Source organism: Ipomoea nil, unplaced genomic scaffold (genome assembly GCF_001879475.1).
Source record: "Ipomoea nil cultivar Tokyo-kokei standard unplaced genomic scaffold, Asagao_1.1 scaffold2036, whole genome shotgun sequence".
NCBI classification, from domain to species: domain Eukaryota; kingdom Viridiplantae; phylum Streptophyta; class Magnoliopsida; order Solanales; family Convolvulaceae; genus Ipomoea; species Ipomoea nil.
This window is the reverse complement of record NW_017618464.1, coordinates 6,864,540-6,936,319: the sequence shown is the minus strand read 5'-3', so window position 1 is coordinate 6,936,319 and position 71,780 is coordinate 6,864,540. Positions and strand designations below refer to the sequence as shown.

Genomic DNA, 71,780 nt, shown 5'->3' with positions numbered 1-71,780 from the left:
ACTGCCTCTCTAATCTCTTATAATACTCGGTTTTGTATATGCTCTTTTGATGTTATGCACTCACTAAAAAAGTTTTGATAGTTTTCCTCTAGCTGACTAAATATGCTCAAATGGTGAATCAAAGTGAAGATTGTGGCATGAATGATGTGTTCATTGTATTTTGCAAAAGATTCTGGTTTCATGGAAAACTGGGATAGGCTCTTCTTTTTGAATGAGAAATTGGTTTAGTGATGTTGTTCTTATGTTAAAAAAGTACTATTCCACAACAATCATTTATATTTATATATATAAATGAGACTTTTATGGTTTCTGTATCTTCAATGACACCAAGTATGAAACTAAAATAGTAAAATTTGTTAAATGCTGCAGATATATGATTATTTTTCATATTTAATACTTTTTAGGTGGAAAACAATCCATATGACCCCAGCCTGATGGTTTTCATGGATTACAGAGACTATGTCAGACACAAAGTTCACTCTTTAGAAGCAGAATTTCCAACCTTTCTTTACGCAATGCCCATGTCTGATACAAGAGTCTTTTTTGAGGTTAGTGCTGGATCTTTTGGTGTGTACTACATCTTACATGGTTACGCAAGAGAATATAATGCAATGCTTTTCAGGAAACTTGTTTGGCTTCAAAAGAAGCTATGCCTTTTGATCTCTTGAAGAACAAACTAATGTTAAGACTGGAGACAATGGGTATCCGAATAAAGAAAATTTATGAAGAGGTAATCCAGTTGCTCTAATGTGATTATATTCTTACTGGAAAATGTAAGTCCTTTTCGGGACTATATTCAATAAATACCATTAATCAAAAATCAAGCACCAAAACTTATGCTGTTATGCAGGAATGGTCTTATATACCAGTTGGTGGATCCTTGCCAAATACTGATCAAAGAAACCTTGCATTTGGTGCTGCTGCTAGTATGGTTCATCCCGCTACAGGTAATATAGGCTGATTTATATTTTGAAGAAGTTGAACTATAATATTTTTTGAAACATTGTCACCTTTGCTCACCAGGGTATTCGGTGGTAAGATCATTGTCAGAGGCTCCAAGATATGCATCTGTCATAGCAAATATTTTGAAACGAAGTCCTGCTATGGATGATATGCTTGTCAGTTTAAGAAGTACGGAAAATATTTCAACACAAGGTATGGGATATGTGTAATTATCTTGGTACATTTTACAATATTTGAGTTTGCATTTTAACTGCCTATGAATACAGGATAGATTTTGAAGTATGCAGAAACTTTTGTAATTCTATAAGATATTTAAAGAAATGCATTAAAAAAAGAAGAATGGACATGGTAGTTTGATCAGGACAATCTGACAAAAACTAGCAGAAAAAAGCCCACAACCAAGGGAAAGAAATATGAAGCTGGAATCAATTCTCAAGTTCTTGTTGTTATTCAAACAAAAATGGTTTCTGAAACATTATAACACACATTCGAAGAGGCGTTCCCTTAATCTACATGACAGAAATACCAGAGGAGAAAGCTGGATCATTTAGAAATTTCAAAAACTTAGTCCCCAAAAATGCTAGTCTTGCACCATCTCTCTCTCTCTCTCTCTCTCTCTTGATTTTTGCAGTCATGAATTGTGACTGACTTTAATGTTGAAATTCTGGTTTCAGCTTGGGAAACGCTTTGGCCGCAAGAAAGGAAACGACAAAGATCATTTTTCCTATTTGGTTTGGCACTTATATTGCAGCTTGATATTGAAGGAATACGAACATTTTTCCACACATTCTTCCGCTTACCAAACTGGTAAGAATCAAAACTTTTATCCCCTAGTCTGGTATATACAACTCATATTTGGGGAAATAGTACTTCAAAATTAGGCAATTGTACCCAAGTGCTCCAGTTTGGCACTAGGATTGAAAATGATTTTGTTAAAAGTTCAGTTTGGTCGAGGACTAGTAGCCAAGTAAGCCAAGTGCTCACCTGTTGAATGATACACCCAAGTTCATGTCTATACAGCCTCTGGTTAGGTTACCTGCATCTTCCTTTCTAGAACCTAAAAAGCCTACATAATATTGAAATCATGTGTGTTAGGATGAACCTACAACCACATAAACATGGTAGGCCAATTATTGAAACATTAAAAACCTAGAGATTGAGCATATATTATTTTCCAAACATAGGAATATGTATGTCCTATTTCTCAGAAGTCAGATCCTCTGAAGCACATGAAGAAAACCAATCTTATGTAGACCATAATGAGACCATATTGCCATATTGGTAATCCAGAACAAAGAAACTCTTTCTAAATACATCTAAGTGTTTTCTTAATCATTTTTGTTTGCATACATTTACCTACTTACTCAAAGGCATGTAACCTTAAAATTCTCAAAAATAGATAACAGAATTCTATTTTCCTTATAGGATGTGGCAAGGATTTCTGGGATCAACTCTATCCTCAGCGGACCTCATGTTATTTGCATTTTATATGTTTGTTATTGCCCCCAACGACATGAGAAAATGCCTCATCAGACATCTGATATCTGACCCAACTGGTGCAATCATGATAAGAACTTATCTCACTCTGTAAATCCATATTTCTAGTCGATGTTATATTATAGAATAGATATATAGAAACCATGTGTAGAGGCCATGTATCCACTTCAGAGGTTTCCAATTCTATAGAATTTTTTATTTATCAAATAAAGCTACTGCTCCTTTGATTCTGTGGTTGGTCAGTAGTGCTGTGAAAAGTAACACAAAAATTTTGTGGTCTGGTAAACAAATCATCGCCACAAGCTTGTATGATCCACATGGTTTGGTTATTTTCTTGACAATTTCAGTCAAGTTGGTTGATTGTTGGCTTAATAATCATAATATTTCAAATTTGACTTTTAGTAGGAGCCACCTATTACTTTTTGATTTAAGCAAATTATCTATAAGCATGATTTATCTCCCTGTAATCATTTATCCCTAATTTGCAATATGCAAAATGCAAAGTTAGTCCTTTATAATTTAATCAATGTCTCGTGTACATCAATTCTATTTCAGAGTAATAGACTAAAAATGTCAAGTTGGGTCAACCCGAAGAAAAGTCAAACAATCTATAATTCTCCGTATTAAGTGCTGGGAATTACTATTCTACCCCCAACTGAGCCGCCCTCTAAATCCGGTAATCACCGAATCCCAAAACGCCGATTGCTCTGACCTCGGACGTACATTCCGGTTCACAGCCAAGGAATGGAAGCGACAGCCGACGGCCACCGTCCTCCGCCAGTGTCGGCCCTGACTGTAGCAGTGGCCGTGAAAAGCGCCGATGGAAGAGGTAGTCAACGAGCCGTCCGGTGGGCTGTGGAGAAGCTGCTGCCCAAAGCCGACCGCTTTATCCTTGTACACGTCATGCCTAGCGTCACCTCAGTTCCTACTCCATGTATCTCTCTCTATCTCTCTCTCACTGTGTGTCCATATGCATATATATACACATGGAGTATATATCATTCGGAATTTCGGATGATGTGTTATATATAAACTTGTGTGATTATAGATTTATCTGTTTATGGAAGAAAAAACCTGCTTTCAGCTAATTTTTGAAGTTAGGATTTACAACAAATTGAGAGCTTTTATAATTCTGTTGAGCATTCTTTATCTGCTATGGAAATTTGCTTCTATGGTTATTATTAAAGACGGACGCGCTATTAAGAATTTTATAAGAAAAATATAAATAACAAGGAAAAAAAAATGATAATTAACACGACTAGCATACCATTTACATGGAAAACTCCTAGACCATTCTCCATTCACTATATTCCATATGAAAAAGCATCAAAAGTTACAAAAATTTTAAAAATTCTCGGTAATGATTTTTGTTCAAGAAGACAATCCAGTTCCCTTTCAAATGAGTTCGCCATTGCCAAAGTTTACTTAGCATGGAGTATTTACCTTAATTTCATCTTTTTTTTTTTATAGCTGTGCTACAAAAAAGAGAAACTGCAAATATTGGTTGACTTGTATGATTTGTGACACTGAGCTGACTTAATCTTTCATGTCCATTAAGTTCTCAAACTGGTTCACTTTAGAGTGAAGCACTTGCTAAGTTTAATATTGACTCCGTAGAAAACAAGAGATATTGCAAAATGTTAGTTGACTTGTATGATCCATGAATCCTAGCTGACTTAATCTATCATGTCCATTAAGTTCTCAAAAAGGTTCATTTTAGAATGAATGCTTGCTCAATCAAATATTTAGCCTTGTGAGTCATGACTTTTGATTTGTATTCCTATGAGACATATTGCAGCAGGAGAGAGAGTTTCTGTTGAGGAGCTGGAGACCAGTGTGGTGGAATGGTATGTGCAGGATAGGAAGGCTAAATGTGAAGAGATATTTATTCCATTTAAGATACTATCCAAAAGGAAAAAAGTGAGTTTTATGTTTTCTGGGTGGTTTCCATTTAAGATTCTATCCAAAAGGGAAAAAAAGTGAGTTTTATGTTTTCTGGGTGGTTTACTTTTACAAGATAATATTCAGGTTCAGTAATGTTGAAATTCCTGCAGATGGAAACTTTGGTACTTGAAGGAGACAGTCCTACAACAGTACTTCTGAGATATGTAACTGACTCTGCGGTTAGTAGTTTAGTGATGGGCTCATCCTCTCCTTGCTACTTTTCTAGGTATGGTCAAATGACTCCTTTGGCTTTAGTTCATTGCACTTATTCTGCAGTTTGTGGTTGGCATTTCAATTTCAGTGCTATTTTCTACTTTAGGCCTTGTTCATCTAAAAGTTTTTTCTAATCATTACTTAAAACTAAGTTATCTATTCATATTTGAGTTAGCAATCAAGTCTTCTACTGAAAATATACTGGTTTTTCATTCATGATCCTTGAGGCAAAACCCTTTTTTATTTTCCAATTCAATGACTTGCAATGCCCTTATTTGTAATGTCTCTTCTGCTAATAATTATGTAACTGATTATTATCAGGAAGGCAAAAGGCTTGGATGTGCCATCAGCTGTTCTCAAATATGCCCCTGATTCCTGTGATGTCTTTGTGGTATCTACTAATAGGCTTATGGCGAAGTCTTTGAATCCTTTGTTAACTTCTGGTATGATAATATCATTCTGCTAATTTACCACCATGATACACTACTTTGTCAATTTTGTTTTCTTGTGAACCTGTACTAAAAAATTCACCATGTCTTGTGCTTCTATGGAATCAAAAGCACACAGCAGGTCATCATCCATTGCTGAATTTAGTGACCCAGATGCTGCAGCACTTGACCAAGGGGATTCTTCTATATATTTTCATGCTTCTCAGGAAAGAAATTACCAAAATCTAGAAGATACCTCCTCAACTTTATATTCAGCCAATGGAAGCCCTTCTTACTCGGTGCGGATCAATTAATGTTAGATTTCCTCTGTTGTATTTATCTCGTATGTGGATCTGGATGCTTTTATACATAAAATATGCTACTTCCAAGTATTGCTCTACTTATCTTTTTTTTTGTATGCATGAAAAAAGATACTGTATATATTAATGTACAAGTGATTCTTATACACAAGGACATCTCTTTATTCAGCCAGAGGTTCATGATGAAGTTGGTCAATTGCGCCTAGAGTTACAGGATACGCTAGCCATGTATAATCAAGCATGTGAAGACCTGATTTATGCCCAAAACATGGTGAGTTGTTGGAACATTATATTACATTATTACGTCTAGAAACGTGGTACTATGATAAGGTATCTCATATAATTTAGCAAAGCAAATAGTCTAAAAGTGGAGCATAAATCAAGCTTCATGTCAAAGTGAAGTCTCCAAATATTTGTACATAAGATGTACGATAGACCACATATGGATTATCTTGGAGAGCACAAAGTGAAGTCTACAGTGTCTATAGACACAAAGAATGAAGAATGATGATATACCAAATATATTCTCTGCCTCTTCTGCTAGCTCCAAACAATATGTTATTCATTCTCTTTCTTGCCAGGTCAACTTGCTTACTTCTGAATGCCTTGAAGAATCACGAAGAGTAGATGCTGCCCAGAAAAGAGAAGAAAATCTAAGGAGACTTGCTGCTGAAGAGAAAGAAAAACATTTGAAAGCTGAAAAGGAGGTTGAGATGGCTCGAAAATTGCTTGATAAGGAGACTTATGAGAGGCGGGTAGCAGAACTGAAATCTCTTAAGGAGTCCTTAGAGAAATGTAGTGTTGTTGATGCACTATTATCATGTGATGGGAGGTATCGTAGATACACACGATATGAGATTGAGGTAGCAACTGATGGCTTTTCTGAGTCAAATTTGATAGGTGAAGGAGGATATGGGAAAGTTTATAAAGGCAACCTTGATCATACCCCTGTAGCCATCAAGGTTCTTCATTCAGATGCATCCGAGAAGACACAGGAATTTTTGAGAGAGGTTTTTTCTTTTTTCTTTTCTGTCCTTTTCATTTCTAGTTGACCTGCAACACTAGATGGGCAAAATATTTAACACTCGCAGGAGTTACTAAAACCAGATTTATATTTCCTATGGTGAATTGGCTTCTATTTTATTCATTGTATGTTTTACTTGACACAGGGTGTGTTATATGTTGATAAAAATAGGACTATCATTTCTATGTAAATGTGGCTGTTTATCTTTCTGCATCTCATGAAATACTAAACTCTCATTAACATATCAATTCACGCTTTGTGTCATACCATCAGTGTAAGGCACAGATGATATTATGCTCATTGTTGATTTTTCTCTTCTATACAGTTTGTTTCACTTTAGTTTGATTGGATCACACTATTTATATGCAACTTTAAACTCCCATTAACAATTAATTAATTATTTGCAGGTTGAGGTTCTTAGTCAATTGCGACACCCAAATATTGTTTTACTGATTGGAGCTTCACCAGATAGTTGTTGCCTTGTTTATGAATATATGGAAAATGGAAGCCTGGAAGATCACATTGTCCAAGGAAATGGCAGATCTATGCCTTGGTTCATTCGTTTCAGGATTATTTTTGAGGTGGCCTGTGGACTTGCATTCTTGCACAACTCAAAGCCAGAGCCTATTATTCATCGTGATCTCAAACCCGGTAATATCCTGTTGGACAAGAATTACACGAGCAAAATTGGAGATGTTGGGCTAGCAAAATTTGTTTCGGATGTTGCTCCTGAAAGCGTCACAGAATATAGAAACTCCATCATTGCTGGCACGCTCACTTACATGGATCCTGAATATCAAAGAACTGGCACCATCAGACCCAAGTCCGATCTGTATGCTTTTGGAATTATCGTACTTCAACTGTTGGCTGCCCAACGTCCCAATGGACTTGTACTGAAGTTTGAAAATGCTGTCGACCGTAATTCCATCTCGGATATACTTGATAAGTCGGTAACAGATTGGCCTTTGATTGAGACAGAGGAGCTCGCTAAATTGGCTCTAAAATGCTGTCAACTCAGATGCAGAGATAGACCAGATCTAGACACTGAAGTTCTGCCTATTCTGAAAAATCTTGCCGAGTTTGCTGACACCAGTATAAAGGCATCAAGAGACCATGTCCATGCACCTAGCCACTACTACTGCCCAATCCTTCAGGCAAGCGCTTTAAAAATGCCATAAATACGAACTTTTTTGGGGTGATTGAGAGAAACCCGCAGCCATTACCCGAGAGTGTGTACTGGGTAAACCCCTACAAGGAGGTAAAACAGCCTAGGTTGTCCATAGTTGACCGGCTCAAACCAAGAGGGTTGTGAATTGGGATTCGAATTCGTGACCTTGTGGTTACAAGTTTGTATCCTTAGCCATCTTGGATGGGGTTATCCTCGCCATAAATACGATCTTGTTATGTGAAGTGCTTTCGAGTTTCTATATAGTCTGTGTATCTCATCTGTCTCTTGTGTGACATTGCAGGAAGTAATGGAAGACCCACATATAGCTGCTGACGGCTTTACTTACGATCACACAGCAATAGAGGCATGGCTCGACAGACATAATATTTCCCCAGTGACAAAACTGACATTGCAGCACAAGACGCTTACACCAAACCACACCTTACGCCTCGCAATCCAAGAGTGGAAGTCGAGCACAACTTCTGCGGGAGGTTAGCATGTTGCATGTCGGTGTGGAATCAGGAATGCGCGTGATATCAACTAAACCACGCCCTCACACTCTCTTTCTGCACGTTAGAATTCGAGTTTCAGTGGTGCGAAAATTACAAATCATATTTAACTTTTGTTCATTTTGATCATTTCTGGCATTTGGTGTTGCCATTGCATATTTGCATAGAAGGCAAGTGTATAGTAGGGGTGCAAGTAGTTATTTTAGGGCAGTGCAAGATTGTAAGTAGCAAAACAGGTTAATAATTGTGTTCTGAATAGTGTGTTTACTCTGTAAATAAGTATCCTTTTGATTGTTTAAGTCAAATGGTAAAAAATAAAATTGATCAATCAAACAAGAGCAAATAACATTTTCTTTAAATTTTTAAAAAATTAATTTTCATGAAAAATGATTTCCATCTAACTGAACATTTTATGATAGGAACCCGCATAGACTACTTTTGTTAAGTTATCATAATTTACATTCTCTTAAACGCCTTGTCAGCGAAAGCATGGGCCCTTTTAGGTTAACAACAACAATTTTATTATAGGAACCTACCAAACTGTCCCTAAAGGTTTTTTTTTTTTGTTATTAAAAAAAAAAAAAAAAAAAAAAACTCCGTAATTCCACGGAAAATAAGCTGCCGCCATTTTCAGTCGTACATTTCATTTTCGAGCCTTCGTTGTTTCCGGCGAGCCATCTATTTCTCTCAAGCTTTTTAGAGTACTTTCGTTTCTTCCCCAGTCCTGACTTTTTGTAACGCAGGGTCTAGGTATTTTGAACTCATTTAAGCTAGTATAATTTAAACTATCTGCTTTTGATGATTTCCGTTACGTATATTTGAATGCCCATATTTTGTATTCATCACGAAAAGGGAGAATCATGTTTCCAATTCATGGTTTTAGAATTCGTACTCGAATCTGATGCTCCTTGTTACTGCGACCGATTGGAGTTCATAATGAAATCATTTTTGGCCTTTAGTAAGTCGCAACAATAGCTTTATAATTGTGAACTAAGTTGAGGTTTTCTTCAAGTAGTCTGGAATATAATCGTTCAGTTTTCTGGATTTGTTCGGTGTCAATCTTGCTGGTGTGAATTGCCAGATGTGTTAAGGAATTATCCAATTAGTTTAATATAGTTTTACAAGTCTGTTCCATAATTTATTGCTGAAAATTTTGTTTTCAATTTTGTCTCTGGTTTTTATGAGTACTTGGACAAAATTCATTACTCAAGCTTTCATATTTTGTTTTAATTCATGGTCTCATTGAAGAAATATGCTCCGTCTTTACTTACATGGTAGTATATTTTTTTGTGTTTTCTGCAGGGCTAAGCATTTCTTTGAATTTCAATAATGTCAAAAATAATGCGACATTATCATTGTGCCTCTGCAATCTGTATCTTGTACTTCATTTCCATCACCAAACAATGAACAGTTAACTTGTAGATCTTTGACATGAATGTGATTATGTCGATGCCAACATTTAAATGCAGTGTTTTCACCTTAGGACCTGCAGAGGTTGGGTTGTTGAGACCTCTCGTTTCTTCACTCATGGCAGTAGGTTTTCTCTTTCAACGCCCCAGCCCCTATTATTTTTCAACAGTAGCAGCAATGCCTCATTTGCATAATGTCAATATAACTGGAGGATCGAGCACATCCAATTCATTGATCGAGAAGTTTGCTGTGTACTGCTACCAGAGGGATCTCCCAAGAGCCATGAATGCCCTTTATGCCATGGAAAAACACAAGATATCGGCTGATGCTATTACCTACTCTGAGCTTATAAAGTGCTGTGTTACTCGGCGTGCTGTTGAACATGGCAAACGTGTCCACCAACACATTTTTTCCAATGGGTACCAGCCAAAGACCTTCTTACTCAACATACTTCTTAACATGTATGTGAAGTTCAACATGTTGGACGAAGCACACGCTTTGTTCAACCAAATGCCTGAGAGAAATGTTGTCTCCTGGACTACCATTGTAGCTGCTTACTCTAGTTCTAAGCTCAATTACAAGGCTTTCAAGCTATTGATTCTCATGCTAAGGGATGGAGTCCAACCCAATATGTATACTTACTCCTCTGTTCTCAGATCATGTGATGCCCTTTCCAATCTCACACCTCTTCATTGTAGCATCATTAAGGTGGGGTTGGAGTCTGATGCCTTTGTCCGCAGCGCGCTGATTGATGTCTACTCCAAAATGGGTCAACTGAAGAGTGCTCTTGATGTCTTCAATGAGATGAAAACACATGATCGGGTGGTTTGGAACTCTATAATTGGTGGCTTTGCTCAAAACAGTGATGGCTATGAAGCCTTGACTCTCTACATAAAAATGAAGCGAGCTGGTTTTCCGGCTGACCAGTCAACCCTAACTAGTGGTCTAAGAGCATGTACCAGTTTGTCACTTTTAGAAGTGGGCAGGCAACTCCATGTTCAGATTCTCAAATTTGATCAAGACCTCATACTTCACAATGCACTTCTTGACATGTACTGCAAGTGTGGCAGTGTGGACGATGCTAACCGTACATTTACTCGGATGGTGGAGAAGGATGTCATCTCATGGAGCACCATGATTATGGGCTTGGCTCAGAATGGTTTTAGCAAAAAAGCTCTAGAGCTGTTTGAGGAAATGAAGAGCTCGGGGATGAAGCCTAACTACATCACTGTCCTTGGAGTTCTATTTGCTTGCAGTCATGCAGGACTGGTAGAAGATGGGCAGTATTACTTCCGATCAATGAAGACACTTTTTGGAATTGATCCAGTAAGAGAGCATTATGGTTGCATGGTTGATCTTCTTGGGAGAGCAGGCAAGCTAGATGAAGCAGTGAAATTAATTCATGAAATGGAATGTGAACCGGATGCTGTGACGTGGAGGACATTGCTCGGTGCTTGCAGATTACATCGAAACATGGATCTGGCTGAGTATGCTGTGAAACAAATTCTTAAGCTAGACCCAAGTGATGCTGGAACCTACATACTGCTCTCCAATATTTATGCACGAACTCAGAAATGGGAAGAGGCTTCCAATGTGAGAAGGGCCATGAGCAACAAAGGAGTCAAGAAAGAACCAGGTTGTAGCTGGATTGAAGTAAATAAGCAGATTCATGCCTTCATTTTGGGAGACAAGTCCCACCCACAGATAAATGAGATTGGCAAAGAGCTCAATCAGGTTATTACAAGATTGAAAGAAGTAGGCTATGTTCCTGATACCAACTTTGTCTTGCAAGACCTTGAAGGTGAACAGATGGAAGACTCACTTCTGTACCACAGTGAAAAGCTTGCAATTGCTTTTGGCATAATGAGCTTGCCAAGAGAAAAGACCATTAGAATCAGAAAGAATCTCAGAATATGTGGAGACTGTCATTTATTTGCAAAACTCTTGACGAAGGTAGAGCATCGAACCATTGTCATCAGAGATCCAATCCGCTACCATCATTTCCAAGAAGGTATTTGTTCTTGCAGTGACTACTGGTAGCAGGGAGATTACTGGCAAACCTTTGCAAAAACTGAAATTAAAAAAATGGTAATACACGGGTATTTATGCAAGCCTGTGTCATATATTGTGGGCAAGAGGCATATGTAGACTGCGCCTTGAAATGGCAAGAACATCACAACATTCTTTCTACTGCTCTGAATTAAACCTGTCATGGGTTCATAAATTATGTTTATGGATTGGAGGATGCAAACTCCTATACTCTAAGACTAGGCCTTATAGACGGAGCTTCAGTAGCAGCTTGGTCAGAAGGAAGTTACTTGCATTATGTTCATGCGTAAGTCTTATTACCAAGGTTACGACGGGTAATTTTATCAGCCAAATTATAAGTTGTGTGGCCTTGACAGCCAACTACAGGTTGGTTGATATTGAAACCATTTAGGATAGAGGAAGCCTGTGATCTCCTTACAGTTCTGCTATGGAACATCATCACCTGTGTCTTCATTAAAGATATAATCAGTGACAACACTCTTACCAGCTCGCTCAGGACATTACTTCTATGTATTTGTGTTCTTTCATGTCCACTTGCTTTCTCTGAATGCCTCGAGGGAGCATGAAGATTTGATTTGATTATACTTTCCAGAACTGAAGAATGTCTTAGCAGAGTTGTTGCTGGAAGAAGGAAGAAACAGTTGGAAGCTGAGTAAGAAGTTGAAGACTTGAAATGACCATAAAATTGCATGCTGAGGGGACCTATGAGAATTGGATAGCAAAATTGAAGGCTCCGTTTCGAAGTCTTTATGGAAAGAGAAAATATTAATGTACTATTGCCATTTGATGGAAAATAGAGGAAATTAATTCTCTTCTGAGTCTAATATAGCTGGAGGATATGGGAGGTTTGAACCTTGATCATAAGTCATAACCCTGTTGTTGTTAGTTTTCATCATAACTCATCTAAAAGGAAAAGGAAAAAGAATGAAATTCTATTTGATGTTGTCTTATATTTCATTATAGCTCACCAGTAACATACATACAGTATTTGTGAAGTTTCAAAATACAGTATTCATCTACCAGTTAATGGTTCTATTCACTTTTTCTCATATATATACCCTGTGTATGTTTGTTAGCAAAGAATGAGGTTTTAATTAATCTATTGTACTTCCCATCTGGGATATGCAACTTATATGTTCTGATTAAACAAAGATGGGGTTGGGGTTATGATGTCTGTGTAGATAGATAGTCTTTTATCCTAATGCTTTTATCTTCCGATTCCCTCAAGCTGATTTTACTTAATTGATTACACACTCATCATAGATACCATGTGCAATATCCTTGCCACCATCTTCATTGCTTCCATTTATTACTGTGAAATAATTTGTTCCAATTTAATCATTTTAATGTAAATATACCCACCATTGAAACTATATTTATATTGTATTCCATTGTATGCAGGTTGAATACATTTAAAATGGAAGTCTCGACGCCCCCATATTATCTGAGAAAAGCTGCAGACCTCATGGCTTTTCTTCTTTTTTTTTTTTTGAAATACAGAAAGGTTTTTGCAGATGGCCTTCAGGTTTATATTCTTGCACAAATAAGCCTATTAACATTGTTTCACTCAACTTTGCAACTCATGCTGCATTTTGCTTGTGTCTCATGTGACATTATTGCAGGAAGTATGAAAGATCTGCAAATAGCAGCCTGCGTTTTTGTACATGAACACTGACCTAAAGAGGCATGGCTTTTGTACATGAACACTGACCTAAAGAGGCATGGCTTCAGACATACATTTCGACAGTGTGAAAGCTTAGTCTGCAGCCCCATGTGCCTTCCCGTTACCTCCAGCATTTCTGCATGGACCATATTTCTCGCCAACATAAATGGAATCTGAGTGGAAAAATGAAATGCAAGGTAAGGAGGTTTTTAGTGTTATCAAGAATGGTGTTTAGCTTAGACACATCCTGAATGGTTGCAGCTCCTTTACTGAGACATGTGTTAACCATTTTTAACATGTAGTTGAACCTTCTCAGTAGGATAGAAAGAACCATTTCCTTCCTGTCATTTTATGTATCAAAACCATTTCTATAGACCAAAACAAAAATTACTCTGCATCTATTGCTCTCTTATTTACCAATCATATGATACAGAAAACAGCATAGTGACCATGGTGTAAATGAAAGCTGCATGTTCATGAAACTATCACATTTCCCATGCCTTTAAGAATTCTTATTAGCTTGCATTTGGACTGTTGGAACTAAGAATTTTTATTTCAATTTTGCAGTCTACATTTTTCAATCATGGAATGCACATATCTTAACAGAAGTATGTTCTTATGTCTCCCATGGTAGGTGAGTCGGTGATTGAGGACTGAAATGCACGGTGATCTTGATCACTGTTAGATCCACACAAGGCTTCTGAAACAGCCTGTTTCAAACTACTAGTACGCAAGGCTCTAGTTGCAGTAGGAGAAGAGCATTGCTTAGGAGAACATGGAGATTCACGTTAAAGGTTGAATAGAACCTGCACAGATGAAACAAAACATTTTTTAGAACTTATACATGAAGCATAATCTCTTTTTCAAAACTTATACATTCACAAAGGTAAAACATACCGGGTATAAGTATAACTCAAAATGTTGCAGGTGGAGGCCTTACAGCGGTAAAGTAAGATGCAAGATCAATATCCAGGTGATCGTACATACTGATGAATGGGTGCCTCTGTATATAGCCATTATGCGTTAAGAAGATTTCAGATTAATAGAACTTTTTTGAGAACAAAGGTAAAGTAATACTAATACCATTAATTCATTTGCTGACAGTCTCTTTTTTGGGTCCTTCTGCACACTGAAACAAGAAAAATGCATGAGAATGTGTGCAACCAAGATAAACATGTTAAAGAAAGAGTTCGAGGTATAAGAAAACCGCGTGGCAAACTTTTATACCCGTGGATATTTAAAAGCTTATTACGTACCATTTAGAGATGAAAGAACAGAACTCCGGAGAGAATTGATCTGGAGGTGCGCAAGGCTCTGGTTGATCAACTATGGTTTCCATAAGCTCGTAAACATTATCCCATCCTTCCTCCGGTCGTGGTGGGGTATATGGGAAATCACCCGTTGCACACTCGAGCAGAACTAAACCCAAGCTCCAGATATCACTTCTATACCCGTGGCTGCCTCCTTCGATTCTCTCTGGCTGCAGCAAAACATCAGCAACTTAAAATAATACTCTGTAATGAATATAAGTGTTGAAACTTGAAAAAATTTATTGAGATGTCCTGAGTAGGCCCTAATTATAGGAAGCGCCCCATATTGGTTTTTCCATATGAGAGGGGGTTTTGAACACCCGACCTCTCTTAATGGATGAAAGTGCACGACCACTCACGTCAACCAAGCTGGTTATGTTTCATCCAAAAAATATACTAGCGAAAGGAAAATGTTTTACTACATTATATATGCTCCAACCAATACTCGACTATACTCACAGACATATAATTGTAGGTGCCAACAAAGGTATTGGCAGCTCCAGATGTGCTTGCTAGTACTACACTAACACCGAAATCAGTTATCTTGACATCACCTCTATGATTTATTAGCAAATTCGAAGGCTTCAAGTCTCTGTGAATGATATGTTTTTCATGATGGAGATACCACAAGCCCTTGAGTACCTGGTTGCGATGGGCAAAACGTTAGTACTCTCGACTATATCATCTATTGATGAAAGAAAGCTATGAACAGTTCACTTCCTACCTGCTTGCAGATAGCAGCAAGATATGGTTCCGGAATTCTTTTGACTATTTTCAAGAAATCCTGAAGAGACCCGCCATCCATGTACTCCAAGATTATGGAGATGGCACCGTTATCAAAAAACGCTTCGTAACATATTACAACATAAGGGCATTGCGATGATTGGTTAATTCTCAGTTCCTGTGCTATATGCCTGCGAATAGACTCTTCAATATTCATTTGAATAACCTGAATGTTCAACCGTGTCAAAATTTCTCCTCACATGAAACCAAAAAGAACACATAAATGAAGATTTAAGCTTCATCTAGATCTCCTCCCATTGGAAATACTATGCAGGAAATGTCATAACGATGCACAAATATCATATAAGGTACCTTGAGAGCGAAAAATTGGGCTGTCCACTTATGTTGAACAAGCCGCACAACACCGCCATTTCCCTTTCCAATAACTTTAACATATTCAAAGTCTGCTAGGCTTAACTGATTATCGGTTGGCTTTATAACTGTAGACTGAATAAAAGAATCGAAAATGCAAGAATTAATTTCTGATACTACAATGCAAGATGAGTAGCATCTGAAATACTAGATTACAAGTCAATTTGACAGGTTTAGCTTCAACCAGAGATCAAAATGGAAACTTTGCATCAGAAAACACCAAATTTCACATCACCCTAAGTTTTCACAAAACCAAATACAGAATTCATACTTTATTGAGGATAATTCACCCAAGCCAATTCAATCTGAAATGATAATGGAGAAAAATGCAATCTTGAAAGTGAAAAATAGGCATACAGTTTCAACATGTTTATCTGAAATAATCCGAATTCCATCTTTGTTCACCAGCAGATCTCCATCCTTGAATGTTCCTGATTGTGTCCTACACAACACGAAATCCAAAAAATCCCCATCAAAGATACACAAACAAGAACAAACATATACACATAAAAACACACAAGTGCACATAGAGAGAAGAGAGAGATAGGAAAAAAAAGTACAGGAATTTGGATAGAGCAACTTCATCAGGAGGAGGGAGAGAGAGTTTGAGCTTAGGGGCCAAAGCTCCTTTATTCATTGCAATTCTCTCTTGCAAAGCTTAGAAGTATTCTCCAATTCTACTTCTTTTTCTGGGGGTTTTTGATGAAAAATTGCAGCAGAAGTGTGTGTGAGACTGTGTGGGTCTTCCACGGAAAGAGTCGTCGCACGAGTCTTGGCAAAGAGAAGTATGGGGCCGAGCTTTCAGATAGCCATATACACACTCCGTAGAATACAAGTATAGTATAATACTGGTATTCAGCACACTATTATTACATCATACAGCTTGTCACACTCTGGTTGAGTCTCAAGTTTTCTAAAAAATTGAAAAATGTTTTCGGTTTTCAAAATGAAAAACTGTGATAGTAAATATGTTTTTTGTTTTTTATTCTTTAAATTCTTCAATTTTTCAGAAATTAAGAAAAAATTTCTGTTAGAAATGAATTGTGTCTAAACATTTAATAAAAGAAGCTCATTTTAGCCCATTTTGCTCCATCTTCTCTCTACATTTTCATACATGTTCATGCATGTTTTATACACAAATAGATTTCATATACACAATAGAATACACATAAAATACACGGATCAATTAACCGTTTTAAAATTGGATTAGTAAATGCATCTCGAATGAGATATTGAGAATTTTAAAACAAATAGTTAAAATTGGTTGAAAGGTATATCATCCATGCATTTGACTTGGCTTTTAAAATTATTAAAAAGGTTAACAAAAAATAATAACTCCAGAGTATTAAGATAGCTACATGTATGCATTAAGAAATCAAGAAATATAAATAAACAATTCAACTAATGTTTTATGGATTTTTATATAATTAAGCAGGTAAAATGATGCCAAAGAGCTTGTAAATGAATGATATTTTTGTGACACTCTCAAATGGAAAGTTACAAGTTCAGATTCTAATAATTAAAAAAAAAAACAGATATAATTGATAAACAAGACTTATTCCAATGTTAGAGGACACTACTGTTATCCTATGTCCAAACATAAATAATTTGCAGACAACTTTAAGGCTTTTACCAAGTCAGGAGTCTCAAGAATACTAAGGATTTCAAATTTGACTATTTGTGAGAGTCGTGTATTAATTTTTTATTTGATTATTTATGAGAGTTACATATTAATTTTTTTGATGGAATAATATTCTACTGTTTATCAATAGCAATATAATAATAATAGTCAAATATTAGATGAGAAATCTAGGGTTGTTATACATATGAGGATCTCTTATATAAAAGAGTCTGGAAATAAGATAAATGGAAACAAATTAAAGAGCAAGTTTTCTCACGTACAATATTTCATTCTCCTTTTTACTCCATGGTCATGGATACTTCTATACATAGTGAATTGATTTGTACTGTTTTGATTTTCATGTTATATCTTTGTGTTGTATTGTTCATTCCCGAATCACTCTCTACAAACACTTTATATTGTATCATTCAATATTATCTATGGAGAAATCAATTTTCTCCATTAATAATGCTCTTGTTAATTACATTAGGAGTTGATTAAACATTCAAGTTTAATTTAATTTGCTTCCATTCCATATCCCACCATAGCAAAATAAATTATTCTTACAAATTAAACATCATTTCATTTCTATCTATCACCAATACTTCCATCAACTTTCATCCATATATAATTTATACTAATTCATTCATGCTCTCTTAAAGCATGGGGGTATTTGCTTCTTCCATTGTTTAATTTACTCCAAATGCATGTGCGATGATACGAGTATATCCACAATAGAAGAAGGTAAAAATCAAGAATTGGGAGAAAGAAAAGAAACAATCCATGCTACTAGACCAAAGAGAAAACGAAGGAAACCGGCATGGATGGATGATTACAATTGTTAGACTAAATTTATTCGTAATAGGATACATTAGTTTAGTCCTAATACATTATTATATCATATTAATTAGGAATCATAGTCCTAAGCATAATAGGAGTAACTTAGTATATAATCACCCTGCATGCTAGGGGGAAAGACATGCGAATTATTATTATCTTTTTCTTCTCTGCTATCATCTTCCTTCTCTGAAATCTCTCTCCCTCTGATTTTCCCATCCCCTAATTCCAACTCTGGAGTTTGCACCCACTCAAAGCGGTGCCGCCGGCTTGATACGAGTTCGTATCAATTGGTGCTTTCATTGCATCGAACTCATCTTTCTTGTTCTTTTACACACTCAAAATTGTAATCCTACTTCATTATGTCAGAAAACCAATTTACATCAACAACTCATCCTTGGGAGCAGGCAATTGCCGAATTTCAAGAAAATTTTGATAGACAAACTGTTACAAATCACCAACTCATTCAACAACTCATTACCTCCGTGTCACGGTTGGAAACGATGGTAACAACAAATAAAAATGCAGCAGTGCAACCTCAAACACATGGAATTTTGGGACCTCCACCTGATAATCATCTACAACCATCTTTGCAACTGGAAAGTAGCCAAGGGACTCAACGATTTCATATGAAACTTGAGTTACCTCGCTTTGATGGCTCAGATACTCATGGTTGGATATTTAGAATTCAAGAATATTTTGATTTTTATGATACACCCGACACACAGCGATTGCGAATATCAGGATTCACAATGGAAGGGAATGCTTCTGGGTGGTATCAATGGATGAAAAGGAATGGAATGTTAACTACATGGAAGGAATTTTTACAAAATATCACAAAGCGGTTCAGCGAGTCTCGTTTTGAGGATTCCCAAGGAAAATTGTCAAAATTGACACAGCAAACCACATAAGATCCAATCTTAGAAGAAGAAACCATAATGCATGGGCAAGATGACATAATCGCAGGAGATATTTCCAGCCTAAACTCATTGGCAGGCCCGGGTAATCCCAGATCACTTAAACTTTTGGGAGAAGTTAATGGCCGAAAGTTACAGATTTTAATAGATAGTGGCAGCACCCATAACTTTGTGCAACCCAAAATTACTGAGCAATTACAGTTACATACTTTGAAGGTCACACTAAGTGGCACAACACTAAAGAGAAGCACATCATACCATCCACAGACTGACGGGCATACAGAAGTAATGAATCGAGGCTTAGAGCAATACTTAAGGGCTTTTACTCACATCAAACCAACCAATTGGACGTCATACTTGGGATGGGCAGAATTTTGCGCCAATACAAGCTACCACAACAGCATTAAAATGACTCCATTTCAAGCACTATATACAAGACCACCACCCACCTTAGCACCGCATACAAAAGACACACCAACAGTGCAAGCACTAGATAAATTATTGTTGGATCGTGACAGATTGATAAGGCCACTGAAAAACAATCTTCGGGAAGCTCAGCATCGCATGGCCCAAAAAGCCAATGCCAAAAGAAACAAAAAGAAATTTTTAGTAGGAGATAAGGACTGGCTTCGCCTACAACCATATAGACATATATCAGTAGCACGTAGAAGCTCTAACAAACTAGCACGACGCTATTATGGTCCATTCAACATCTTGGAAAAAAATATGCGAAGTTGCATACCGCCTCGAGCTACTACCACAAGCAAGAATTCATTCAGTATTCTATGTCTCACAACTCAAGAAACACATAGGAACTGAAGAAAATATAGAGGTCCAATTACCAGAAGAAATTGTGGGCCGATCACCAATTTCAACTCTACTAGCACTTTGTGGGGAACGGAATGTTCTAAAAAATGGAAAAATACAACGCCAAGTCTTAGTGCAATGGTCAGATAGTAGTCCAGAAACTGCCACTTGGGAAGCGGCCGAGGAAATTGAACGATGGTACCCGAATCTCCACCTTGAGGACAAGGTGGTCGTCGAAGGGAAGGGGAGTGATACGAGTATATCCACAGTAGAAGAAGGTGAAAATCAAGAATTGGGAGAAAGAAAATAAACAACCCATGCTACTAGGCCAAAGAGAAAACGAAGGAAACCGGCATGGATGGATGATTACAATTGTTAGACTAAGTTTATTCGTAATAGGATACATTAGTTTAGTCCTAATACATTATTATATCATATTAATTAGGAATCATATTCCTAAGCATAATAGGAGTAACTTAGTATATAATCACCCTGCATGCTAGGGGGAAAGACATGCAAATTATTATTATCTTTTTCTTCTCTGCTATCATCTTCCTTCTCTGCAATCTCTCTCCCTCTCTCTCTCCCTCTGATTTTCCCCTCCCCTAATTCCAACTCTGGAGTCTGCACCCACTCAAAGCGGTGCCGACTTGATATGAGTTCGTATCATGCGATCCGATCATGCTCACCTATTTTTCCTGTAAATTAAAATATATGCACAACCACTACTGAGGGTGTGCACAGGGTAAACCCTAACTGACAAAGGACCACAAGAAGGTAAATCAACTTAGATTGTTCATAGCTGACCGGCTCAAACTAAAAAAATCAATAAACTACTTCGATTGGGAGTCAAACTCGTAACCTTGTGATTATCAACGACGTTAGTAAAATTCTAATTCTATGAATCATTGTGTCATGCAGGTGGAACGTAAATGTGAGATTGGAGAGAAAGCATTTAGATGGCAAGAACGGGATGTGATGAGCCACATAATTGAGATAGTGATGACATACAATTAATCCCTATTGCTTACCAAAATTTGTGTTCATTATATTTTTGCATTCATGTGACCACTAACCTATCTGCAAAATTATTCTCAAAATTAATTTATTTGTTTTATCACTTGGATATATACCAAATGAAGGTGATTTCGAGCTGCATCAACTATTCAAGTTCCTCCTTGGAGGTTCTGTTGAGCATATATATAATATATAAACATAAATGTGGAATCTAATTATTCATTTTTACACAAATTTTCAAGTCTACATAAAATAAATCATCTTTAAACCTTCTATCCAAATACATTACACACACACACACACTAGAGATGAAATGCTAAGGACCTCTTAGGTAAAAAAATATGGTGAAATCTCAGTCATTGATCTAGTCAAAATCAACAGCCTAGAATGAAGAAAAATTTTAAAAAACGCAGTGGCATTATGACAAATTTTTGTAAGTTTATACACACACATTATGCTATAAGAGTTGTACAATACAATATTTTGCATTAAATTACCGTCATTGTGTTTAGGCTATAAGGGTTATGGCATTGATGATGGAATAGTGTATTTCTTGAGCCTCGCTTTTATACGACTAAATAAATAAATAAATAAATAAGTAACCAAAAATTGACAAATTAGAGTGGTGCAGCAGAAGCGTGGTGGGCCCATAATCCAGAAATCCTACGATTGAAACCTAGCTTTGATAAAGTGGCTTCTGATATTCTTTTCTTTTCCTTTTTCAACAATAAAAATCTATTATAAAAATTTTGTAAACAATGTACCATTATTGGGGATGTAGCTCAAATGGTAAAGTGCTTGCTTTGCATGCGAGAGGCATGGTGTTTGATCATCTCCATTACAACTTATTTTGAGATTTATATTTATTGTAAAGATATATTCTACACTTCTTGCATATTTATTTAGTTTTTTTTTATAACATTTATTTGCCTTTAAAAATTAAATGATTTTTTTATTACAAAGAAATGGGGATTCCACATATACAATCTACGTCTACACGTAGGTTCAAAATCTAGACCTCTCAGTCTCTCAATAGGGGAGCAACTAGATACCAATGGACCACAAGGTCCTTAGTTAATAAAATAACAAAATAATAATAATAATAATAATAATAATACATATGCATTTCTTTAATTTAGAATTAGATGTCTATAATGACTTTATTCAAAAAAAAAATCATTATCAAAAAAATTACAAAAGAGATATAATTTCATTAGTTATATTATCTTTATTTTCTACGATGCAAAGATTCATTACCTTCAAATTCATTAATTAATTATATTCACTACATTGCCTTCTTTTTACACTATCTTATAATTAAATATCAAACTAATACCAAGATTATATGGTCTAATGGTACTCGGGTTGAACTTTTATTTGGAAGGTTGAGTTTGAGCCTCAGTGGATGTGTTATTGGCTTTTTTTGTGTTTCAGGTTGAGAAAGAATATAAACAGATATTACATTGTAATAGAGTCCGTAAGCATTCAAAAAAAAAAACATCTCAAACTAATAATACAAATATGTTATATATTTATTTACCAAGTATTTTATTATTACAATGGAAAAAAAATTTAAAAAAAAACAGTTTAAAGTCAATCAAAGAGGATATTCAAATAATCCAAGAAATTGAAGTGGAAAATCATCATGTAATATCTCTGAATTACATAACAGTAGTTCACTTTAAAGGTAAATCATATTTCTTTATTAATTAAGATGATTTAAAATGTATTATTTTTTACTTTCTTATTTAATTTTATTACTTAAATAAATTAGGAATTTCTCTATCCACAATAACTCATTCAACAATAATGGTGAACCAAAAATACCTCGAGCATAACACTAGGGATGTCAATCGGGCCAGCCCACTCGGTTTCGGGCTAGCCCTGTCGGGTTGTCGGGCTAATCGGTTTATTAATATTTTATTCTCGGGTTCGGTTTGGCCCTAACCCTAAACTTCGGGTTGTCGGGCTAATCGAGCGGGTTGAACCATCTGAACTAAAATTAGAAACTGAAAGTGAGTACCCATATTTAGAGTAGGGATGACAACGGGGCGGGGCGGGACGGAATGGGTCGGGACGGGAAGTATACTCCCAATCTCCGTCCTTAACGAAAAATTAAAAATAGTCCCTATCTACGTTCCCGCGGAGAATTTAGCGGGGACGAAAAATTCCGTGCTCATCAATTTTTAGTCAAAATATTAGATTAAAGTTGATTTAAATTTTATAAAACTAAAAATTTAAGTTTCAATACAAATTATATATATATATATATATATATATATATATATATATATATTTATTTATTTATTTATTTATTTATTTATTTTAAAGTATAATAATTATTCCATATATGTTAGGTTTCACATCACTTCTATAATAAAGAATAGTTTTCAATAGTTCGGGTTGTCGGGCTAGCCCTTTTAATTTCGGGCTAGCCCTATCGGGTATCGGGCTAATCGGTTTCGGGCTCGTCGGGCTAATGTGTTTTATCGGGCTAGCCCGTTCGGGCCATAGCCCTGTCGGTTTCGGTTTTTTTCGAGTTGGCCCATCGGGTTCGGGCTAAATTGATATCCCTACATAACACCAATGCTTTTATATTGATAATAATATGTAAATGGTAATTAGATCATTATCTTGCTCAGCTACATCTAAAATTCATATTAAAATTGTCAATGTAGAACAATAGACCATCGTGACACACTTGATGCATCGAAAAGATGCGGAGACTACAACAATTCTGTAATCAATCTTGCAAATTCAGAAAATGAAGAAATTTAAAAAATAGTCACCATTGCACCTATCATTAATCTTGTATGTAAAATATTTATTGTGCATCCTTAAATATATTAGAACAAATATAAATTTGCAATTCATTTCATTTTAAAGACTCAACATGTTTGGATTTAAGACAAAATCAGCATCAACCTTGACAACAAAAACACTTAGTATTCGGACTACCTACAGAGTCATTGTTGTTATTATCAAGTAAACAAGTTATGTAACTAGAACAAGAGAATCTACGTCACATATCTCACGACACATGAAACATGTAGGGAAAAAACTACAACTGCCAAATATCAACATGCGTTTGCAAGATAAAGAGTTTATAGTACAACTAAGATCCCAATCATATACACAACATGACAAATCTGCAACTTCCTACACCATAATCTCATTACATGACGCTGCCTTCTATGCTACCACCAGTAACGTAATCCAATTGCACATGAGACACTACCAATAAAAAATAGGAGGACGAGTACTGAATATGAAGATAATGACAATGCTACCCAAAAGAGAATTAAGAAGACTTAAAAAAATTCAAACCAAAAGTAATATTTATTTAAACTATCATTTTTAGACTAGCATTATTACAAAGTTGCAGACATTTATTTTAGTGACAATTATAATTAATCTCTCATATATTTTCTTGCATTCATATACTTTGCATTACAACTTTAAATAAACAAATTCAACATTCGATTACCAATGTAGGAACATCTCCTATATAATCTTGTATTGATATACTTTAAAGTACTTATTTAAAAATAATCATTGGACATTACCTCATTCGCGCAATGCGCGTGAAAAATTAGTATGAACTAATAAATAAAATCTATTATATTTAACAAACAAAGTCTTGCGTAATCAAATCAATCCTAATTTTAACCAGCTTGGTTGGTCTGAATTGTCTGAACTACTCTTATCTCTTATGAGAGGTCGAATGTTAGAACTCCTCTTGCACAGAAAAATTAATTTAGCCTCCTACTATTAGAGCGTACTCAAGACATCTCGAGGTCTAACTAAAAAAAAAAAGAATCAATCCTAATCTTAATCACAAAGTAAACAACAACATGAACACTTCTTCATATGTGTATTATTTGTTCATAAATGGACTACTCACATGATTTTTATTTTATTTTTGTCTTTTAGTGCCGTAAAAAAAACAATAAAAACTAAATTATTAGGTTAAATAATATAATGGTGATTTATTTATCGATTATATTTTTCAAATCAATCAAAAGAACCAACATAGATTAACAATTTTTTAACCTTTTTTGACTACTGAATGAGGTGGTTGAAATTTCCAATGTCCTAATAATAATAAAAAAAAAATTGATTACATTTAAAAAAATTAATTTCAAACCACTTTTAGAATTGTTGAAAATTTTGATGATCAGTTAAATTTTTTTTAAAATTTTGAAAAGTTGTACGTAGGGAAGAAAGAGGAGAAGGAGGGTGTGAAGGTGGAAGAGAATAAGAAAAAGGATTAACAGCACGTTTGGTTTACGGAATGAATTTAATTTGAGGGGAATATGAATGTTATTTCACAAAGAATGGAATAAGTAAGGAATAGAATAGGAATTGTATTCTGTTGTTTGGTTGGCTGAAAGAATAGACTTTAGTAATTGTATTTCAGTGTTTGGTTGGTTAAATGAATAGAAATGGAATAGGTTTTAAAGACATAAATACCCTTATAATAATAATAATAATAATAATAATAATAATAATAATAATAATGAATATGATTATGATATACTGAATGTTATATATATATATATATATATATATATATATATATATATGTGTGTGTGTGTGTGTGTGTGTGTGTGTGTGAGAGAGAGAGAGAGAGAGAGAGAGAGAGAATAACAATAATAATAATAATAATAATAATAATAATAATAATAATTATTATTATTATTATTATTATTATTATTATTATTATTATTATTATTATTATTATTATACAAATACATATTTATATTTATATTCTCACTTATATCCCACATCGGTTGGAGAAGTAAGGAAATGAGCCTTGAGGCTCCTATAAAAGAAGTCTCAAGGCTCCATAATTTCAATTGCAATGCTCATCCGCTAGGCAAGCTTGCAATGCCTATCCGCTAGGCATGCAGATGGGCAGACTACTTGATTTAGGAGCCAAGGCTCCATAATTAAGGAGTCTTATACAACTAATATATATATATATATATATATATATATATATATATATACATACTAGTATAATGCCCAATGTTTTTTTTTTTAAATAGGTACTTTAAAGTATATTAAGGCAGGATTATATTGAAATTGTTCATGCATAGATAATTGAAGGTTGAATTTGCGTATTTAAATAGGTAATTCTTCTCCCAAAGGTTGAGTCCCCAACCCCAAGGGCCCCCCACACTCCGACCCGACAACGATGACTCAATGGTTCAGCAGACAGGGCCAAATGCTGATACGCACAAGAAATCTGCCCACTTTGGACATAATTCCCGCACTGCCGCTGTCGAGGTTCAAACCTTGGTCTTTTCTCCCAAATACTACCCACTAAACCATTGAGCTAAGCCCGTGCGGGTTAAATAGGTAATTCTAAGTTTACAAATGCAAGATAATATAGTCAAGATTGATTATAATTGTCAATAAAATAATTGTATAGGTATGGTTGAAATCAAATACGGGACATAAGGGAGAACAAATAAAAATTAGGGCATAAAATATTAAATATATACTACAATTGTTTGAGGAGATTCCGACATTAGTATTTGTGGTTAAGTTCTATTAAGACTTTAATATTAGAATTAGATTAATGGTGTAGTTATAATTCTATATTAGACTTTAATATTAGAAATAGACTAATAGTGAATTAACGGAAAAGTTAAATGGATAATCATATAATTAAGGATAAATTAGAAAAATCTTAAAAGAAAAAAAATTAAAACCTGAACAATATGAACCATTCATTTGATTTAATAATTTGGCGGTCATTTTTTCTACCCAATGTTAATAATTAAATAAATTCGCTGGTCAAATCCGCTAACGCTGTTAACTGCTGATTATCAAACAAGGACATTGCGAGGTAGTTCTCACTTCAATTTGTTGTGTGATTTGAGTACTCTCTTTGTCACAAAATCTCTCAAGTAGTTAATATGGTTAGCTTTATTAATTATATTTTTTTTAATTTTTTCATGGTATTAATAAAATACTTGGTAAATAAATATATAGCATTATTTTGTATTATAACTTTGATATTTAATTAGAAAAATAATGCACAAAAAGATAATAGATAATGTAGTGAATATAATCAATTGATGAATTTGAATGTAAAAATTTTTACATTTGAGAAAAATAAAGACAATATAACTAATGAAAATATTTCTTTTAATTAATTTATTGATAATTAATAATTTTTTTTTCACTGAATAAAGACATTTTAAGGACATTGTAGCGAATATAATCAATTAATAAATTTGAATATAAAGAATTTTTATATTGAAGAAAAATAAAGACAATATAACTAATAAAATTATTTCTCTTATTTAATTTATTGATAATGAATTATTTTTTTTTTTGAATAAAGGCATTGTGGACACATAATTCTAAATTAAAGAAATGCATATGTATTATTTTTTGTTGTAACTACTAAATTATTATTTATATAATTTAATAAGAGTAAAATAGAATATTAATTATGCCAACTTTGATTGGGATGAGGTTCGAACCTAAGACTTTTTTTTTATTGAAATCAATGAGTAAGTTAACGGTGAACTAACGGCAATTCTTAAAATTTTAACGGAATTAGTAACGGTGTGTGGGTATTTTAGGAAATTTTAGTGTAAATTTAAATCTGATCAATCTTTTAATCAATCTGAGCCATTCATTTGATTAAAATCTGTGACCGCCATTTTTTCTACCCATTATAGGCCTAACTCTCTTGGGCTCTTATTAGTATAGTAGATTTTAGTGTAAATTTAAATCTGATCAATCTTTTAATCAATCTGAGCCATTCATTTGATTAAAATCTGTGACCGCCATTTTTTCTACCCATTATAGGCCTAACTCTCTTGGGCTCTTATTAGTATAGTAGATATATATATATATATATATATATATATATATATATATATATATACACACACACACACACACACACACACACACACACACACACACACACACAAAATAATTTATTTAAATATATATATTTATTGATAGATAAAAATTATAATTAATTAAATATATACATTTATATAATACATTATATTTATTAAATAAATATAAATATTATATAATGTGCAAAGGGTATTTTTAATATTTGTGATATAAAAGCTATTCCCAAGGGCATGTGAATAGCTAATACCAAGGCCCACCTAGGAATGGTTATTCCCCTTGCGAAGGTAATAGCTCATTCCTAGGCATGTTATTCCATGACAAAATGATCCAACCAAACGATGGAATAGGTCTATTCCAAGGAATGTTATTCCATTCCTGACCTATTCCATGAACCAAACATGCCATAAGAGAAAAAAGAAGCAACGAACACTTTTTTTTTTTTTATATAATTATATCACGTATTTATCATTCAATTAGCTTTTTTAGAAAAAAAAAAAAAAATATCAAACAACTATCAGCTAATAACTAATTTACTAAATACCTTTCTACAATCAACTAATGTTATCAACTAGTTATATACTCTAGTTAACCCAATCAGATAACAACTAACAATCATTTACCAAAGTGAATTTATAGCCCTGTTTGGTAAAAAAATGGTCTATAGGCCAATTTTGACTTTTTTGATCATTATTAATTGTTTAATTTAGTTAAAATATCAATATAAGTGTTTAGTTAATTAGCTTTTTGCAATTTCAAAATGCTACAATTCAAAAAGCTACTTCAAACAACTTTTTTAATTAATTTTTTTAAAAAAAAAAAATTATACCAAACAATTATTAACTGTACTATCAACTAACAGTTAATTTACCAAACACTTTTCTACAACAGCTAATGTTATCAATTAATTATACCCTCTAATTAATACAATCAACTAACAGTCATTTACCAAATAGGATTTATATCTTTTTTTTTTTTAAGACAAAAACCCCTATATCTTATTCGCTCGACTAGCTACCTATGATTAATTAATTAATTAATGGGAGGATTAATGGTAATGGATGATTGAACTGGAAATCGAATTATCACGTGAGAGGGAGTGGGCCCTCTTCCTATGTTGGACGCTAGCTGTTGGAGAACCTTAGAGGACAGACACACTTCGTGTATTTTCCCACGAAATTTTTAAATATAATTTTTTGCTCATATTAAATCCCCTCCAGCTGGCCACCTGTCTTTCTCCCAAAAAAAAAAAAAAAAAAAAAAAAGGATGGAGACGACCCGACTTCAAGTTGTCACAATAAACACTCCCCACCAATATAAATATATAATGCACGATACAATGCTTATCTTTTGCGCGTGCTAATCACTTACCTAAACTTTTATTAATATTTCTTATGTTGCATTTTTCTTCCAACTTATCTCATCACTATGTTCAACTCTAAGATAAGTCTAGAGATAAATAGATTAGGGACTTGTTTTATATTGAGATGAGATGGTGAGTTACGTTTTGTAATTTGATAAAATTGATATTATTTTTAATTGTGTTAAGTTATAAAAATATAATTGCGCACCTTCTTTCAAACTTTGCAAGTAGAAAAGTGAAAGAGGATCAAATAAGTTCATGACCCTCCTATCTATATAAAGATCTTTATTTGTGAAGATCTTTTGAGAGTATTTTAATCGAGACTTATCCAATTTTTCTTAATTGTTACTAAAATAAAGGAATTTGGTCGATAGTCGAGCACCATTTCCCGAACAAGGACATTTTACTGAATGTGTCTAATATTTACAAAATAAACTTAGTGCTTGCAATAAAACACAGTGAAAGAATATTATGATATATACAGAATAGTTATACCAGTTTTGACCAAAGAGAAAAAAAAAAGGTATTAGCATTACTTTGCTAACATTACTCAATTCTATACTTATATAGAACCAAACAATGCACCCAAATTAAAGGCCAGTGATGGAACAATATTGCCTTACAAATTAAAGTGAACAAACTTACAAAGTATGCAAGTATATCCATACAAACTAATCTAACTACAGCCAAGTAGAGAGGAAGTCTTAACCTATTTCGTTGTATGACCCTATTGCTTTTAGTGGTCTTTGATTGATTGGTTTTTTTATGACAGCTGCTCTTCAATTTCTTCAAAGCTTGATGATTTCATTCTAATAAGAATAACAACAAAAAATATTGTTAGAATTAGTGTTCAGGATATTTAATAAGAGGAAAAGCATACACTCGCATAAAGTGAACAAAGTTACAAACTATGCAAGTATATGCATACAAACTAATCTAAAGACAGCCAAATAAAGATAAAGTGTTAACCTATTTGCTTATATGACCATAATGCTTTTAGTGGTCTTTGATTGCTTGGTTCTTTTCTGGGACCCATTCTTCAATGTCTCCATAGCTTGGATTATTCCATTCTTAAAAAAATACCCAAAAAAATTAAAATGGTTAGAATGTGTTCATAATATTTAATAAGTAGAATCAAATAATCAATGTATGTGTTCAATGTTCTTAGAACAGTCTTACAAACTGTGCAACTATAACAGTGCAAACTCATCTAATGTAACACCAATCAAGATATAGTCTTAACTTATTTTCTGATGTGGCCGTGGTGATTATTTTGTGCTTGCTGCTCTTCAATTGCTCTAAAAAGAATAAAAAAAAAGTTAGACTTTCTGTCCAGAATAAATAATACCAACACATACATTGAATAAATTGGCAGGCACATTTAGAAAGAAATTACATAACAGCATTACAATTCAAGATTGGTAAATTAAATAACATTAGTGTGTTAACTAAAAAAAAGAAAATATACTTTTATTTGAAGAATAATGTCAGCCACTGCCATAAGAGAAAAATGAATAGTTCTAGAACCAGTGAGTAATTGGGTGTGTGTTCCATGTTCTTACAAATCAGCTAAAGAAATTGGATCAGTGGGAAATATTGGCCTGTTAACTATTACTTAATCATTCTTAGGAAAAGAAACACATTTCCTAAACATTAAATACAATTGATGGGCAGCTATCATTACTATTAAGAGAAAACTCTTCAGTTCCAATCCTATTTTCAAAATCCAGGCAAAAGTAAAATAAAGTACAATGAAGCCATATTATCAGCTTTGCCCCATCTAACTACCAACACAGTTCTCCAATTTCAGACCACAGGTAAAGACACAAATCACATCTACATTTTCAAGTAAACACAATAGACAGAGCAATGAGGAAAATCACTAAATCAACAATTTTAGGCATCAAAAGGAAACCAAGTGATGAAAATAAAGGTAAGTTCGAAACTTATCTTTTTCATACTTCGAATTAAGCTTCATTCTAGCATCCTCTTCATCTGCGGTTCTGTTTATGCTCTCTATCTCCTCAAAAAATTCCAGTATGTTCTTAAAAAAGAACATGATAAAGTCGAAAACAGGTTAGGGTTTGTGTGAATAATAATATAGCTATACCATTTTGAAAATAACTGTTAAACAGTTAAGAGTACTTTCTCTTTGGTGTTTTTAGAGCAACATTACAAAAAATACGATTTAGAACCCTAATGGCTATGAAGAGGACAAATCTGAAATCAAAAAAATTCAGCTATGATTGTTGATATGCATGCATAGATCAAGAAACATAGATCAAATTTAGAACAAACAACAACGAAAAGTAGGAAACCTAAACAAATTTAGTGTAGATTGACAAATTAATAACCTTAGAATTGGAGAATTACCTTCACTGAAACGCGATTGCCACGATTTACCGTTGTTGAACACTAAGATCTTTCACAGAAAGGAAAGATCGGGATTGTGTACTGCTAATCGGATTGATGCTAAGCGAGACCCGACTACAATTTCTCCAGGAACAATGTTCAATAAGAACAGTTGAATCGGAGATTAGGACTTAGGACTGATCTAGATTTAGGCTTGACAGAGAAAGATAGTAAGATCGTAGGGAGAGGTGAAGAACAGATCTGTTCAGACATGAGAGCAAGGAGAGCTCAAGAGAAGGAGAAGGGTAGACCCTTCTTCCTCTTCTCTCGAAATTCCGACAGAAAAAACATTAATATTGGATATATTATTGTATATATATATATATATATATATATATATATATATATATATATATAAATTATATGCGGAAAATTATATATATACCGAAAATAATATATTTAAAGAGGTTAAAGATATAAATTAATAAATAAATATATAGATATGTATATAGTTATTTATTTATTTATTTAATTTTTAATTGTTATGTGTAATTAATTAGATATATAATCTTAACAATTGTAATGGTATTTATTGTGGACAATGTTATACTTAAGATTTTGTCAAATAAAATTAGTGTTACTATATAGCCATTACCATTTCAGGTTATATATATTTCACAATTAGATTATCGGTAAGGTGTGTTTAGTGGCACACCACTAATTTGTAAATAATTGTTAGGTAAATTTTTAACAATTTGAAATTAAGTATGTACTGTTAGTTGTATTATGTGTAATTCATTTTTATGATTTTTAGTTATTTGGATTATTATTAAATTTAATGTTGTATTTTAATTCGCAGAAAATGAATTGGGCAACTCATCATCAAGGAATAATTCTGATCAAGGAAAACAACAGTCTCCGACAAGAAATCCTGCCCGCATTCCTCTTGGAGGGTGTTTGTCTCAAAACATCACACCCTTGAGTAACGTGACTAACGGTAAATCCACTAAGTTCAATTGATATAGCATCGTTGTGAATTTATAAAACCTTTTTATAAGTCTACTTATTATGTAAGTCTTATTTAAAACAATTACAATTTACAATCATAAGCTAGCGTAATGAATAGCATTATGTGTGATTAATTTAAAAAATGTTAACTGTTCTACTTACTGTTGTTTTTATCCTCTTTTAATTGATTTTTTTTTCATACAGCAAATAATTTTTTCAAATCATCATTAATGACTAATGCTGGTCAAGGTAAGGAGCAACATACGCCAAATCATCCTGCCAAAAATCCTTTGGGATGTTGTTTCTCTCCGGATATCACACCATTCAGTAACATCAGTAATGGTAAATCCCAATATATGAATTGATATACATTCATTGTTAATTTAAATATCCTTATACTGTTAATTGTTCGAAGCTGTTTGTAAAATTAAATAGTATAATTATAATGTAATTCATGTTTAATATCAATTTGTAATTAATTGATTAGGTGTAATTAATTGATTACATTGTACTTAATCATATATAGTTTTACATTTCTATTGTATTTAAGTTAGAATGTGGATCATTGTGTACATAATTCTATTCGTTTACGTATTAAAGTTGTGCAATTGAATTTTTTTTTTTTTTTTGTGATGTGTATTGAATTGTTTCGAGTTATAATTATTGGAATTAATTCTTAAGTTAATGGTATATTTTAAATCACATCAAATCATTTCGGTTACTCATCTTTTATGAATAATGCTGCTCAAGATCAAGACCAACGTACGACAGCTAATCCTTACACAATTCCCCACCGAGGATGTTTCTCTGAATATATCACACCATCGAGTAACATCACTACCGGTAAATGCCCGGTGTTGAATTGCTATACAATCATTGTGAATTTAATTATAATGTAACTCATTGTACATATAAGCATGTGTGGAATTGTAATCTCACTATTTTTTGCCTTATATATGATTTATTTTTTAAAAATAAATTTTTAATTTTTTGTTGAAATAGTTAAATTTGTTTTGATATGTGTAATTAATTAAATAGATTTTAGTTAGTGAATTACACTCTTTTCTCTTTTATTTCTATTTATTTACAGTGCATATATTATTGTGGACCATGGTCTACCATGTGATTTTTCCACTAAAATATAATAATATTTTTACAATTACATTACTATTTCATATTCTAGGTTAGCATAAATTATAATGTTACGTGTATTTAATTTATAATAGTAAGAATTCTATCCTTTTTATATATTCATTGTTAATTTAAATATCGTTATACTGTTATTTGTTCGAAGCTTTTTGTAAAATTAAATGGTATAATTATAATGTAATTCATGTTTAATATCAATTTGTAATTAATTGATTAGATGTAATTAATTGATTACATTGTACTTAATCATATATAGTTTTTGTCGTACTTGAATTGTATTTAAGTTAGAATGTGGACCATCGTCTACATAATTATATTCAATTACGTATTAAAGTTGTGCAAGTGATTTTTTTTTTTTTTTTGTTATGTGTACTGAATTGTTTCGAGTTATAATTATTGGAATTAGTTCTTAATTTGATGGTATATTTTAAATCACAGCAAATCATTTCGGTGGCTCATCTTGTACGAATAATACTGCTCAAGATCAAGACCAACGTACGACAGCTAATCCTTACACAAATCCCCAGCGAGGATGTTTCTCTGAATATATCACACCATTGAGTAACATCACTACCGGTAAATGCCCTAAGCTGAATTGCTATAGACTCATTGTGAATTTAATTATAATGTAACTCATGGTACATATAAGTATGTGTGGATTTTTGGCTGATATATGATTTATTTTGGAATCTCAATTTCTAATTTTTTGTTAAAATAGTTTCATTTGTTTTGATATGTGTAATTAATTCCATAGATTCTACTTAGTGAAATACACTTTTTTCTCTTTTATTTCTATTAATGGTGAACATATTATTGTGGACCATGGTCTACCATGTGATTTTTCCACTAAAATATAATAATACTTATACAGTTAAATTACTATTTCATATTCTAGGTTACCATAAGTTATAATGTTAGGTGTATTTAATTTATAGTATTAAGAATTCTATCCTTTTTATGTTACTACGTGCTACCAAATTATTTTTTTTACAGTACCATAAAATGTAGTGGTTTCAATTATTTGTCACTTTAAATATTGTTATTCTTTAAATTTGTCTAATATTATGTATGTGTACAGTACGGCAATCCAATACACAAATAGGAGATGAATTTGCAATTCGTAAACCATTAGATAAATATGCAATTGTCGAAGACCAGGTAACAACCAGAGACTTGCTACCTGCCTTTGAAGATGAAAGTAACAATGCGGTGAGCGATTTCCCAAATCAGAACATAGCTGGTACTAAAATACTACCCTGTGGTGTTTCAAACAAATATAAGTAAAGTACATATGGTCAGTCTTTCAATATTAAAAATAATTTTTAAATGTTTTTTAATTTCAGATGCAAATTTATCGGGTGACGCTGTAAGGCAGACCTCGGGAATTGGGACATCATCTGGTCCACAAAATGGTATGTATGTTTGTTTGTTTTATATATACAGCAAATATAAATCAGTATTTAAATTTGTATATATTTGGTTTCAGGTCAATACTGCGATTTTGGTGATGCAACAAATCAGTGCGTACATTGTGGGGCTATGTTTTGGTTTGAAGAAAGGAAGAAAAATTTGTCAACAAAAGCATCGCCACTGTTTATGTTGTGTTGCAACAATGGGAAGATCAAATTGCCGGATAATAAGTTGCCACCAAAAGGTATATTTGATCTCTTTTTCGGCAATGACGAATTATCAAAAGAATTTTTACACAACATTAGGACCTACAACAACATGTTCTGCTTCACATCCATGGGTGGAAAAATTGACAAGAACGTGAACAAGGGTGGAGCACCTCCAATTTTTCGATTAAGTGGTCAAAACTACCACCTAATGGGCACTTTACTTCCAGAACAAGGCAAAGAACCTCATTTTGCCCAGTTATACATATACGACACGGCAAATGAAAGGAACAACCGTATAAATGCTGTGAGGTAAAGAAGTTTCCGTAATTACACATTTGAATACTATTTTTTATCTAAATAAATATCAATTCCAAGTATATGTTGTTGTAGGGGTATTGGTGACCAAGATGACATTCATGTAGAAATAGTGAATGTCATTCAGAAAGACCTGGATGAAAATAATGTCTTGGTTAAGTCTTTTCGCATGGCTATGTCTGAGTTGGATATTAATCCATGCGCCAAAGTAAAAATAAAGTTGTTGGGAAAACGAACTAGAGATGCTAGGACATATAATCTGCCTCAAGTGTCTGAAGTAGCAGCTTTAATCGTTGGCGATCTGGATACCAGTATTGAAGAGCGTGATATTATTGTTCAATCGAAGGGTGGCCAACTACAGAGGATTACTGAATTAAATCCTTCATACTTACCACTGCAATACCCTATTCTGTTTCCATATGGCGAAGATGGTTATCGGGAGGACATTGCATTCGCCGACGTAGTCGGCAGGCGCTCTTCTGGTGGTAGACAAAGGATTAGCCCCAGGGAGTTTTTTTGCTACCGCATACAATCTAGACAGTCAGCTCCAAGTACCATATTATTTGCAAAGCGGTTGTTCCAACAATTCGTTGTAGATGGCTACACAATGGTTGAGTCTGGAAGACTAATTTATATAAGGACACACCAAAAAAGCCTAAGGTGTGAGAGTTACAGTGGACTGACTGATGCTTTGACGAGGGGTGATTTAAGCCCTGCAGCCCAAGGTCGTAGAATAATACTACCTTCGAGTTTTACGGGTGGTGCTAGATATATGATACAAAACTACCAAGATGCAATGACAATATGTAGATGGATTGGATACCCAGATTTATTTATAACCTTTACATGCAATCCGAAGTGGCCTGAGGTGCAACGGTTTTTAAAAGATCAAAGGTTGAAGCCAGAAGACCGGCCGGACATAATTTGCCGCTTATTTAAGATTAAGTTGGATGCTTTGATAGCTGATTGTCGAAAGAATCAACTATTTGGCCCTGTTGCCGGAGGTAATATTTTGTTATTGTATTTTAAATCAATTAATCTAAATAAATTTTATGTAATTGCTTAACCTTATTATGTTTATTTGTATGTTGTTACAGTCATATATACAATTGAGTTTCAAAAGCGAGGTCTTCCGCATGCTCATATATTGCTTTTTCTGGAGAAAAGTAAAGAAGTTAGGCAAGTTCTCACTCTAGACAACATAATTTCAGCAGAGATTCCCGATGAAAAGAATGATGCTGAGTATTACCAGGCGGTAGAGGAATTTATGATGCATGGTCCATGTGGAAAAGCCAGGACAAATTCTCCATGCATGGTAAATGCACGATGCTCTAAACATTTTCCTAAGAGATTTGTTGATAGTTCTACGTTTGATGACGATGGTTACCCGGTATATAGAAGGAGAGACAATGGCAGTGTAGTTACAAAGAACGGGATCGCCTTGGACAACAGGTATGTGGTACCGCACAATAGATATTTATTGCTCAAGTACAAGGCTCATATAAATGTCGAGTGGTGCAACCAATCAAGGTCAATAAAGTACCTGTTCAAGTATGTTAACAAGGGTCATGATCGAGTAACAGCCGAATTTTACAAAACAGGCAATGATGACGAGAATGGCAAAGCAGTAGATGAGATAAATATGTACTATGACTGTAGGTACATATCCCCGTGTGAAGCGGTCTGGCGTCTGTTTGGGTTTGATATACAACTTCGTGCGCCTTCGGTAGAGAGGTTAAGCTTTCACCTTCCTAATCAACAGAGTGTGATATTTGCAGATGATGATGCAGTTGAGAACATTGTGAATAGACCTACGATAGCACAGAGCATGTTCTTAGAATGGTTCGAAGCTAATAAAACATACCCCAATGCCAGAGAGCTTACTTATGTTGAGATGCCAACAAGATTCGTTTGGAAGAAAGACCTTAGAAAATGGCAGCCACGAAAGAAAGGGTTCTCCATAGGACGTATATTCTATGTCCCTCCAGCTACTGGTGAAATCTTCTATTTGAGGTGTTTGTTGAACAAAGTACGCGGCCCTAAAAGTTACGAAGATATTAGGACTGTAAATGGAGTCCAATATGACTCATTTAGAGATGCGTGTTATGCAAGGGGTTTAGTTGATGATGACAACGAATATGTTGATGCAATAGATGAAGCCAGTAGTTGGGCGTCAGCAGATCAATTGAGGAGATTGTTCGTGACATTACTAATGAGCAGTTGCATGGGGAAACCGGAAATAGTTTGGCATGCCGTTTGGCAACATCTATCAGACGATGCCCAATACAAAATCCGTTCACAACTGCAGAACAGAGGTAATCGTACATTTTTTTTAAGACTATTAAGTCAAGTTTAAAGTATTTTGGTTATAACAACAAATTTTTATATATATTTATGCAGATTTTGTGTTGACCGATTCCCACAAAATGAACTTTGCTTTAGTTCAGATTGAGAACTTATTATCTAATCATGGTAAGAGTTTGAAGGACTATCCTGAGATGCCAACGGCCAATTTTGGTGCGTTACATATTATTGCAAATAGGTTGATTCAAGAAGAATTAGCATACGATCGTGGCGAACAGGAGAAAGAGAACCAAGAATTGGTAAGGCAGTTAACAGACGAACAAAATGCAATATACAATGAAGTTTTAACTGACGTGGATCGCCAGGAAGGTGGGTTATTCTTCGTTTCTGGTTATGGAGGGACAGGTAAGACTTTCTTGTGGCGAGCACTTTCTTCCGCATTAAGGTCTAAGAGTCAAATAGTTTTAAATGTTGCTTCTAGCGGCATAGCTTCGCTGTTATTACCTGGTGGCCGTACGGCACATTCCCGGTTTGCTATACCGATATCTGTTAATGAAGATTCCACATGCAACATACGGAACGGCAGTGAACTGGCGGAACTTCTTGTGCAAACAAAGATGATAATATGGGACGAAGCCCCAATGATGCATAAATTCTGCTTTGAAGCATTGGATCGAACTTTGCGGGATTTGATGCGGTTGGTAAATCCAAGGAGTTCTGATATGACATTCGGTGGTAAGACAGTTGTTCTGGGTGGCGATTTCAGGCAAATTCTACCAGTAATTCCAAAGGGTACTAGACCGGATATAGTTCGAGCGAGCATTAGCTCATCCTATCTATGGCAATCCTGTAAAGTCCTGAGGCTAACTAAGAATCTACGCTTGAAAACTGTTGAATCTGAATCCGAGTGCAAGGAGATTGAGGAATTTGCAAAATGGATAGCTAATATAGGTGACGGAATTATTGGGTGTCAACTTGAGGGGGACTCAGAGATTACTATTCCAGAAGATTTGTTGTTAAAGTGTGAAGATGACCCTATTGCTACAATCGTTGATAGCACTTTCCCCAATTTCCGAATGGGAATTGCCGATTTGTCATATCTTAATCATAGTGCAATTTTAGCTCCAACATTGGATGTGGTGGATGCCGTTAACCAATACATGAATGACCATAATCCTTCTGAGGGTAAGACATACCTGAGTTGTGATTCTGTGTGTAAGTCAGATGCCAATGTGGACATGTTAGCGGATTTGCACACTCCGGAATTCTTGAATGCCTTGAGATGTTCTGGAGTACCAAATCATGCTTTGACATTGAAAGTTGGATCACCTGTTATGCTGTTGCGAAATATTGATCACACATTAGGATTATGCAACGGTACAAGGTTGATTGTTACAAGGTTGGGTGACCATGTGTTGGAAGGCCAAATCATGTGCGGTACAAATGCAGGAACTAGAGTATTGATTCCTAGAATGTCTCTTACACCGTCAGATACCAGATTGCCTTTCAAATTTCAACGAAAGCAATTTCCCTTGATGCTATCCTATGCTATGACAATCAACAAAAGTCAAGGACAAACGCTTGCTAAAGTTGGGTTGTTGTTGAAAAAACCGGTCTTTAACCATGGACAACTATACGTAGCTGTTTCAAGAGTTAGTAACCCCAGGGGTTTGAAAATTTTGATTTGCGGTGAAAGTGTACCATGTCTTAGTACGACTAAAAATGTTGTGTACAAAGAAGTTTTCAATAATGTATAATAACAATTAACAATTTCTTTCAATAATACGTTTCTTATTATGTTTCTTATTCTTATTATATTATACCTCATACTGTTATGTACTATATACGTAGAGTCCCTTAATGTATAATAAAATTACTATTTTCATCAATGTCTAATAAAATCACAACTTTTCATTTCACACTGTATTCAGATAATAACTATATTCTATACTGTATATATATCATACTATTAGGCATTCAAACTATATATTGGTTCATCTAATTATATTATACTGTATATATATCATAATATATATATAGCCGCGCATCGCGCGGGTGCACCTACTAGTAAATATATAATGCACGATACAATGCTTATCTTTTGCGCGTGCTAATCACTTACCTAAACTTTTATTAATATTTCTTATGTTGCATTTTTCTTCCAACTTATCTCATCACTATGTTCAACTCTAAGATAAGTCTAGAGATAAATAGATTAGGGACTTGTTTTATATTGAGATGAGATGGTGAGTTAGTTTTGTAATTTGATAAAATTGATATTATTTTTAATTGTGTTAAGTTATAAAAATATAATTGCGCACCTTCTTTCAAACTTTGCAAGTAGAAAAGTGAAAGAGGATCAAATAAGTTCATGACCCTCCTATCTATATAAAGATCTTTATTTGTGAAGATCTTTTGAGAGTATTTTAATCGAGACTTATCCAATTTTTCTTAATTGTTTTACTTCTTTTTGTTTAAAAAAATACACAATTTAATTTATCATAATTTTTACTATTTTTAGTATCTACATTATTATGAATCAATATAGATCAGAGATAAAATTTTTATACATAAATGTTAGATCGCGATTTATTGAGTGATTTTTCTTGGATAGAAGTTGAATTCTTGAAAGTTAAGAGGCTTCAATGTAAATCAATTCAGTTAATATATACCCAATTGATTATTAGGTTATGTAATTAATTATATAGCATTGTGAAATTCTAAGGTCAAAGAATTGAAATTTCAATTTAATGATCATACAATTAAAACATTATATAATGTCATACCCCAATAAAATTGTATTTTAAGAATAAAAAGTGATGCATATTCAATTACTCATCCAAACATATTGTTACTTGAACTAACAAAATATTGAGATTATAATTAAAATTTCAATATCATAGATCCCTTCTTACATGAAAACAAAAAAAAAAAAAAAAAAAAAAATCTTAGGGTTAGGGTTCAGCTTTTTGGAAGAATAAAAACGAATATATATATATATATATATATATATATATATATATATATATATATATTGCACAAAAAGTGAGGTATGAATTTGACCTTTTGTGGATACTAGTCTGCAATCATTTTGGGGTTCACAGGCTGGCAAATTATATTGTGGGTCAATAATATATGTTCATTTTTAGTATATTGAAAGTTCATTTTTTAAGTATATTACCTAAAAAATGAACATACGACACACTAAAATAACTTTAAAAAATGAACATGTAGTACATTAAAAATGAATATTCACTATACTAAAATGAATTTGCATGTCAGGTGTCCACCTTGCAACGTGGACTATGGTCCACAATATAACGATTGTTGTAGGCTAGTTGTAACTTGTAACACATGCATGCCATGATTTACTTCAATTCATCAACCAGTCGCACTCTGTGATTTACTTCATCTACGTACCACGATTTATCTCATTCACTAGTCACAATCTGTAATTTACTTCATTCACCAATCACATTTTGTAATTTATCTCATCTACCCGTACGTCTCCAAGGTAGGAGCAGTGAGTGAAATTTAAGTTTGGAGTTAAAACTTATTTTTAAAAAAGTATTGCTAAAACATTAATAAAGAAAGTGGTGAAATATAATTAATGAGATGATTTGGAGGGGTGAGAATTGAATGACATTGATTTTGGAAGAACATTGATTTTGCGAAAGCAAGTGTAGTAGTAGGTCATAACTCATAAATCATATCACCTTTTTGAAGGACACGCTTGAATTGGGACATTTCATGCATCAGTTCTACGCTACGTTACTTTCATATCTCATCTTTATTTTTTCCTTAAATATTCACCAAAATTATTGTTTGGTTTTTGTTTCCTTGTTTTTCTTATATTTCATTTGCCAAAATTTATAGGATGATCTGTTGGAGGATGAAACGTGCAAGAAGAAGGAGGGCACTAAAGTAAATACTCAAGCCAAAAAAATATGTTGTAACCGGCTAGATATTTTTCATATTTTCCTTTTCCGTATATAAACTCTTCATCTTCTCTGTAATCGAACTCTCTTGAATATCATAAATAAAATCTCCTTCTTCTCTCGGCTCCTTCTCTCTGCTTCTCTCCATAGCTTCATCATGTAGTCTCTATTCCAACATGGTATCAGAGCAGTGGAAGTTCACCTACGCTGCTGCACTTTTCGGTGCCGGAGAAGTCAATGAAGCGACGCCGACATCTGAATCGCCAGTTCATCCAAATCTTACGGTTCCGCAGAGGAATCTCTCACCACAAGTTCAGAGGAACTACGTCGAGGAAGTAGACAATCCTTTGATTATCAACCGCAACGATAACCCCTGTGCAATCCTAGTTAATCCGCAGAGGATTCCGATCAATCCGCAAAGGATAATTCTGATCCATCCGCAGAGGATGCGTAGCAACAAAGCCGATGCTCGATCACGATCAGCATCGTCAATGATTCCGCAGAGGAATCTGAGTTCAGAGCAACAGATTTCCGTAGCCGATCCGCAGCGGAAGGCGATCCAAGGAATCTGTCCATCGCTACCGATCATTCATTCTCCAGTTCAGGTGAAGGACATGGTGCGAGCCGGACTTGCGCCGGAGGAAGCGGCGTTGCTGGAGGCAGAGCTCAAGGACGCCATAGCCGTTCCGCATCAAACCTGTTCACGCAGAGAAAATATAGTCGAGAAGATCTGGAAAATCCAGCATCCAAATCTCTCTCGATCCGTCTGCGAATTCGGTCTCAGCAGAAAGAGAGAGAGAGAGAGATGAGAGAGATCATCAGCGTACACATCGGCCAGGCCGGAATTCAGGTCGGCAATGCCTGCTGGGAGCTCTATTGCCTTGAGCATGGCATTCAACCCGACGGCATGATGCCTAGTGACGCGTCAGTTGGTATTGCAAATGATTCTTTCATCACCTTCTTTAGTGAAACTGGTTCAGGCAAACATGTGCCTAGAGCTGTACTTGTTGATCTTGAGCCTACTATTGTGGATGATGTGAGAAGTGGGGCATACAGGCAACTGTTTCATCCAGAGCAACTTATATCTGGTAAGGAGGATGCAGCCAACAGCTTTGCAAAGAGGACATGGAGCGTTTGTCTGTAGATTATGGAAAGAAATCCTGTAGTCACTCTTCAGTGAAGGTTTTAGAAAACTGCTCCAATTGTTCTTCAGGCTATGGAGTTGTACGAAGAAGAAAGCCTTGGAGAGTTGGAGTGGAGTTGCAGAGAGAAGTCTGTATACATGTTTCCAACTTGTTCGGGTACTAATGTTGCTGGCTGCACCTTTGCATCATAGAATGGTTTTGCAACTTGCTGTTATGTCTTTTCAAGATCACGGTTCGAGTAACTTTCATCACCAGTTAAAGATGAAAATGGTGTTAACTTTTTCCTTGGCTGCTTCATCAATGTAGCTGGCATTCCTCACAACATCATTGAATATCAGTCTAGCAAAGTTGTTCTGCACACAGGCCAAAATGTCTGTTGTTATGGTTGTTGTATTGATTCTCCACTTCGTTCTTTTGTATCTAAGCTGAGCATGTAGGATCTACACGCTTCAGCTTACGGGGGGGGGGGGGGGGGGGGGGTGTTGGAGGATGAAACGTGCAAGAAGAAGAAGGGCACTAAAGTAAATACTCAAGCCACAAAAATCTGTTGTAACCGGCTAGATATTTTTCATATTTTCCTTTCCCGTATATAAACTCTTCATCTTCTCTGTAATCGAACTCTCTTGAATATCAGAAATAAAATCTTCTTCTTCTCTCGGCTCATTCTCTCTGCTTCTCTCCATAGCTTCATCATGTAGTCTCTATTCCAACATGATCGAATAAAGTCATAAACGTACTATTTTTTATACATAATAATAAGTAATCTTTTTATTTTTGATACCTATTTTTTAGATACATTTTATGAGAGAAAGAAAGATATAATTCAATTGAAATCTAGTGGGGTTATCAAGTTTCTAAATTCATAATTGTGAGCTAATGGTGCTTGTTCATTTTATGTGGGATAGACTAACATAAACTCAAAATGTAAAATATAGATAAATTGTAGAAAATAAAGTAAGCACATAATTTTATTTTATTTTTACGTGAAAATCTTAACTTAAAAGTGAAAGGCATAGACATTTTTGTCGCGTTGTTAAGCCAAATTCACTGTATTATCGTGTGCAGTTTGATGACCTATTTGATTCTTATTCCTAGTATTTTTTTTAATGAATGAAGTGCATAATACACCTAGACGGCCCGAGGTAGTTGACTCTCAAATCAAAGGATCAATTTAAAAGTCAACTATCTCAACCAAAGCATGAGTAAGTTAGTTCGTTGATCTATGAATGAACCTAACAAAAGTACAAAACATGATCTAATAGAGTTAATAAGTACGTTTAGCTCAACTGGTCATAGAGGTGAAAGTCAGAAAGAATAATCAGGGATTGAGTTGTGAGGGGGGCTCCTATTTACATCCTCCCAGATGTTCTGTCGGACCGGAATGTGTGAGACCCTTAGAATTGGGGTTCAACCTTTTGGAAACAATAAGTACGTTTAGCACAATCACTAAGAGCATCTACATCAAAGGAGAAAGGGGGGAGAATTCACTACTTTTGAGGTCTAAATGCCATGGTGGCAGAGAGAGAAAGAATGGAGAGCATCTGCAAATGTTGGAATATTACTCTGTCCAAGAAAAGGAATTAATGATGGAGGAAAGAGAATCAATAAAGAAATGAGCTACTTATTTTTTATATATTTTCTTTATAAAATTAGTTTTGATTTTTTTTTTTTATCTTCCTCCCACATTATTTTATTTCCTACTCACTTTTACATTCTCCCCCTAATATCTCCAACTGATAAGGATGCTCTAAGGAGTAAGGACGAAGCCTCCATATGATAAAGTTGTAGCATTCATTGCCACGGCACGTGTATTCTTAATTACAAGATAATAACCATTTAATTTGTAATCATTGTCATAATTATCCTTCAATGGTTATTTTGACCAGATTAATTCTGTAGGCTGAACGCTAATATGTATTTAATTTTTTGCCTTAGCCATAATTGGACTGTTGGTTTATGTCATTCATAACATTTTATTCATAATCTATTTGATTTCATGAACTAATAATTAGACTCCACATTATTTTTAAATTGGCAATGCATGTTTTAATTAGTGTTTGATAAAGTAAAATATTTCATGTGTACGGCATGGAAATGCCTTAGCTTTTTGAAAGGAAAATCACCGAAAGGCCGTAGTGATTTGAAAGATTGTGCACTTACTAATAAAGGTTAATATAATTACCTTAATTAAATAGTAAAGTGAAATGTTAATCATATTTAAATTGAAGCAGACAAGAAAAGTGCATAAAAGTAGAATTTTCACTTGTGCATTCTCCACACACCATGCAATTGTAATGACACATTAAAGCACTTAATTAAGGATTATATTGGCGTTAGTTTAATTAATTAGTTATGCACAATGCACTCCAACTTGCATCACTAACTTCCATACCACTGCATGCATATACACTAAACCAATGAACCAAAATTAATGACATTTTAAAAGCTCCCATTAGTGTTAGACGAGTATTACATGTGACACACGTAATTGGTAAGCCAATCTTTATTTTAACGTGACATGCATGTTGTGATTATTAGTCATTAATCACTTCATTATATGCATGTCGGACGAAAAAATTTGCCGATATGCCAAGATCAGAAGCAGGAATTGAAGATGTAGTAATGTGGATTCTAGGCAAAATGTTTTCTATGTATAATGAGTGTATATTGAATTAAATTCAATTAACTAATCAATATACAATAGCAAAGGAAGACCTGCGACATGTTTGACCGAGAAGGTGTTGACAAAAAATAGTTGTGACATTATACTACAAAAACTATATTCTACCCACTCAACCACCTTTATGGTGGAACAACACATTCTTTAATTTATATAGAAAACAACTATATCTCCATCATAATTGATTTTAAAAAAATAAAATAAAATTGAACCCATAACCTAAGAGCATCCCTAAAAGAAAAAAAAAATTAAAAATAAGCTCAAGGGTGGCCAACTTATGAGCCGATGGGCACCATTAGTGTGTGCAAGGCGCATCAACTTGTCTTTTTAATTTTTATTTTATTTACTTCTTTATCAATTTCTTCTCTATCGTCCAAATTAGTTAAAAACTTAATCTGAAAAAAACTCACAAAAATTTCACTAATGAAAATGCTCTAAGCGAATGAGGTATCATCAACTAGGCTTGATTTGGCACCATGCATGTTGAAAGTGATTTTGAAGTTTAATTTGTAAAGCCCCAACAAATGAAAGGATCGAAGAAAGTAGTTAAAAGTGAAATATATAATAGGAAGGGATCGGAGGATAGTGGGGGAGAGATCATCCTTTTCTTTATTCTTTTGACTAATAAGTACATATATAATAGAGATGAGATAACTTGAGTATGGGGGATTGGAGCCTAAAGGTGAGTTTTGTGTTGTAATGGAAAGGGATCCATTGAATTTGAATTCTCCTCAACTCAATCATTATCATATCGCCACGCTCCAAACATTCTATGCCCAACCTTCCCTACTTCTTCCTATCCCTTGCTTCCCTATATTTACTTCCATTTAATTTGGACTACTTCACACTTCCATTTTTTCTATTTTTATTTTATTTTTTGTCTCGATCCTGATTTTTAAGTGGTTGATGAGATGGTAGGAAGTGATAAGTTTCGAGATCTTGTAGATAATTTGATATCTTTATGTAAACTTGAGATGAGAAAATAATGAAATATCCAATTGGTGCATATTTAATTTATAATGAAGAAATTATAGTAAATTTTTCTTTATTAGCTAGAACTTTCATCGTCGTGACTTGAGAGTGATTGAGAATCTTCCATTTCCTCTTCAGCAAATCATTCGGGAGATTACAATGGGTGTCCCATACCCTAATAAGAGCATATGAATGGTTGCAAGGTTTTTTACTCGGGTTTTGTCATGTTGAATTTACAAGGAAAAAAATCTCAAGAATCTCCTCACCTATTCTCCATATAAAAAATCCACCAAAATCTCAACAAAAATCCTCATAAGTGAGTTTTCTGTTGGTCTCAAAGTTGCAAAAAGTCTAGACGGGGAGAGGTTGAATAGACTTTTAAAAAATTAATTTAAACAATTTTTAAATCAAAGCTTACCACCAGCTCGAAAGCAAGTGATCACGGTTTAGTTAAAACAGCAGCAGAAGACTTAAAAAGATTAATTTGCAACGCGGTTTAGTTATTTAAAAAAAAAAAAAAAAAAACTTTAACGAGGAAACGTGTTCTATGTGTGCTTAACTGTTTCGATTAGCTGGAAATGTAAAATGCAAGAAATTCAAGTTCAAAATGTTAAGAGTATAGAGAGGAAGATTTTTATAGTGGTTCGACAACTACCTCTTCCACTCTTCTCCTAACATCCAAGGAGGATTTCACTAATATCTTGTGTGAAAATACATGTGAAAAGTCACACGGTGTATCCACAAGCACTGTTGACTGCAGGTGGTGTTCCTTTGAATTAGATATCCCCTTTGTTCTTCAAAACCCGATCTATACTCCAAGGGTTAGTCACGAAGTCGCCTTGAGTAGAACGTCTTCAACCACAACTTCAAAGAATGCGATTGTTTGTTTGTTTTCACAAACGAATGAACGGTGACTCTAGAAATTCACACTGAGCTCTAGTTGTTTCTTGATTGAGCAATGAAAGCTTTGTCTCTCTCTTAACTAGCACTTAGCAAAATATGTAATTGCACTTCGTAATCGATAATTCACATGGGTATTAACAACATTTCTGAGTTTCGAAGTCCTCTATTCATAGGATAGATGTGAGGGCTATTAGTGATGTTATATTTTGTCACATACTCACATTATATTATTGTATAGTTGTTATATTTGATTTAGTCTTAACTACTAGTCTATTGTATAGGAGAGGTTAGATTAGTTAGGGAAGTCTTTTGTTCCTTTTGTAACTCTACGTTTCTGTCTGTGATTCTGAATACGAGAATTATTCATTCATTAGGGCAAGTTGGTAATCTTTTATGAAATTCAAAAAAAAAAAAATTGTTACCCTCAATGCGACAGGTATCCAAATTTGTCTCTAACTCCGCCCAATGTGATGCAAATGTACAATTGACCTTTTTTGTAACAACTTTTGTCCCTTTTCTTCCAGAAAATATGTGCTTTTGAAAAAGGAACGTTTTGTTACTTCTTTTGGAATTCTAACTGATTTGCTTTGACCTTGCTGATGAAGAAATAACTTAGGACATTTTCTGGAAAAAAAAAAATAGCTTTAGGGACCCAGCTAGTCTCCTTTGCTAGTATGATCAGTTGATCTATCTTGCTAATCTACTGCTGATTTGCTCTGCTAGTCCACTGGATGAGAACTGAATGAATTGCATTGAATGAACTGTATTACAACTGTATAGACAAAGGGAATATATACAAGAGGAATCATATGGCGACTAGAATAGGGAGTCATACTATGACTCAAATACAAGAATCCTAATACTAGTCCTAATACACTCACTGTCTTCAACTTGACTGAAACACTATAGTTGTAGCTTTTGCAATAACCAACTCATAAAATAAGTTGATCAGCTTGAACAAACTCAAGTTGATTCTACAAGAAAACAAGTTTTAAGCTTTTGCCTAGACTAACGATACCTAGCTAGCTGATTACATGCAATGAAATAAATGGGCATCTAAAGTCCTAATATAATCATAACATCATCAAAATAAATAAGTAAATAAATAAAGTCGTGAAAGAAATAGTTGAGTGGGTGAAGTATGACTTTTGTATATAAAGGCCAGGTCACGAGTTTGAATTTCGTCACACCCTCTCAATCAATCTCATTGCACATGATCTTTCTAATGTGGTTTCCAAGCTCATTAGGGCATCTCCAGTAGTTTTATTTATGCATAAGATTTTAAGAGTCATGTAGGAAAATGGAGAGGAAAACAAACAAGGAAAAAAAAGAAAAAGGAAAAAGAAATAGTACTAAATGAGGGTGGTACCAGTTGGCGACCACTGCACCCTCAACGCGCCCACTGGGCACTACTGGTGCGCATTAAATTTATTTATTTATATTATTATACGGTGGGGCCCACAGCAGAAGACAAAAAACTTGAGTCTCCTACATGAACCACATCCTTTCTCCCTCCCCCTCCTCTCACTTCCACATCAGCTATTTAGCCTCAAAAATCTCACCATGAACCACTAATGGGGATGACCATACAATTTTTTTTAAAAAATTAATAAAGTCATTACATCTCTTTGTACTTATTTAAGTGTCTCTCTCTCTCTCTCTCTCTCTATATATATATATATATATATATATATATATATATATATATAAGATTCTATATATATTTATTTTTTGACGAGTAATACAATTTAAAATTATCTAAAAAAAATTGTTAGATTTCAAATATGTAAGTCTTTTACCTCTAAAATTAGGTAGAACATCTATGCATGGTATATTATAGTATATCTTCTCATTCTACCAAATTAAATAAGAAATTTATCTATTTTGTGTTGTTGTACCTAATATAACTTTACAATCCAAATAGGCCGGGGAAATGTACAGTATGTTAAATTGAATTAGAAAAGATTTTTTTTGGGAGTTATTATACACTTCAATTTAAAATATAAATAAATAGAATAAAATGTATAATATATGTACATATATAATTTTTTTTAGCCTTGAGAGTGCGCGTGTTTTTTTCAGCTTAACTATTCCAGCGTTACCTATGAAGGAGTGAATGCTTTATCACTCTTTAAGGTTCTTGCTAATCAACTAGATGAGAAATCTAAAGTTAGACAAACAAATATTTTTTTCTAAAAATAAAATATGAAAATAGATCCTACAATTTTTTCTGAAGAAGTAAGAAGATTTTGGTTAGTCAAATTTTATGATGTTTTGTTTAACTCCAAGTCTCCAACTGTTATTGCAGGCATAAATAATTTTGACTAAATTAATTAATGAAAGACCAAATATTAACTAACCTCATCCACTGACATAAATTCGAGCCAACAATTTTTTGGGATTGAGAAATAGACACTACTAAATTAAGACGTCTACAATTATTACTTTAATTTCTTATGTGTTATTTTTTAATTAAATATGTAAATTCTTTATTAACTCACGGTGGAATTCGTGAAATCATCAATAATCTATGAAAAATAAATAGGTTTCAAATTTTATTTTGGGAGTGAGATAATTTCTCTAACAAAAATGTTAGATTCAAACTTTATGAATCAGTGAATGTGTAGGAGCTCTTTCTCAATTAAATTTAAAAATAACTTATTTTTTAAATTAGTCAAAATTAAATATAGGAAAATTTATTTTTTTAAATTTAATTCTCAATCAAATTTTATCACATTATTTGTAAATTCTCATCCATTATTTTTTTCAGATAAATTTCAAGTGCATGTATTATATATTTATATGCACACTATTCGTCTATTCTATCACACGTACTCAAGACATTGTGAGCTGAGGTTTGAATTTTTATTTTTTTTTTTTTCCAAATTGGCTTACATATGTTAGACTAGTATTTCTTATGCGCGATGCGCAAAAAAATAAGTGCACAATATTAATATTTTATATTAAAATTTTAAATTTATTGAGATTTTAGATATTTAAATTATTGTATATAATAATAATAATAATAATAATAATAATAATAATAATAATAATAATAATAATAATAATGTAAAACATTTCTATAAATTTAATATTTATATTTTAAGAAATAACTAACATATAATTTCAATATATAATGTGTATATTATTATTATTATTATTATTTAAAATAAGAAAATATATATATATATGGTGGATGCATGTGCATGGTAGCAATAGTGGAAAAGATAACGGAAATTATAACGGTAGGGGTATGTTTGTCCAAAATATTGTATAGTACAATATTTATAGCATAATGTATCATAAAACTTAACAAAAAAACGGACATAAATAAAGGGTATAATCATCATTCATACATATTATGTTTTTAGATGTGAATTTTATCAAATACATATAAAAAGTCAAGTACAATTATCCACGACCAATTCAAGCCAATGAACCTTTTAAAACGATACTACACCTGTGCTTGGTTGGTGGGTTTTGCCCATAGGAATGGGTATGAAAGTGATTGTTGTTGTTTGGTTGATAGGTTTTTAGAACACTACTATGAGTTTCAAATACCCCATCAATTGAAAAACTCATACCCTACAATAACAGCACGTTTGGTTCACAGAATGGATTTTGAGGTAATAGGAATACTATTCCAAGGAATAGAATAGAAATTGTATTCTATTGTTTGGTTCGCGGAAGGAATAGACTTTAGGAATTATATTACAGTGTTTGGTTGATTTAAGGAATAGAAATGAAATATGTTTTAAAAGACATAAATACCCTTATAAAAATATGTGATGGTGGCGGTGGCGGTAATGGCGGCGGTGGTGGTGGTGCTAGGGTGGTAGTGGTGGTGGTGGCGGTGGCAGTGGTGGGGGCGACGGTGGTGGTGGTGACGGTGACGGTTGTGGCAGTGGTGGTGGGGCGGCGACTGTTGTGGCGGTGGTGCTGTTGGGTGGTGGTTCTGGTGGCGGCGGCGGCAATGGTGGTGGCGATGGTGGTGGCGATGGCGGTGATGGTGGTGGTGGCGGTGGTGGTAGTGGTGGTGGTGGTGGTGGCAGTGGTGGGGGCGGTGGCGACGGTTGTGGCGATGGTGGTGGAGGTGGTGGCGGTCGTGGTAGTGGTGGTGGTGGCGGTGGTGGTGGCGGTCGTGGTAGTGGTGGTGGTGGCGGTGGCAGTGGTGGGGGCGGTGGCGACGGTTGTGGCGATGGTGGTGGTGGTGGTAGCAGTCGTGGTAGTGGTGGTGGTGGCGGTGGCAGTGGTGGGGGCGGCGACGACGGTTGTGGCGATGGTGGTGGTGGTGGTGGTGGCGGCGGCAGCGACGGTGATGGTGGTGGTGGTGGCAGCGACGGTGATGGTGGTGGTGGTGGCGGCGGCGACGACGGTGGTGGTGGTGGCGGCGGCGGCGGCGGTGGTGGCGGCGGCGGCGATGGTGGTGGTGGCGGCGACGGTGATGGTGGCGGCGGCGACAACGGTGGTGAAATAGAATAAATTTATGTATAAGATAAAAAAAAAATTAGGTTAAAGAAAGGGGTAAAAAAGGAAATAGATTCTAAAATCTATTCCTGAGCGTTCAGTAATAGGCTAATACCAGGGGGCCCCCTAGTAATAGCTATTACCTTATTTGAGGTAATAGACTATTACCAGGAATATTATTCCTGGTAATAGAAATGGTTACCAAACAACGGAATAGGCCTATTACTGGGAATGTTATGCCATTCCCGGCCTATTCCGTGAACCAAACGGGCCATAAAAGTTTCATTCCCTTATTCATTTTCAAGCACTACTATTAATAATCATTCCCGTTCCACCCTACTACCAAACATGTTAAATACTTTCACCAAAATCCATTACCATTACCAAGTATTTAATATCCATTCCAATTCTGATTTCTATGTGCGAACCAAACACACCCTAAGTTTTCTTCACTTAAATCACAAGCTATTGATAACTCCCGACATATTATTTTAAGTTTATTATAATGCATGTGTTTGGCAAGGCAGCTGGAAAACAATTGTTTTTATTAGCTAATTAGGTGTAGTATCGTTTTAAAAGGTTCATTGGCTTGAATTGGTCGTGGATAATTGTACTTGACTTTTTATATGTATTTGATAAAATTCACATCTAAAAACATAATAAGTTCTTATTATTAATTGGCCCTATTTAGTAATATGGTTAGCTTAGCAGCAAATTAGTAACTAATTTTGACTTATTTGATCACTATTAGTGGTTTGATTTGATTAAACATTTAATATAAGTGTTTAATTAATTAGTATTTTGTAATAATTTATTGCTCTAAAATTCAAAAGTTGTTCAAAGTAACTTTTGCTATAAATTTTTTGAGAAAGTCATTTTGCATGTAATCAATAGCTAATTACCAAACATATTTTTCTACAATCAACTAATGCTATCTACTAATCAAGCCCATTAACTAAATCAGCTAACAACTATTTACCAAATACCCTCATTATCTTTTTTTTTTTTTTTGTATGAGGGAAATCTACAATTCTACATGCATTCACATCCGAATGGTGCATTGACTTGTGTAATAAATAATAACTCACAAATCACATTAAAAAGTACGATAATTTTGTTTCACCCACTTAGTCACCTCTTTGAGACATTTTTATTAATGGCAAATTATGCTGTTGCTGGGAATCAAACTTGATTTTTTTTTTAAGGGTAGACGCGCGTTTTTAATAAAACGACGTCGTTTTTGCATCCGTATGCACCATGCATGGTGCATACGGATGCACAGCATAACTATTCTTTATTAATTACTTTGACATTACTAACATGGCATATTGAACTTAGTATGTAACATAAATTTAATATGGATAATAAGATTAAATACTCTCCCCCAAATGCATGCATAACAATATTGTGAATAATAAAAGGGTAAAATATGATGATGTCTAGCTCTAAACATTAGACGTAATGATTTTGCACCCAGGTCCAATAATGTTTGGCATTTGGTTCAAGATATGTTTGTAAATAACATAATATTTATTTGCAAAATTTTCACATAATAATCTACAATATTAGGCGAATGAGACCATGAAAGTTGGAAAAAGAAAAAAAACTAAAGAAGTTTTTAATTTTCACATTATTTAGATTATGTGATATAACTTGTCAAACACCTTTGTGTTCAAATAGTATATATATAGTAATTTTTTTCATGTGAGAGGTCATGAATCTTAGTTGAGGCGCTGTTGAATTTGGTCGTCTCACTTGACATTTCAATTTCAATATATAATAATTACCAATTCACTTATTGAATAAATTTGTGGTTGGATAAAAAAAAAATGAAGTAAATGCAGTAGTAATTTTTAGGTTTACATATTTAAACACGACCATTATCTTACTCATCAACCATAATCATTAGGACCACGCTCGCTCCCAACAAGCTTTTAAGGCATCTCTCACTTTGCCACCGCTAAACCTAAAAGCCCCATTAAAGATATCTCCATGGAACATGATGGAGACTCCCCGCCTTACTGGACCCAACCCCCCACCTCGCTCTTCCGCCAACGCCGCCGTCAACCACCGTCTCCTATCATCAATCCGGTGGTGCTTATCCTACTCGTTCCCATCCTTGCTATCCTCGTTATATTCTTTCTAGTCCCTCCGTTTCTTTCGCATACTCATCATTTTCTTAGGCCCAGTTCCGTTAAGAAGAGCTGGGATTCACTAAACATATTGCTCGTAGTTTTTGCGATTCTTTGTGGTGTTTTTGCACGGAGAAACGACGACGTTTCTGCCGCCGACAGAGCAGGCGTTGAGCGGGATGTTCCGAGAGTTTCTGCGGTTGAATATTCTGGTCGGAAAGTGTATGATTCCGGTCAGACCGGGGTGCCGGAAACTGGCACAAGCCGGCTACGGAGGAGCAGTAGTTCGTATCCGGATCTGAGGCAAGTGCCGGTGTTGGAAACCAGCGAGAACCGGTACCGGTTTTTTGATGATTTTGAAGTGAATTTGTATCGATCGGCAGCGGCGGAGTACGATCGCCACCGTCAACGCCAGAGTGAAGTGGAGAGAGGGGAGACTGGTATTAAAGTGATCCCTGTGGATACGGTTGAAATTCGCAGTTCTCCTCTTCCGCCTGCCTCGCCGTCGCCACCGCCTCCACCTCCGCCGCCACCGCAGCCGTCATCACGGACGAGGTTGAAACGGAGAAGATCCCTGCATAGTGTTCCGCGGAAGGAAAAAGTTGAAAAACAGAGTAATGAAAGAGCAGAGGAGTTTGTTGAAAGCCGGCCCCCTGCTCCTCCTCCCACGCCACCGGCACCGCCACCTCCACCTCCACCGCCGCCTCCCACCGTGACAATGCCGTTTCCAATAAGAGCAGAGGAAAATATACGGAAACTTCATAGAAAAAAGAGCGGCGCGACGAAGGAAATAGCAACCGCTATAGCTTCTCTATACAACCAGACGAAAAGGAAAAAGAGAACAAAAACAAAAAGCATCTACGAGAGCGCTTCTGATGACTCTTCGCCGTCGAGTTCACCTATACCGCCACAAACGCCTCCTCCACCACCACCTCCGCCTCCACCGCCGTCCAAGGTTTTTCAGAACCTATTCAAAAAGAGCAGCAAAAGTAAACGTGTGCATTCTGTTTCTTCACTGGCTGTTCCCTCGCCACCTCCTCCTCCTCCACCGCCTCCACCAAAATCAATTTTCAATAATTTATTCAAAACAGGGAGCATAAGCAAGCGTTTTAGCCAGTCATCATCATCTCCTCCACCACCTCCTCCCCCGCCTCCGCCATCTTCAATCCTCAATTCTGTATTAAAAAGTGGAAACAACAAAAGCAGGCGATTCAAATCAGTAAGCTCAACTTCATCTCCTCCTCCCCCACCTCCTCCACCACCATCAACACATGCATTATCAAGTCGCAAAACTTCATCTGAACCACTACATCGCCCTCCATCCGCCGCCAGAAAACCGCCAATGTCGTCGAGAACTACAAGGAACTACTACGAAGAGAACTTGAACAGCGGCACGCAATCGCCATTAATACCGAAGCCTCCACCGCTGCCGCCGTTTAGGATGCCGGAAAACAAATTCGTGGCTCGAGGAGACTTCGTTTGGATCCGGAGCAGCCACAGCTCCCGATGTAGCTCACCGGAGATCGAAGACGTCGATGTAATGTCAGTGAAATCGGAGCATACCGACGGCGAGGATGTGACCGGACCGCCGGTTTATTGCCCGAGTCCCGACGTCAACTCGAAAGCGGATAAATTCATTGCCCGGCTCAGGGACGAGTGGCGGTTGGAGAAAATGAATTCGTTGCGGGAAAAGCGAAAGTTGGGGTGAGTTGTAGACTGGTAGGCCGAATGATAAAAGAGCCTTCAACCGTCTTTTCCTGTTTGGGCCAGGGCCCATCACCTAAATATAAACATAGATTCCTTTTCTTTTTCACTTTTTTTTTGGGGTTTAATTTAGATTGGCTCCAATTGTGTTGTTTTTAGTTCTCAATTGGGCCTTGAAATCATATAGTCAAGTTTGGAGTGTTTTTTTTGAAGGAAATATGATTGTGTATATGCTAGGGTTTTGATTATGTTTTTGTTCCCTTTTTGAGAGACTTCTTTATTTGTTGATATGATGAGCTTGGGATTCAATGTTGAGTTTTGTTTATGATGGTGAATTATCAAGAATTGGTAAAGCTTAATTGCATTTGTTATTATAATTAAGAAGTGAGAGGTATTTTTGTAAGAGTATCTTTAACTTAATTTACACCAAAATATTAAAAGTTTCTATCAAATGTCACATCAAAATGAATATTCTCAATATATTCTTGTACCAAATTTTATTTATTTTCAATCTATTACACCAAATTTGGTATATGATGGACAATTTTAAAATGTCCTTGCAAGTTCATGAATCACTGTAGTAATAGTGTGCAAAAGTATCAGTCGAACCCACAAAGATTGATACAATGCAATTTAAAGACTTGAAAATAATTGACTTACTAATTTAAAGTGCTCAAACTCAATAAACAATCAAAATGGATTAAACTAAATGAAAAAGCAAGTAGAAAACAAGGTAGGGAAGACAATTGAAGAACCACGAAACGAAATAGCATCTAACAAAGGAATAAAGATCAGGAACATGAATCAATTACCACTACTAGTTTTGCAGATTAGTTCAACTTTACCCATCAATTAAAGGTTCGTTCTTTTTTTCAATATGACAACTTCATATGACATCCAAAGTTAATCACGTGCTTTAAATGTTCATATGCTTAAGACATTTATTTAAACAGTTAAAACTCATTAAGTCCTAAAAGAATTAGGGAACACCCGATTTATAAACTAGAACAATAGTTTTAACAAGACAGTAAAAATTATCCAACTTTTTATCCTACAGGGCATGGAATTAGAAGGTATGATGTTTACTCGATAAATTTCCTCAATAGATTACTTATGCTAGAATTAGCCAGATTTAAGCATAACTAATATCCACACAGCATAGAATAAAACACAACTAATTGGCAAATTAATCATATGTCACTGCAAACGCTTCATGATAATATCATCATATTCTTAAAACAAAGTTTAGCAAGCCATTGAAAGATCAAAATTAATCCACTCTTAAAGCATTCTCATTAACAATAATTAATTAAGCTGAGGCCAGGTGGGGACGTGTCTGGAGGTGATTGTACTGCTTTGGCAGTGGTGGAGGAGGAAGGGGGTTTGCATGCAACTTGAAGCGTCGCAAGGAGGAAGCCCCAATGCCCGGTGTAGCCTCAGGGAAGGATGTGGAGATGTCTGAGGTTCAAAAAAACTTGTGTCCGGTGTGTCTGGAGAGCCAGTCCCGCCCTTCCCAATGAGTTTCTTAAGTTGGAACTGTCAGAGTTTGGGTAACCCCGGGTAGTTTGTGAATTATTGGGCCTCGTGTCCAAACATAAACCCATGTTTGTCTTCCTAATGGAGACAAAGGCAGTTACAAAGCAGTTGGAGTTAGTGAGGTTAAGGTTGGGGTATGATGGCTTGGAAAGTATTTATAAATCGTAGCCATCAATGAATCTGAGTTTTTGAAGTTTCTATGGTTTACAAATCTAAGATCTCCCCATTAATTGGAACACACAACTGTGTCCAAATATTTCAATGAATCCCCGTGATTTTGATCTCTCCCCCTTTCTACCAATATGCATTCATGACTACCTCGATCTCTCTAATAAGATCTTTTTGGAGAAGGAAGACCCATGTTGGTTTCTAGACTTTTGGGAAGCCTACCAAGGGTTCAACACAACCGGAAAAGATGGTGAATCACCGAAAAAGTGGTAGGAAATGATTTATGCTTGATCGGAAATTCTCCGTGTATATATGAAAAGCTTGACCCTTTTGCAGTGCCTTGAGAGATTATTTATAGGAATCCGAGTGACGTTGGACTCGGATTCAACGTAAGTACATTTAATGGGCTAATAATAGGCATTGAATGCTTTAAATATGCACTAATCATCGCTGGCCGCTATTATCCTCCACGATCGATTTCTTAATGGCTGTTTAACTTCCTCATTAATCAGGGGTTTTAATTTATCTTAACGGTCTTCTAGGACTCTTCATCCCCCGACCACTCATCGCCGACTCCCTACGCCACTCGGTCTTATCTCTTCGCTTAGTATCCGGATGCCCCCTTGCCTTACCCCCACGGGTTCCTGGTCGCCTCATTCACTCGAATCCTCAGAGTCAGCCTTTACCGATTTTATCAATGGAATGACTCATCGAGAGTTGAGGATTCTAGCAAGGTCAACATTAATCATCTTAGGCCTTAAGAATACATATCTCTTTTTCTTCTCCAGTATTTATCTGCGCTGTCAATCAATCGATCACCATCGTCGTCCGGTCTTCAGGATCTATATCTAGTGAATAGCTTGAATAACACTCTTAACCGTACATCTTTTTCAGCCATAGAAAGAAATTTGATCATTATTTTTTTAAAAAAATGAAGTATCTAAATAAATAAAAGTTATGAAGACTATGGACCCCCAATTCCCAAACCGACAACATATGGCCCACGAAGTAGGGGGTAAAATTTCTTACTTTCTCAAAGCATCAAAACATCAGAGCTTCATCAAGCATTTGTATCTTTCCTGCTAGGGTTTAAGCTTAGTTAACCAAATCGCCATGAAATTAGCCTCGCTCGATAGCATCCAGAACGCCCACGACGACTCCATATGGACGGCGTCGTGGGTCTGCCCCAGTGACGGAGCTCCACCGCTCCTCCTCACCGGGGGCCTCGACGAGACTGTGCGCCTCTGGGACCCGGAGAAGCTCACTTCTTTGCGAACCAACACTGGACATTGCCTCGGCGTCGTTTCCGTGGCCACCCACCCCACCCGCCGGATCGCCGCTTCCGCTTCCATAGATAGCTACATTCGCGTCTTCGACGTTGATTCCAACCGAACCATTGCCACCCTCGAAGCTCCTCCCTCCGAAGTCTGGCAATTATCATTCAATCCACAGGTATGAAAGAAAGATTGTTACTTTTCTGAATTCTCTCTGTATCTATATGTTTATCTAGTAGGTGACCTCAGTTGATGGGGTAGGACTTGAGCTTAACTGTTGCTTTCTGTACGAAATTTGTAATGCAGATATTTTTTTTTTTTTTTTTTTTTTTGAAAAAAGTAATGCAGATATGATATTCGTTAAAATTTGGTTGCATTTAGAAATTAGAATAGTAAAATCTCCAGTTCTCTGATATTCTTGGTTTTATTTAAAGATGTTGTTAGGATCAAGGGCTTAAGCAATTTATTTCTTTACTTATACACCGTCATCACATTGTTCGAGACAGGCTGGGTGTTGGACTTGGCTCTAGCTTTATCGGCCTCCACCCAACAATCCATGGCCCCTTTACCGGCCCTGTCCAACAATCCCCTCCCAGCACCAACCAATTTTAATTGATTGGAATCGACCCCGTGACCTGGCTCTGATACCACCGGTTACGATCAAACGCTTACCACTCACGCCAAGAGCTATAGCTAGTAGCAAAGGCGCAATTTATTTCCTTACTTATAGACCATCTTGGGTCCTGGACTTGGCCCTTAGGGGCTTTATCGGCCTCTGCCCAACAATTCCCCAACCACCAGGTACTAGACATGGCCCCTTTACCGACCCTGTCCAGATGTAGTATTATTTATGATACTAGCTAGGTTGATTGATTGGATGTTTTAAGTAATGCGATGATAGATATCATAGTGAACTTGAAATTCGATGGCTTTTGTACTAATGTACTTACCAAAGCTGGGCAATATAACCCGCTGGATTTTCTGATGCTGGCAAGGAATAAGTGACCCTTGAAATAGAGATAGAATAATGGTTACATTGTTAGTGGATTTCAAGAAACCATTTTGATTCAAGCCAAATCTTTTAACCATCCGAAGAATACTATTTTCTATCAGTTTTTACATTAGAAGAGAGATAAAATCATTTTTAAGAAATAAGAACCTGAATTGAGGATTATTTGACTATAAGATTTTACTGAAAAGGAGTAAAAGGAAAGAGTGATGGTAAGCTGTTGTAAGAGTGCAAGTGAGAGCATTGTAAGAGGGAGTATCATGGCTGAGGATGGCATTACAGCTTAAAGCAGTCAGGGTAGGGTCTTACAAGTTACAACTCAAGGCTAAAAAAGGAAGGAAAGAAAAAAAATCAGCTCATCTGGCTAGATTCAGAAAACAGCATAGAGATTGACTTGAGTTCAGTTGAGGCTGTCCCAAGTTTATGTAGCTTGCAAGGCTGCTGAACTCTTCTGCACCATTAGCTTAGATAGGTCTCAAACAATTTTCATGTGTTCCTTTACTTTGATAACATGTTAATATTTCTCAAGAAATTAATAGGAATGGGAATACCAAACAGAGATTTAGGAAAGCTGAAAGCCTCTGGATATTACTACTGCGTAGTTTTTAAGCACTAGATTAATTAGTTTCCCAGATTACTCACCATAGGGCGATAGGAAAAAAAAAATGGAATTGGAGTTGGATATATTCTGGTCATTAAATTGTAAAAACATGTTCTTCATAAGTTGTGGTTTGATGTATGTCTGGTATATGGTCCTATATTTCTTTAATTGTTTCTTTATACTTCAGGATTTGTCTATAATATACTGATAATTGAGTGTTTATGCCATCACAATTGACCCCCTTTTCTGCCTTGATCTCAGGGGACCACTCTGGCTGCAGCTGGAGGTGGTAGTTTATCAGTCAAATTATGGGACACTACTCATTGGCAACTAATTTCGACGTTATCCATTCCTCGTCCAGAAAGTCTGAAGCCTACAGAGAAAAGTAGCACAAAGAAATTTGTCCTATCTGTTGCTTGGAGTCCTGATGGGAGACTAATTGCCTGTGGTTCAATGGATGGCACAATCTCTGTTTTTGATGTGATACGTGCCAAATTTTTACACTTCTTGGAAGGTCATTGCATGCCTGTGCGTTCTCTCGTGTTTTCACCTTCTCTTCATGATGCAAGGGTGCTTTTCTCCGCCTCAGATGATGGGCACGTTCACATGTATGATGCAGAGGGGAAAGCCTTGATCATGCCTTTGTCTGGCCATTCCAGTTGGGTCCTGAGCGTTGATATCTCCCCCGATGGGGGTGCTATTGCAACAGGCTCTAGTGATAAGTCGGTTAGGTTGTGGGATCTTAAAATGAGGGCAGCTACACAGATATTAACCAATCACACTGACCAAGTTTGGGCAGTGGCTTTTGGACCTCCTGGAAAAAACGATCCCCGGTCTTGTATGCTTGCTAGTGTGTCCGATGACAAGAGCATAGCATTCTACCAGTACTCTTGATGATACAAGGAGCCTCCGCATGGATTACATCTTCAAGATTGTACCGCCCTACCTGCAAATCTCTTGGCTTTCTCGTTGTTGCCCTCTAACCTTTGCTCTAAGGTTTGTGTCTTGAAAATCTAATCTTTTGTACAATCTCACCATCAATTCTTGAATTTGGTGCCCAGTCACATTGCTTTTGGAGAATGTAGATCCTGCCATACTTGATTTCATTTTATATTTGTACTGTACTAGGTTTGTCAAGGCTTATGATTATGAACTAATGTAGTACTCCAAATGTGACTATTTTAAGCTTATGGATTATGCATAATTCACAATGTCATACTTGTCAAAGCTAAATAAGTATCATGTAATTTAATGGATAATCTTGATGGGTTATGTATAACTCATACTCATTCTATTGGAACACATGTAACATGTTCCAATCCCATGTATCAAGTATCAACCAATAAGGGGCAATCTCAACCAAGTTGGTGGCTTGAGTTTGACTTTTAGTAAGCCTGATTTATTGATTTTCTTGGTTTGAACTGATCAGTTATGAACAATTTAGGCTGATTTACAGGTGGGGTTTACTTAGTGTATACCTTTTGGTAGTAATTACATGTTTTCCTCTTGTAACCCAAAAAAAATAAAGTAGCAACCAATGATATTACCACTTTCTTTTGCTGCTATTTTGGTGGAGACATCATGTAGGGTAGTTGAATACTGCTGGATGCAAGGTAGTTGAATACTGTTTTTTTTTTTTTTTTTTTTTTTTTTTTAAATAATAATAATAATAGATAGTGTTGGTTTAAATTGGAAAATTTTCCCTAATGCTAAAACTTAAACTTGCTTGTATTGAATTAGAATCAAAATTTAAGAACCCAAACAAGTTTTAGTTAAAAGTGTTTTGGTACTCTGTATTATAATAGAGGAATGAGAATTAAAATAAAAAATGGTGCAAAAGAAAAAATAGAAATGTGGGTCTGTTTATTAAAGGAAAATTGTTTTTCTATTTTCTCTTTTCTAATTTTTCACTCTTCATTCTTTGTTTTCTGTTTAGAAAACTTGTTTACTAACACTTATTTTTTTAAAATTTATTTGTTTTGATTAACGTTATAAAATTAACACAAGTTTAATTTCGAGTAATTTTTAGACCTTATATTTAAAATATTTTAAGATATGTTTGGTTTAAATTGAATAATGTCTTACTTTAAACGTAAGCAAATAAGTTATGTTTAAATAAGTAATGCAAGTAGAAAAGATAGAAGATGATAATAAGTAAAAGAAGTGATAATGAATGTATCATAGTAATAAATAAATATGTAAGTAGATAATTGTGAGAATGTGATTATAGTGATATATATCCAAATAAATGATATTGTTTTCTATTTAGGAAATCGTTTTTAAAAGTTTTTTAGTTTTCCAAAAAACCAAAAAATTGTTTCCTGTTTATAAAATGAAAAATTGTGTTAGTAAACATGTTTTATGTTTTCTGTTCTCTAATTCTCCGGAAAATTTTCCAATTAATAAATGTATTCTTAACCAGGACTATATGATCTAATGGTATCCGGGTTGGACTTCCATTTGGAAGATTATGAGTTCGAGCCTCAGTGGAGGCGTTATTTGTTCTTTGTGTTTCAGTAGGTTGAGAAAGTATATGAACAGATACTACATTGTAATAGAGCAAGTAGCATTCAGAAAAAAAATGTATTCTTAAAGTCTTAAAAGGAAGTTGTTGTAGCAGTTGTGGTTGAAGCAATAGACGGAAGAATATTAAACAAAGTTGGTGATGATGGACGTACGGATGAAGAAAATTAACGAAATTTGAAGTTACTAAAATAATTTTTAAAAATAACGATAATAATACTTTTTTTTTTTTTGAAAGAATAACGATAATAATACAAGAAAAGTAAAAAATGAAAAATTGAAAACATCAGAGTTAAAGCAACACTTATGTATTCATTAATGAATTATTCAAAATTGACTTTATTGTTAATTTTTATTAAAATTTTAAGATGAACGCCCACGCTTTTTTAGTGTTAATACAAACATGGTCAAGCAAACACTTGAATGTGTGTTTGATGCAACTTTAAAGAGTACATGATTACAACAGTGTTGATAAAGAAAGTTGATGAAAAGTGAAGAAATAATTGAGGAAATTAAAGGTAGCTAGGATGATCAAAGAAGAGGCAAATGAAAAGAAGCATCTTATGATTTGTTAATTAAGCGTGAAAAACATGTTGGGTCAACACAAGCAAATGATATTTCTTGAAGATCATCAAACTAATTCTCTTGTTATGTTTTAGCCCCACACAACTATTAAACTAATCTCGTCCACATGAACAGTTCAATTGGTCATATGAATAATGTTTAGAAACAATGATCTCGGATTGAATCTCACCAGCGACTAAGAACAACTTCTCAAAGTGAGGAGGCTCATTATGCGTAATAAGCAAAAGTCAAACAACTATTAAACTAATCTCCTTTAATTCACTGACACAAGATAATGAGGTCAATAATATCCATTAAGGTAGTAATTAGATTTAATGACTAATTACTTAATTTGGCTATTTTGGCATTAAGATAATTAGACCATTAAGATAATGATTTAGTTTGACCATTTATAAATTATGGCAAGTAGACTATTTAAGCAATATAGTTGCATGGATTGAAGTTAATGGTAGATAAAACGTCTAGTTTTTGAGACAACGATTATATATAGTAGATTTGTTTGAACTACTTTCGTTTTTGCTATAAAGACCAAAAACCAGTCACATTGATAACCTTGTAGGTGCAAATATATATTAAACAAATTTCGAGTATCCTATGGTAATGTCAAATGAATTTAGATCAAGAAGGGTTTAGATAATTTTGAATGCATTCAGATTCAATAATGGTTAAACAAACACTTACTTTACCCATTGCCATGACATAATCAATTGCATGAGTGATCAATAAGTTGAAAATATCTTGATGCGATTTATCGTTCCTGTGTAGTTTGCGAATTACAGAGTATTACACTTGAACAAGTTTACCCAATATATACCTGATAGGGAAATACGTCAATGTTCTAGGAATTATACTCGACAATCGTATAGGTAACCCTAACCAATCGTATCCAACCCAAACAGACACAGAACCTTCGGACCTTCCGAGTCCCAACCTCATGTGATCGGGAAGGCGGTGACGTCAACCCATCACTACCAATTAATTCATCTTATCATTATGCACCAAGCAGAAAACCTTATCAAATCACCAGTGTATAGGCTGTCAGCTCCTTACCTGACATGAGGAGAATAGTCGCTGAATTTTCATATTGCACGTGACAAACATGTCAGAAGTTGGCATGTGTTACCCTCTTATCTCCCCTATATAAAGCGCATTAAATGCACCTTTGGGGTACTTTTAAGGGAGAGAAGGTCATTGGACACAAGATCGGAACTCACCAATCAAATAGAGTTTATCCAGTAGTTATTGCAAAATACACAACATATGAGACTAAATATTTGATACGGTTAGATTAGTTGTATCAATTCTCTCAAATAGTGACAACAAGTTTTTCTCATCACAAAAAAAAAAAAAAAAAAAAAAAAAAAAAAAAATTGGTTGAGAGCATAATCCATGTAATAATATGACACATAAATAGGCTCTAATACTGCCACCTAAAAGACATTATTGGCTTCAGTTTACAAGCTGAACATGATCCAGCACAGCATGCCTAACAAACAATAATCTTGGTCAACATGTATATACAATGATTGCTTCCTTTCCATTCCAAGCATCATGCATATAATCTTACATTTAGGATTAAAAACGTTATTTGTATCAAATTTTGTATCAATCTGATATGATTACAATATATTTTACTATTCTCCACATATATATTTTGTTTATTCATGAATTCGCTGATGTTATTATAAATAAATATACAGAATCACAATACCACTCAATTAACAATTCGAGAATTCAAGAATTTTGTTATGTTTTGGTTTGATGCCGTTTCTAAAGTAGTTTAAAGATTGAATTAGGTTAATTGTGAATTATTAATTAAATATAAAAGCAAGCATTAAGGATGTGAAACGTGGGGGTTTAGGCCCATAAGCTTTTTCCAAAAGTGAAACCTTTTTCGATGGAAAAGACAAATTACATATTTTGTCTTCATTAGTATATCCGCATTAATCGCAAATTATACAAAATGTAGTGTACGAAACATAATTTCCATCGAAATAGAGGGGCCATCCTGCAAAAAAAGAAAACTTGAAGTTTCGTCCATTTTCGATTTAAAGTTTAAACTTTGAACTCAAACGAGAGAGAGAGGAGAGAGAGAGATCAAACATTACAGAATCAAAGCAGAGCGTTCAGAGAGAGCGGCTTTGATGTAAGTATGTATGCTCATTCTTCTTCTTCGTATGTTTTCCTTCAATTCATTATATGTGTGTGTGTGTTTAATAAGATTCTTTTCCTTAAACAGATTTTTAATTGTTGCTTATACTACTCTGTAATATGTTTGCGATAAAATCTATGAATTAATTATGTGTTTCTGTTTTGAACTTAAAACAAATAATTTTCCACTGTTAAACCCTTCCAATTCTAGCTTCTTCGTTTTTTTTTTTTTTTTTTGAATTTTGAATTTGCTTTTTGGATTGCGTTATCCAGATTTATGTGTGATTTGGAGCAGTAGGTAATTTGAATGTTTTGTAAATTTTGTGTAGTGTTTTAGGTGGAGGGATGTCGTCAAAACTTGAATCTAGGAAGAAAATTGGTCAAAATCCAGGAACTGGGAAGTTATTAAATGATATTGAATCTATCAGTAAGGCTTTATCTCTTGATAAAGCCCAGCCGAGAAGATTAATGTCTACAGTGAGCAGTCGGTCCAAGTCTGTTGGGAAAACTCATTTACCAGAGTCAAAATCGAAAGCTAAGGGTGCTAACAAGGATTTGTTGGATGACAGTAAGAAGTCAATTTGGAGTTGGAAGGGTTTTAAGGCATTGACTCATGTTAAAAGTCGAACTTTCAATTGTTGTTTCTCGCTCCACGTCCACTGTGTTGAAGAGTTGCCAGTGTCGTTTGATGACCTTAGCCTTGTTGTGCATTGGAAGAGGCGGGATGGGGAGTTGACGACTCGGGCAGTTAGGGTTGTTCAAGGGGTAGCGGAGTTTGAAGAGCAGTTGACTTATTCGTGTTCTGTTCATGGTAGTGGAAATGGTCCGCACCATTCTGCTAAATATGAGGCGAAGCATTTCTTGTTGTATGTTTCAATTTGTGGTACTCCTGAAATAGACTTGGGCAAGCACCGGGTGGATCTCACCAGGTTGCTTCCGCTTACATTGGAGGAATTGGAAGACGAGAAGAGCACTGGCAGGTGGACTACTAGTTACAGGTTATCAGGGAAGGCGAAGGGTGCGACTATAAATGTCAGTTTTGGGTATTATGTAATTGGGAACAATTCCACAGTGCTCCCTACCAGCAAGGATGTTCATGCACTACAGAACATGAGGAAGAGTGGTCCGGGTGGAAGTGTGGCTTTGTTCACCGAGTCTGAGCAAACCACAGCAAGGCGTGCTGGAAGCCTTCCTGCAAGTTCTTCTGCTTCAAGCTGGTCTGTAGAAGACATAAAGGAACTTCATGAGGTTTTGCCAGTGCCAATGTCAGAACTTTCTGAGTCAGTGAATGTGCTCTATCGGAAACTTGAGGAAGAGAAGTTAGATGCTTCAGTTAATGAGAAACTGGAGATTGAAGTTATCTCTAATGCTCCAGAGAGTTTAAAATCAGATTCAAAGCTGTTGCCTGTGACTGCGAATGGAAATGCTGAAAATGAATGTGAAATTAGCGAGTTATCTGCCATGGACCAAGGTTTAGAATTGTCCTCAAAGGAACTAGAGAAACCAGGAATCCAAACCACGGATGTTGCGCATCATTCTGTAGAGGGCTGTTTTGTATCGGACAATGTTGAGGTTTCCACTGAAGTGGAGGCCCAACTCCAAACCTTGCCCAAGGAAATTGGTTGCAACAAAGATGAACTTCCGGTATGTGATTTAGAATTTGAAGAGAAGGAAAAATGTACCAATGAATTAATTATGGAAGAATTGGACTCTGCATTGGACACTGTCTCAGACTTGGTAAATGAAGAATCAGATTCTCGAGATGACAATGAAATTATAAATCAAGATAATTACTTGGGTGTTCAAGCAGATTATACACCGGTTAAGAAAGGGAAATCCCTCAGCATGGATGATGTAACTCAATCTGTGGCTATTGACTTTTTTAATATGCTTGGAATAGAGCATAGTCCTTTTGGCTTTAGTTCTGAAAGTGAGCCAGACTCCCCTAGAGAGCGTCTATTGAGGCAATTTGAGAAGGATGCTCTTGCCACTGGTTGTTCCTTATTTAACTGTGAGATAGATATAGATGATGCAGAATTTGTTGGTGATGCTCCAAGTGGACCTGATTGTGGGAACATTTCTGAGGATTTTGGTTTCTTCTCAGCCACTCAGTCTTCTGAGGTGCTGCCTAAGATAGAAATAGAGGAAACAAGAAATAAAACAAGGGCCGCTGTGATGGAGGACTTGGAGACAGAAGCTTTGATGCGGGAATGGGGTCTCAATGAAAGGGCATTTCAATATTCTCCTCCTAAAAGCTCAGGTGGGTTTGGCAGTCCAATTAATGTGCCTCCTGAGGATCTTGATATATTGCCTCCTCTTGGAGAAGGCTTAGGTCCCTTTGTTCAGACCAAAGATGGAGGCCTCTTGCGCTCAATGAGTCCTGCACTTTTTAAGCATGCAAAAGGTGGTGGGAAATTGAGTATGCAGGTCTCTAAGCCAGTGGTGGTGCCAGCAGAGATGGGATCTGGTGTCATGGACATACTACAGCATTTGACCTCCATCGGTATTGAAAAGCTCTCAATGCAGGCAAATAAGTTAATGCCATTGGAGGATATAACAGGAAAGACGGTGCAACAAATTGCTTGGGAAGCAGCCTCCAGCTTGGAGGGATCTGAGAGGTTTGCCATTTTTGTTTTAACACTAGTAATAACCATTTCTCTTGTAGAATATGAAACATTTTATTGCAGATACAGGCATTTTCTTCTCTTTATTTTCTTACGAAATTACACTTCTGCATATTTCAGGAATGGTAAATCGCACGAGGAATTCACAGTTGGACAAAATATGTCAGGCTTTCCTGAGGCAGTTAGAGGGATTATGCCTGGATCAAGGTCTTCTGAGTTTGAGCCAAGCTCTATTGGCAATGAACAGGATGCAGAATATCTTTCATTGGGTGATGTTGCTCCTTTGGCAATGGATAAAATTGAAGGCCTTTTAATTGAGGGCTTAAGAATACAGTCCGGCATGTCAAGTGAGGATGCACCTTCAAACGTAAGCCCAGATTCCGGTGGTGAATTGTCAACCTTTGAGGGTATGGTCAGTTTTGGTGGATCCATGGGTCTAGAAGGAGCTGGTGGGTTGCACCTGCTGGATATTAAAGACAATGGTGACGATGTAGATGGGTTAATGGGCTTGTCCCTATCACTTGATGAATGGATGAAGTTAGACTCTGGCGACATCTATGACGATGATGAGATTAGTGAACGTACCTCAAAACTACTTGCTGCCCACCATGCTACTTCCATGGAGGTGGTACGAGGAAGATCAAGAGATAAGAGACGTGGCAAGGGGAGGAAGTGTGGTTTGTTGGGCAACAACTTTACGGTTGCATTGATGGTGCAGCTTCGTGATCCTTTAAGAGACTATGAGCCAGTTGGTAGACCTATGCTTGCCTTGGTTCAGGTGGAGAGAGAATTTGTGCCACCTAAACCTATGATGTACAGCTCGGTTTCTGAAATTAGAAGAAGCAACAACGATGAAGAAGACAATGACTCTCAGCCCGTGAAAAAGGAGGAAATAATTGAGGAGCTGAAAGTAGAGAAGATACCTGAAGAGGAAAAAATCCCTCGCTACAAAATAACTGAAGTGCACGTTGCAGGCCTGAACACCGACCAAGGTAAGAAGAAACTATGGGGCTCCACAACTCAGCAACAGTCCGGGTCGCGTTGGTTGCTTGCCAATGGAATGGGGAAGAAGAATAAGCACCCACTTATGAAGTCAAAACCCGGTAATAAACCAACATTGCCACCTTCAAATCCCGCTTCAACCACAGTGCAGCCTGGCGAAACTCTCTGGAGTATCTCCTCTCGGGTTCATGGAACAGGGGCTAAATGGAAGGAGCTGGCGGCTTTGAACCCTCATATTCGGAATCCAAACGTCATTTTCCCAAATGAAACCATCAGATTGAGGTAGCATTTTCAGGTTGAATAATTTATGGGAAAGCTAGGTCCAGTGTGCCAGCTTCAAAGGTATAATAAATTTGCAAGAATGAAGGCTGCTCAGGATTAGGCCTTTTTAGTTGGAAAGCAAGAAGGATAAGGTGTTTGTTCTTTCTATCATAGAACAGTTTTTGGTCATTATTTTGTTGGCCCTTCACATGCATTTTGTGTGCTTTTTATATATATATTTTTTTCATGGCAAGAAGAAATGTATTTCTGCTGTTTATTATTATGTAACTTTAATGTCAATACTTGTTATTTCTACCCAAAAAAAAAATGTCAATACTTGCTATATTTGATTGCATTATTTAAAATCTTCCAAAAAAAAAAAAATCTCCAAAAGCAAATTTGTTGTCAAATTGGATACTACAAGCTACCTAGCAGACGTCAAATTATATTATGGATCATGCCATGGTTCATATTGAAAGGTGAAATGCTGATAAATATTCATTTTAATATATTAAATATTTATTTTTAATGTATATGTGGATCATGCAATGGTTCATTTGCAAGGCAAATTATATTGGAAGGTGGATTAGTGATAAATGTTTAAATTACACTTTTTATCCTTAAGTTATAGGGTAATGGTAGAATTCATTTCTAATTGTTGGTCGTGTTCACTTTTCATTCATAAATTATCATTAGTGTTGCACTTTTCATCCATTTACTAATAAAATATTAGGGACGAAATTTGTAACGTTAGTATAGTCTAGAGACGAAAAGTGAGCACAGAAAGTTAATAAAAGGACGAAAAGTGCAACATCAATAATCAATAATAACTTAATAGCGAAAAGTGAACACGACTAACAATTAGGGACGAATTCTACAATTACCTTATAACTTAGGGACGAAAAGTGCAAATTACCCTTGTTTTTAATATACTAAATAGAGTTAATTCCAGCAATGATCCTCTGATTATTGCGATTTCTAAAATTGGTCCTCGACTTTTAATTTGGACAAAAAAGACACTTGACTTTCTAAACTGTTCAACCAAAGGTCCTTCTATTAGGTTTTCGTTTGTTGGCCATCAGTTTAAGGGGCAATTGTGTCTTTTCATTATATTGTGTCTATTAAGTGAAGGGTACAAAGGTAAATTGCTTGGTTTTCTACTTCTTCAGTCTGAGACGAATTGACTGTCAGAGGAACATGATTACATAGGTCTATCAGAGGCTTCTTCCATGGAAAGAAGCTTTGAGAAGATAGGGAAGAAGCCTCTGAGAAGATCCCATCTTCTGGTTCTTCCTCTACTATCTCTACAGAGGTTGAGGAAAGCAATGATCTTAACCTCAAGGAGACTGAGCTGAGGCTAGGGTTTCCTGGTTCAGAGTCCCTTGAGAGGAAGGCTGGACCTGCAAGGGCTGAGATTTGTCTTTTTGGGAAGGATTTGGAGGATAGAAGTGTGGGCTCAAGAACTTTCTGTCAAGAGCTAAGAGAAGTTTCTCTGATGCTATTGATGGTTCTGGGAAGTGAAATTTGTCCATGAATGGTGGATCTGAATCTGATTGGGGGGTAACACAAATGTTCTGTTCTCTCTCAAAGGAGGGAATTCTAGCCTAAAGGACATCAAAACATGCTTGTCAGGACCTCTCATGAAAGAGGTTGCTCCTCCACCTTCAAAGCCAGATGAGGAAAAGAAACCCTCTCCTATAATGTGTTTATTTGTACACTTAAGACTGGAAGAGATAATGAGTATATGATTGCACGAGATTGCATATTGAGTATATGATTGCACGAGATTGCATATTGAGTATATGATTGCACTAGATTGCATGTTGAGGATATGATTGCACGAGATTGCATATTGAGTATATGATTGCACGAGATTGCATATTGAGTATATGATAACATGAAACTGCTTAGAAATTATATGATTGCATGAGATTGCTTAGAGATTATATGATATCACAAGATTCCTTATTGAGTTATATGTTAGCATGAGATTGCTTACTGAGATATTTGATGATATGAGATCTTCGATAAGATAAGTATGTGATAGTATGAGCTTGTTGATAAGCTAAACAATTGTGGAAGCATGCTTATTTGATAATTAGGTTGCAAGCATATAGAAACCCTGAGGTGAGCATGATTAATTGTTGCCGAGTAATTGAGAATGCTTGATGAAACAAATGTTTTCCAAAAGTATATATTGTAGTACTTTACAGGGTTGAGTGGAGTTATACTTAGCTTCATGCTAACGAGTTTGT

At 35.3% G+C, this 71,780-nt stretch overlaps 7 protein-coding genes across 9 annotated transcripts in view; 6 read left to right on the top strand and 1 right to left on the bottom strand.

The window, feature by feature from the left end:
* LOC109148024 (lycopene epsilon cyclase, chloroplastic) overlaps positions 1-2,644 on the top strand; it is a 5,093-nt gene extending 2,449 nt beyond the window's left edge. The window contains exons 6-11 of the mRNA XM_019295742.1: positions 405-548; positions 623-730; positions 851-947; positions 1,024-1,155; positions 1,638-1,770; positions 2,389-2,644. Coding sequence (XP_019151287.1) covers positions 405-548; positions 623-730; positions 851-947; positions 1,024-1,155; positions 1,638-1,770; positions 2,389-2,554 — 780 coding nt within the window. The 3' untranslated portion in view covers positions 2,555-2,644. The remainder of the gene's footprint in view (positions 1-404; positions 549-622; positions 731-850; positions 948-1,023; positions 1,156-1,637; positions 1,771-2,388) is intronic.
* A 468-nt stretch (positions 2,645-3,112) lies between these two features.
* LOC109148022 (U-box domain-containing protein 34-like) lies at positions 3,113-8,386 on the top strand. Its single transcript, XM_019295740.1, has 9 exons — positions 3,113-3,394; positions 4,259-4,380; positions 4,515-4,630; positions 4,939-5,060; positions 5,178-5,344; positions 5,535-5,636; positions 5,947-6,375; positions 6,797-7,543; positions 7,859-8,386. The coding sequence occupies exons 1-9, from the start codon at positions 3,205-3,207 to the stop codon at positions 8,051-8,053; spliced, it is 2,190 nt and encodes a 729-aa protein (XP_019151285.1). The 5' UTR covers positions 3,113-3,204; the 3' UTR covers positions 8,054-8,386.
* Positions 8,387-8,658: 272 nt separating this feature from the next.
* Positions 8,659-13,215, top strand: LOC109148023 (pentatricopeptide repeat-containing protein At2g03880, mitochondrial). 2 transcript variants are annotated; one of them, XR_002048752.1, is made up of 4 exons: positions 8,659-8,816; positions 9,369-12,370; positions 12,927-13,050; positions 13,148-13,215. XR_002048752.1 is itself a non-coding variant. In XM_019295741.1 (2 exons), exon 2 carries the CDS (start codon positions 9,498-9,500, stop codon positions 11,514-11,516), a length of 2,019 nt encoding a protein of 672 aa, XP_019151286.1. In that variant the 5' UTR covers positions 8,659-8,816; positions 9,369-9,497; the 3' UTR covers positions 11,517-12,578. The 2 variants fall into 2 exon arrangements, 1 of the variants encoding a protein (XP_019151286.1); XM_019295741.1 differs by lacking the exons at positions 12,927-13,050; positions 13,148-13,215 and having other exon boundaries at positions 9,369-12,578.
* Positions 13,216-13,570: 355 nt separating this feature from the next.
* LOC109148025 (mitogen-activated protein kinase kinase 2-like) lies at positions 13,571-16,406 on the bottom strand. The gene is made up of 9 exons (XM_019295743.1): positions 16,214-16,406; positions 16,011-16,095; positions 15,594-15,728; positions 15,223-15,447; positions 14,958-15,140; positions 14,445-14,668; positions 14,272-14,317; positions 14,086-14,191; positions 13,571-13,994 (listed from the first exon to the last, which is right to left on the bottom strand). Exons 1-8 carry the CDS (start codon positions 16,288-16,290, stop codon positions 14,102-14,104), a joined length of 1,065 nt encoding a protein of 354 aa, XP_019151288.1. The 5' UTR covers positions 16,291-16,406; the 3' UTR covers positions 13,571-13,994; positions 14,086-14,101.
* Positions 16,407-31,726: 15,320 nt separating this feature from the next.
* Positions 31,727-39,438, top strand: LOC109147868. The gene is made up of 10 exons (XM_019295526.1): positions 31,727-31,760; positions 32,315-32,452; positions 34,051-34,188; positions 34,691-34,852; positions 34,956-35,024; positions 35,099-35,540; positions 35,622-36,550; positions 36,644-37,861; positions 37,947-39,249; positions 39,342-39,438. Exons 1-10 carry the CDS (start codon positions 31,727-31,729, stop codon positions 39,436-39,438), a joined length of 4,530 nt encoding a protein of 1,509 aa, XP_019151071.1.
* Positions 39,439-58,525: 19,087 nt separating this feature from the next.
* On the top strand, positions 58,526-61,595 carry LOC109148180 (WD repeat-containing protein VIP3). The gene is made up of 2 exons (XM_019296021.1): positions 58,526-58,947; positions 60,641-61,595. Exons 1-2 carry the CDS (start codon positions 58,609-58,611, stop codon positions 61,271-61,273), a joined length of 972 nt encoding a protein of 323 aa, XP_019151566.1. The 5' UTR covers positions 58,526-58,608; the 3' UTR covers positions 61,274-61,595.
* A 3,971-nt stretch (positions 61,596-65,566) lies between these two features.
* Positions 65,567-69,835, top strand: LOC109148177 (protein PLASTID MOVEMENT IMPAIRED 1-RELATED 1-like). 2 transcript variants are annotated; one of them, XM_019296012.1, is made up of 3 exons: positions 65,567-65,633; positions 65,968-68,256; positions 68,383-69,835. In XM_019296012.1, the coding sequence occupies exons 2-3, from the start codon at positions 65,984-65,986 to the stop codon at positions 69,548-69,550; spliced, it is 3,441 nt and encodes a 1,146-aa protein (XP_019151557.1). In that variant the 5' UTR covers positions 65,567-65,633; positions 65,968-65,983; the 3' UTR covers positions 69,551-69,835. The 2 variants fall into 2 exon arrangements, with proteins under 2 accessions (XP_019151557.1, XP_019151558.1); XM_019296013.1 differs by having other exon boundaries at positions 65,591-65,637.
* The last annotated feature ends 1,945 nt before the right edge of the window (positions 69,836-71,780 follow it).

Bases quoted from the DNA above. Each gene is read 5' to 3' on its own strand.
- LOC109147868 (XM_019295526.1), top strand. From the start codon at position 31,727: ATGAGAGCAAGGAGAGCTCAAGAGAAGGAGAAGG. The intron at 34,853-34,955 runs GTACTAAAATAC...TTTTAATTTCAG, and splicing joins CCCAAATCAGAACATAGCTG to ATGCAAATTTATCGGGTGAC. The intron at 35,541-35,621 runs GTAAAGAAGTTT...ATGTTGTTGTAG, and splicing joins AACCGTATAAATGCTGTGAG to GGGTATTGGTGACCAAGATG.
- LOC109148022 (XM_019295740.1), top strand. From the start codon at position 3,205: ATGGAAGCGACAGCCGACGGCCACCGTCCTCCGCCAGTGTCGGCCCTG. The intron at 3,395-4,258 runs GTATCTCTCTCT...GACATATTGCAG, and splicing joins CACCTCAGTTCCTACTCCAT to CAGGAGAGAGAGTTTCTGTT. The intron at 5,637-5,946 runs GTGAGTTGTTGG...CTTTCTTGCCAG, and splicing joins TGATTTATGCCCAAAACATG to GTCAACTTGCTTACTTCTGA.
- LOC109148023 (XM_019295741.1), top strand. From the start codon at position 9,498: ATGAATGTGATTATGTCGATGCCAACATTTAAATGCAGTGTTTTCACC.
- LOC109148180 (XM_019296021.1), top strand. From the start codon at position 58,609: ATGAAATTAGCCTCGCTCGATAGCATCCAGAACGCCCACGACGACTCC. The intron at 58,948-60,640 runs GTATGAAAGAAA...CCTTGATCTCAG, and splicing joins AATTATCATTCAATCCACAG to GGGACCACTCTGGCTGCAGC.
- LOC109148177 (XM_019296012.1), top strand. From the start codon at position 65,984: ATGTCGTCAAAACTTGAATCTAGGAAGAAAATTGGTCAAAATCCAGGA. The intron at 68,257-68,382 runs GTTTGCCATTTT...TGCATATTTCAG, and splicing joins AGCTTGGAGGGATCTGAGAG to GAATGGTAAATCGCACGAGG.
- LOC109148025 (XM_019295743.1), bottom strand. From the start codon at position 16,290: ATGAATAAAGGAGCTTTGGCCCCTAAGCTCAAACTCTCTCTCCCTCCT. The intron at 15,141-15,222 runs GTAGGAAGTGAA...CATCGCAACCAG, and splicing joins TTGCTGCTATCTGCAAGCAG to GTACTCAAGGGCTTGTGGTA. The intron at 14,669-14,957 runs GTGAGTATAGTC...GTTTTGCTGCAG, and splicing joins GCACCTACAATTATATGTCT to CCAGAGAGAATCGAAGGAGG.